This window comes from Schistocerca serialis, chromosome 11 (assembly GCF_023864345.2).
Source record: "Schistocerca serialis cubense isolate TAMUIC-IGC-003099 chromosome 11, iqSchSeri2.2, whole genome shotgun sequence".
Lineage (NCBI taxonomy): Eukaryota > Metazoa > Arthropoda > Insecta > Orthoptera > Acrididae > Schistocerca > Schistocerca serialis.
The window spans coordinates 134,235,651-134,307,739 of NC_064648.1; the positions used below are offsets into that span (position 1 = coordinate 134,235,651).

The 72,089-nt window shown below is 41.8% G+C and overlaps 1 protein-coding gene across 3 annotated transcripts; it reads right to left on the reverse strand.

Moving 5' to 3' along the window:
• Positions 1–8,657: 8,657 nt before the first annotated feature.
• On the reverse strand, positions 8,658–54,508 carry LOC126426870 (THAP domain-containing protein 2-like). Of its 3 annotated transcripts, none has more exons than XM_050088906.1 (8): positions 54,320–54,508; positions 53,755–54,024; positions 53,173–53,404; positions 42,135–42,200; positions 40,071–40,136; positions 24,482–24,574; positions 9,458–9,550; positions 8,658–8,782 (listed from the first exon to the last, which is right to left on the reverse strand). In XM_050088906.1, exons 1-8 carry the CDS (start codon positions 54,442–54,444, stop codon positions 8,684–8,686), a joined length of 1,044 nt encoding a protein of 347 aa, XP_049944863.1. In that variant the 5' UTR covers positions 54,445–54,508; the 3' UTR covers positions 8,658–8,683. The 3 variants fall into 3 exon arrangements, with proteins under 3 accessions (XP_049944863.1, XP_049944865.1, XP_049944864.1); XM_050088908.1 differs by lacking the exon at positions 54,320–54,508 and adding an exon at positions 54,193–54,291; XM_050088907.1 differs by lacking the exon at positions 24,482–24,574.
• Positions 54,509–72,089: the final 17,581 nt, after the last annotated feature.

A 72,089-nucleotide genomic window follows, 5' to 3' on the forward strand; every position in this document is an offset into this window, starting at 1 on the left:
TTAAAGCCTGTTCTTGACGCTTTGTTAGTAGATTTTCTGGGCATAGTTTAAATCTATCTTCAAGAGCCTTCAAGTTCAGTTCCTTCAGTATCTCTGTGACTCTCTCCCACAGATGAAACAAACTTTTGCTACCCTTCTCTGAATACATTCATTATCCTGTGTTAGTCCTACGTGGTACGAGTTCTGCACACTTCAGTGATATTCTGGAATCAGTCCCGTGAGCGATTTGTGTACAATCTCCTTTGTAGACTGAACGTGATTCCCAAGTATTCTACTAATAAACTGAAGTCTACCACATTAGTATTTCAAATATGCATAACACACACAGGGGGACAATTTTATAGACGACAGATGGATAGGCTCCAACCATCCACCAGGAAGTGACTTAAGCACCGCTGGAGACTGCACGGTGCACAGATCTACTCTCTTCCGCAGGGCGTGTGGTCAAAGCTAGGCCCGCCTGTATCCTAGTCCCTGGTGGTAGTTAGGGCAGCACTCGGGTCAGACCAGACAAGTTCACTCCTGGGTTAGGCAATAAATCCACGAGAATTCCATCGATGAGGATTCTCACTCGAGAGCTATCTCCACGATGTCGTCTGACTTTGCAATCTTGGGAGATGCCAGCTGTGGACTTACAGAGTGCCCGTAGTCTCCTCACCAAAGAAGATGGGGACACTGACATCGTGGCATACTTGCGACCTATAAATTTATTCCTGGGTAACTTTCAAACAGCCACATGCCATACTTAGTTTTGCTCTGTGGAGGACTGACCTTTATAGAGGGTGTGTTTAATGAACTTAGATTCAGTTACACTCTAACTGGACTTTAGCCATCAGAAATATTATTGTTCTACTTCTAGAACTGATTTATTTTACATTTTGTTTTAGTCCACGTCAGTGCAGAATTGCTGTTAATCTTTGATAAATGAACTTGTGCAATCTTTGCCACCATTGACGAACATGTCACCATCATATAATTTCACCTGCCACAGGGGAAAAAAAGAAAAGAAAAAACAAAAAAAACCTGCCACAGGGTTGGGGGCAGGAGGGGGGGGGGGGGGGGGGGACTGCAAATGTGTTTCTACTGTTGGAGAAAGTAGACATATTTCATACATTGATGTAATTTTTTAAGTACAGTTATTATATGGGGGAAAACAAAAATATCTTGTTGCTACAGTGATACTTTACAGTTACACCTGAATTGAAATAACTGCAACAGGCTTTACTGTTGTACATGCATTTCCAAATGTTTGAAAATAGACATTAATTAAACAGGCTAAGAAAATTTAAGAACTTGGTGCAAACAAATGTTCATGCTCTTTACAATGCATTCAAAACATAGTGGCTTTTTTTATCAATACAAGAAAGAAAGAAATTACCATTAACAGCACAGCTTTCCAGTACACATTATTGGATGAATCTACAGATCAAGTCATTAAGTGCAATAGTTATTACACACTATGTTAGTACAACCTTTTTCTGGTACTGACAGCTAAAGATGCTCCCTATAAAATAAAATATACAATACGACAAGGCAGCTGTGATGGAATTGTTTGTCACTCTTGCAATTTTATTTTATACTGCCTACAATATGATTTATTACAAACAGTATGAGTGTGCTATCTGCCTCGAGTGTGCACTGAAAAATTTAATACTGAGAACAGTAAAAAAGCGCTTCACTGTCGGTTTACTTTGGTGTGAATTTTTTTCCTCTATACAGTATGGCAGATATCTATAGAGGATCAGTATTTCACACATTCCAATTTCTGCCATTTCTTTATACTGTGGAGAACTTAGATGACCAACGCTAAAGAAAGTCTTACTACATAACATATTTGTGTCATCTGTTTTCAATGAGCAAGGCTGCACTGATTTAAAAAAAAATATATATATAGTGAATAATTTCTCCAAAAATAAGGTGTTTTCAGTCACTTGTATGTCCAAATACCTTGAGGTAAAGCCCTTAATAACTGCTATAATATTACTATAACATTGTGTTGTCAATACCAGTATGAGGTTTATTTATTTTTGGTGTGTGTTTTTCACAGATCCACATCACTGAGCAAGTTGCTTGGATAAGGATTGATGCAATGCAGGCAACATAAATATCAATACATTGAATCTAAATAAGAAGGCAGGAGAAGTAATGAGCTCTACAAATGGCTATGAGTTATTTAAAATTTTTCCCTGCAGCCTTAGATTGGAATACTACTGTCACACACAATTAACATGAATGTGTGACATTACAGGAGCGTATTACAGATTTTATTTGTTATTGCAAAACAATTACTCCATAGAATAGAATGCAGGTCCGAGCAGGTACTCCTTTAAATTAGTTTCAAATGTTTGTCTCCTAACAATCCACCACCAGCCTTGCCAGTTTTCTCCCCGAAACACACATAAAATACAACATAAATCGAAGAAATGATAAGGAGACATGGTGGTGGCTTAGATTAATGATAGACTCAGCAAAATAGAAAGATATAAATAACATTTATCCAGCAAACATTTAAGGATTACACAACTTATATCTGCTCAGACTGAGCTCCCAGGAACAAGAAACAAATTAATAAGATGGTGACAAAAGACTACAACATCTTCACCTCTTTCAGTGGCTTTACATCAACCACCTATGTAATTTCTGGAAGCATCAATGTATCAAATATATTCTATGGACCTTTGGTGAAAATTGTCTTTCACTAGATACTTTCCTGTTCTTACAAATGGATTTATTTTCTCTTATTATACATTACAACACCATCAATTAAATGAGAAAACTCTAGAGAAAAAAGAAATAACAAAAAATGTTTCATACTAAAGTAGAACTAACGTGTCAGCCAGTTGAATGAAATAAGTGTAGTAAGATTGGTCAATGTGGATACATGACAGAATGGCAGAAATGAAATACTGTGTTTGGATGCGCCTGTGAACACACTGTGTAAGAAGTTGTCCAATCTGTTCATGTACCAGCAAGGACAGTCCAACATGTCTGCAAGGAACGGTGTACCACTCTCAGTCATATTCTGGCAGATGCGAACCCGAGAAGTTTAGGAATTCTGTGTGTGCTTGTTGCAGCACTACCTTCCACCGACTGAATAATCCCTTCTACTGCATCCACATTTTGTTCATCTGCATGTTCAGGTGAGAGATGACTGCCGGGCATTGCTGAAGTCACACATTCAGTGATCAGCCAGAACATTACGACCACCGACCTACTACCGATACAGACCTGTCGAGGCGATAGAGGAGTGAGGAATGACTGCCTGTCAGACACACACGGTGCGTCTAGTGTCAGAGAGGGTGCTGTCTGTATGTAGAATGGGGAAGCTGCGTGATGTGTCCAAGTTTGACTGAGGGCAGACTGTGACGGCCCAGAGGCTTGGCACGAGTATTTCAGAAACTGCAAACTGAGGCATGCTGTGGTGAGTGCCTTCAACATGCAGTGAAACTATGTCCAGATGTTGCGGGGTTGGGTGGTCACCACTCATTACAGATATCATACGTCACAGGCTGGGCAGACTGACAAAACAGGGCAGGCAGTGAACGGTGGTGGAACTAACATCAGAATTTAATGCTGGCAGAGTTCGCATGTGACCGAACACACATTGGACCAAACACTCCTAAAAATGGGCCTTCGCAGCCAACACCATGACATCGGCAACTGTGACTGAATTGGGTACGTGACCATCAGCACTGGATGCTGGCACAGTGGCAGAATGTTGCACTGTCTGAAGTATCAAAACACTTTCTTCATTGTGCCAATGGGAGAGCGTGTATCTGTTGTCTTCCAGGGGAATAGCTCCTGGACACCGGTACTGCAGGATGGAGATGAGCTGGTGGTGGCTCCACTATGCAATGGAGAACATTCACGTGCGTATCCGTGGGTCCAGTGGAGCTCGTGCAGGGCACCACGGTGGCCAAGGAGTATCGTACACTGGTTGCAGACGACATACACCCCTTCGTGACGATCATATTTCCCGACAGTGGTGGCATTCTTCAACAAGATAATGTGTGTTGTCACAAGGCTAGAAGCTGGATGGAGTGGTTCGAAGAACACAGTGGTGAGTTCCAGCTGATGTGCCGGCACCCCAACTCGGCAGATCTGAACCCGATCGAACCCATCTGGAAACCAATTCAACGTGGCGTCAGAGTTCGTCACTCCCCCTCCCCAGAATTTAGGTTAATTAGGTGACGTGTGTGCAAGTATGGTGCCTACCAAGGCCTCATTGCTTCCATGCCACGATGCATTGCCACCATTATCCATGCCAAAGGTGGACATGCTGGTTATTAGCAACATGATCACAGTGTTCTGGCTGAGCAGTGTAGTTTAGTGAAAAAGTGAGCAAATACTCTGGGGCATGATGCTCTGCTGTTAGAAAATGGTCTACCAAGTTCTATACAAGCAGAAGCACCTTTCCTATCCCAAAACATGGACACTGTAGTGAAACATATCAGTTTGGTGGTGATGAGTCACATGGCTTGCACTGAACTGACTGTAGTGGCTGGAGGTCTCTCTGTCTGGTGTGTGGTTGCTTGGGGGGGGGGGCGTCTTTTCTGATGAAGGCTCTGGCTGAAAGCTCAATGTGTAACAGTCTTCTCATTGTGCCTGTCATGTTTATGATGAGTAGCAATCTATCATTTTTCATAATGTAACAATGAAAAAAATCAATTATTGACAAAATAATTTAACTGAACAGATACAAAATCTACTCACCAGATGGCGGCAGAAAATACAAATAAAAGACTGTTGTAATTTGCAAGCTTTGAGAGCCAGTGTCTCCTTCTTCAGTCAGAAGGGTTGAAGGGAAAGGAAGATGGGCAAAGGAAAAGGGCTGGAGATGTCTAGGAAAAGGGGTAGATTTCGGGAAAATCACCCAGAATGACGGGTCGAGGGAGACTTACCGTACAGGATGAGAAGGAAAGACTGATTGTTGTGAATTGTACATAAGAGGGGTGGGAGGGGGGTGGTGATAAATAAACAGGAAAGACAATGAAAGATGTAGAAAACTAAAATGGAGTGGGGCAAAGAGTAGTTACAGTGAAGAAACGCAGAGACAGAAGAAATTAACATAAATTAAGGCCAGGTGGATAGTGAGAACTGAGGACATGTTGTAGTGCTAGTTCCCACCTACGGAGTTCTCAGAAACTGGCATCTGGGGGAAGAATCCAAATGGCGCACGGGGTGAAACAGGCACCGAGGTCACAAATGTCATGTTGTAGAGCATGCTCTGCAACAGGACATAGTGAGTTGCCAGTATACACCCTCTGCCTATGCCCCATTCATTCTAATTGATGATTTGGCAGTAATCATGCCGATGTAGAAGGTCGAACAGTGTTTACGTAATAGCTGGTATATGACTTGTCATTTTCATAATACTGTTGGTAGTCCAAACTGGACTTTCCATCGAGTTTATAAATAACCCCATGGCAACTGGATCACCAACAAGTGAAAATACAAACTTACCTCCGTGACCAACAAAAACTGTTATGTTTAATTACTTGTTTAAATTTTTCTATGCTACCGCCCCTTCAAATATGTATTATTCCTGCTGAAGCATTCTGTACAAATGACAAAGACTCCTCTCTTATTACTCAAACAAAATATGTCAGCTGAGATGAGGGCACTGTCCTCTTCAAAGGAACAATTATACATTGATGCACTACATAGTTCAGATTCAGTTTCTTTATTTGCCATTGAAAGCATACAGTAGAACAGGTTCTTTCAGAGACAGAAAGTTACAGCTGCAATCAAAGTATTAAAATTAATGCTCATTACAAGTAAAAATTAAGTACCATATATAGAACTATAATCTTAAATATTAATATCAATACTGTCCATATCATATAACTCTGTTATATTGCAACATGGATTTTTGTCAGCTAGTCTTATAATTTTAATTTTAAAATGGTAAGGATCAAGCAGTGAGAGAAAAAACATTAAAATGTTGAAGACATTCAATTTATGCAAGTTTCTTGCTATTGCTAGCCTGTACTTTTGGATGACAATGTTTGCCTTATTTCTAGTGTCATGTTCATGCATTGCTTCCCTAATGACATATGTTGAGAAGAACAACGAGTGGAGACTCATAGGTACACTGATTCACCACTGCTAATATCCTAAGCCTTGTAAAAAAGAGAGCAACAGTGCTCTTTTGGACCAGCCTTACATATTAAAGACAATTTTTTTCTTTTACTTTTCAAATGTTACTGTCAGGAGAAGATTCTCCTGATATGAGTAGGACATAAGATATACGTGATCAAAAGAATGTGAAATATGTCATATGGAGATAATTATTACTGACCTTATCTCTCAGTTTCTACATGTTATATGCTCTTCCCAACTTAGTTTGGCACCAATATGTATTCCTAAGGGTTTAACACACTTAGCTACATTCTTTGGCAGTCCTAACATGAGCTTTTTGGTTCTGCTTGGATTACAAACGAGTTAATTGGCTGCAAATCAACTTAATGCAGAGTTAAGAGTTTCTTGCATAATCTTATCAAGAGCTGGGATGTCATGATGCAAAGTAAGTAAAGTTGTATATCAGCTTAGAAGCTAACAGACTGTGGTACACAATGGGGCAGGTCACTGATAAGCCACAATGTGAAAGAAGGGGCCAAGGACAGAGCCCTGTGGAATACCTGAACCTTAAGATGGAGACAGTATTTCTAACTGAGACATAATGTCTTCTGTTCAGGGCAGGAAGAAATTACTACCAATGTAATCAAACAATGGAAACAACAGGTGGGAGTATCAACAATTTAGGAAAAAGCAGATTGCTACTCGCTGTAAAAAAGGCATGTCTAGCTGCAGACAGACCTGAGATGCTGGACTTGGTAGTTGTGTGGTGTGCACGAGGTGTGCTTGTTTGTGTGCATGTCTCTTTTACTGATGAGGGCCGTGGCCAAAAGCTTTATGTAAGAGTCTTAATTGCACCTGTTGGCAACTTAACTTGACTTCTTTATCATAAGTAGGTATCTTTCTTTTCCTACATTGGTCATCTTAATACTCATGTAGACCTTTGAACACCATAATACTCCAGTTTTGTTAGAAATATGTTAAAAGGAATGCAATCGATGCTTTACTTAGATCATATATAAAGGGTGTTCAAAAAGAAACGAGCCACAGGCATAATTACAGAAACCAGTACCCGTATGTTAGAAGTACTGACCCTGGCTGTTGAGACACTTGTCCCACTGTGACAGAAGGTGGTGAATGGCTGTCTCATAAAATTCCCAGAGCTGCAATGTTAACTAGTTCCACACGTACAGCTGGACGTCGTCATCTGAAGTGAATAGTTTGCCCCTCAGAGCCTTTTTAATGGGGCCAAAAATGGCTTAATCACAGGGAGAGATGTCTGGACTCTGTGGAGGGTGGCTAAGAACCTCCCATTTGAATTTCTGCAGAAGTGTCACAACTGTGTTGGCCATATGAGGCTTTGCATTGTCATGGGGCAGAATGACCCCACAGATGAGATTGCCTGGTCGTTTTGATTGATTGCTTGGTGAAGGATGGTCAAGGTTACACACACACACACACACACACACACACACACACACACACACACACAGACTTAGACACACATGATCACAGTCTCTGGCTGCTGAAGCCATCCTGGATTTTCCATTGTTTGATATTGTCTTTAAACTCTGTCACCCACCTCTTAACACTACTAGTGACCATTCAGACATCTCTGTAGGCATGAAGTCTGAGGTGGATTTCAACAGAGCACATTTTTCCCTCTTTAACAAGGAATTCAATAAGAACACGCTGTCAAAATGGAACACTGACATCGATCATCGAAGTGCTGCTTGTGGTTACATAAGAGATGCTATGTCACAATACGGGCATATGTGGAGTAAAGTCTGAAGATTACGATCCTGCAGTTCTTTTTCCTTACATTGTTTGAATTAGAATTGTAACAATGGGTTGCTCACAAATTTCAGTGTGACTCTCATACAATATTAGGATTGTAGAGACGAAACAAGCCGATTTAGTAGTAGTCGAATGCTATGATGACTGAGGTGTGATGGCAAGATATCAAATAATTAAGACTACTTTTGATGGCAGCTTGTACAGCGTCTGTGTCCTCAGTGGTACGTACATGCCCCTTGAAGCTGAAGCAGTGTGCCTAAAATTCCAAATTTCTGTTGTCACTTTGTGTCATAACAGACTTGGACCACAGAGCTACATCTCACAGGAGCACCAAAACTCTCACCAAACTCTCAATTGTTTTGGAACAACACATTTACTGCAATAATCTGCACTGTTCCAGTGTAGCCAAATATCCGTCACTGCTACACCTTTCCCCGCTTCTGCTGCTGCCGAAGGTTGCCGACACGAACTTCAAGTTTTGTCATTTGTCAGTGCTAGCCATCATCACAATCTTGTCTGACTCAAGGAAAATATAATGTGAACATTGTAACACCTGACTATTAAGTAAACATGATAACAACCTCTCTTTTTTTCCTTAAAAGGCCATACTTTTGAAAGCTGAAGTTAACTAGTTTGCTAACCAGTTTGAAGACTGGCACTGAGGAGTAAAGGAGATACATTGGTCTGGAATTTGTAATGAACACACTGCAACCAGAGTGAAAGCTAAACAGGGAATGATGGATAGTTTGAAAGTGGGGTAATTTTCTTACATTTGTATCCAGTTTTAAAAATGATCCGTTGCTTGTATTTATGTGACTATCAACAACACAAGATAATCACACTCCTCTTCCTTCTTAATGCTTGATGAACAATACCCAGGAACAAAATGTTCTGCAGATGCATCAATCTATAACAAAGAAAAAATAAATAAACCAGCTCATCTCTGGCAAAAATTAACTTTAGCATTTTCATTAATACCACTGTATGGGAAGTAAATGAACACACTAATGAATCTATTTTGGCAAAGAAATACGAGTTAGAACATAAGACTGGAGAAGTAAGTTTTCAGAAACTCTGGTAATCAATTCACCACAACCACCAAATACCGTAGTATCAGATCCACACTCCCTGTTTCACTGCCAAATATTATGAATTGTTAAAATGCATGTAATATCAACCGATCCCCTCTTTTACATTATAAAATTAAATCATAGGATGTTTACTAAAATAGCAAATTATTCTAAAAATTTAACCATATTGTGATACTGCAGTGTGGCATCCCTGCTGGAGAACCCAAAAAGAAGAAAGAAATTGTCCAGACACAAGTGGCATGACAGATAAGATATGTTCGCAAAGAAGTTGTGAAAGCGAATGGCTTAAAATTTAGTGTCCTTGCATAGGGATGCCAGGAGATTAGGAAATGTTCCGAGGCAGCATACAGATAGTAATTTTTCTTTTGCTCAATATTTGAATGGCATAGGAAATAAATCAATAGTATTGGTACAAAGTAACCTCTGCTGTGCACTGTACAGTGGCTTGTGGAGAACATTTTCAGACGTAGATACAACACCATGATACTTACACTATCCTCCAATTCAGCCACTTCAAATGTCAATTCAGGCTCTTTCTTGATGTTGTCAGTACACACTGATGTTTGAAAATGCTCTTTGAGAACCTGAAGAAAAAAAAAAAGTTAAAATGACATAAAAGTAGCTCATAAATCCAACAGAAGACTTAGTATTTTGAGTGCCAAAATGTGGCCACTTTTAGACATCACAGAGAGAAGGGGAAGGACTGTGGTAAGCAACAAAATTTAAATTACTCTCAAGCCGACAAAAGGTTGTATGAATAGAAAAGGGAATATTCTCCAAAGAAGTTTCTCAGAGCAAAAGAACATTCCCTAAGAAAGTTTTCAATTTAGTATGAATAAAAAATTCTAAGCATACTCACTGATAAGGGAGTTCTTTCTCATTATAGCTCCTCCATCTTGAGGGGATTCTCTGAGTGTGTTCGTCTCACACCAAACACATGTGTAATCTTACTTTTCATTAAACTCCCTCAAACAGGCAAACTATTCAATTAACAGATCTGGAGGAGCTACACTATGTTTTGATTTAAGTTTAGGTGCTAATACAAAGTATTAAGACAATTATGGAAAGTTCACGAAAATGCCTTTTTTGACAATGTTACCAAATTTTCGACATGAAGGAAACATTTTTGTTATTGAAGTAAGGTGAACAAATTATGTGAATGAAGCCTTAATAATACATCACATTTTCATCTACTCCAAACTGGATTTCTGTCAGTTTTCTAACGTAAGATAATTTTGGTTAAATATGACACATAATGGTCCACTCATGCGTCAAGTACTTAAGTGGTCATCTGTGTAATTTCTTTATTAGAAACAGATTGCTATGTTTGTAATAAATCAGATATTAATTTTTCTGATTCTCCTACACAGTTTTAATGTAACAAAATATAAGATTTATGCTGTGACAAAACATGAAGAACATCTGAAAACAATAGTGACACAGTTGTCTGCCTTATACCTAATAAGTCTTGTCATACACCAATCTGAAAACCTTGGTTTGCTAAATAGTATATGAAGTTCTCACTTTTGCTTCATTTAAAAAATTATCCCTTCTTCCTTCACAGTTCTTGGGAGGAAATTTTCTTGTTAAACCTGTATAAACTACAGTTTCTCTCATCAGTATTTCTTTGCACTATGTGTATCTTTTTTTTAGCTGCCAACCAACATAATATCTGCCATTCTTACTAGGAAATCCAGTAGAACTTAACTGCAATGGGACTTTCTCAGTTCCAAGTATGCTGCAAAAAAATGGAGAGTGTTCTCTGACTGTGAGAACCTTCTTTGGTTTTATTCACTCAAAATCAGAGAATGCTTTTTGTGTTGAGCAAATTCCCCCCACCCTTTTACTCAAGTTGAGAACATTCTCAAGTGAAGTGTATTCTCAGACTCTCTCTATTCATATGACCCATTGCTGTCATTACAGACAAGGGACAGGCACCAGACAAAGATGAATAAGATTGGCCACAGATACTTGGATGGAAATATCCTGATATTTGACTGATGTGATTCTAAGAAACTGCAGAAGACCTGAATCTTCTATTGTCCCCCCCCCCCCCCTCCAGTCTCTCTCTCTCTCTCTCTCTCTCTCTCTCTCTCTCTCTCTCTCTCTCTCCCTCCCCCCCCCCTCCTCCTTTTATTTTCCAGTTCTCACCACTCAAGTTTCATAATTTTTCGGAATTCTTCAGCACTTCGTAACCAGTAAAGTATGTGATTCTTCAATTTAATTGTGGTCAGTCAACATCTGCTCCTGTAAATGTTTTACTGTTTAAAATCAAGTTTTCATATTGACATATGTCTCTTACCATTACACGGCTATCTGAAACCCTCTTGTGTCTCCAGGTCTGTTACACATATACAACCTTCTTCCACAACTCAGAACTGACCATTTGCAAAGGGAAAGATCTGATCAGTGCAGTCACAGCAACAATGTAGTCTCTAATGATGGTTAGGTTAAATAAAACTTTCTCAGTCTTGCAGTCACATCAACTGGCCAAAATGTCACAAGTTCCCTACCAAGGGCGCTGTCATTATTGTCAAGAGGACTGAATGCCGATTGATTCCCGGTATTTACTCACCCACTCTAGCTGCATTCTGTGATGTTCGCTTCCGTATCACCTTGTGGAGTATTCCCTGCAACTACTTCAATCTTGCCATTGCCAGAACTAAGTCATAGTGAGCTGTAGGCCAACACCTCTGTCCAGGCTGTTGTCCATAACTGTTTACAGTACATATATATGATCTAGTGAAAAGTATTGTATGCTCTTTAAGGCTATTTGCAGATGATGCAGTTGTCTGTACCAAAGCAGCAACATCAGAAGATAGTAAGAATTTGCAGAATGACCTGCAGAGCAAGGTGTAGGGTCTGGCAGTTGACCCTGAACATAAATAAATGTAATGTATTGTGCATACGTAGAAAAAGAAATCCACTACCGTACAGCTACACTATTGATGACAAACAGCTGGAGAGAGCATCTGCCGTAAAATATCTAGGCATAACTATTAAGAGTGGAATGAACACATCAAACAGATAGTGGGAAAAGCAGATACCAGACTCAGATTCATCAGAAGAATCGTAAGGAAATGTAACTCATCCACGAAAGAAGTGGCTCATAAGGTGCTTGTTCACCCAATTCTTGAGTATTGTTCATATACCTGGGATCCCTATCAGGTAGGACCAATAGAGGAGACAGAATATCCAAGGAAGAGTGGCGCGTTTTGTCACGGGATCGTTTAGCTGGTGAGAGAGCGTTGCAAAGGTGCTAAACAAACTCTAATGGCAGACGTTACAAGAGGGATGTTGTGCATCACAGAGAGATTTACTACTGAAATTTTGGGACAGCACTTTTCAGGAGGTGTCGGACAACATATTACTTCGCTCCACATACATCTTGCGTATTGACCACGAGGAGAAAATGTGAGAAATTAGAACTATTACAGATGCTTACTGACAATCATTCTTCTCACACACTATTCGCAAATGGAACAGGGTTGGAGGGAAAAGATAGTGGTACTGAGAGTACCCTCCACCACACACTATTAGTTGGCTTGCGGAATATGATGTAGATTATTTTAATAGCTTCTTGGATAATGCTGTCCCCGGAAGCTGTTTGTGAAGACTACGACAGAGGTACCACCAATGTTTAATCAGTGACCATTACCCAGGGAATGCTGAACTATAGCGGTGACCATTTCCCACAGTATACTCTGATAAAGCAGGTTTTTGGGGTAGTGCAGCCATAGGCCCCTCTCGTGCTCCTCTGTGGAGTGTTCCACAGTGCACAGTGAGTGCCACACTGAGTGGGGTGTGGGCAGGATGGAAAAAGGGGTATTGTAGGGGTGATCGAAAATCCTCAGTATAGCAAAAAGAAATCTACTTTCAATGCAGCTTAGGGTTTACAATGAAACCCTCTAGGCAGGATGGAGCTGCACTGAGTACCAGTCTCACAGTCAACATGGAGGAGCGGCAAAAATTAGAATGTATTCAAAGGGAATGGTGATACGTCAGCACGAAAGTGGAATAATACAGAGAGGTGGACGCTGACATGAGACCGCTATCTGCCTGGCACGAGATGCTAAATACGAGAGAGCATAATTCAAGAGTCTCCCTCTGCTGGCACACCCAGGAAGTGGTCACAAAGTCTCTCTCCCATGCCTCCTGATTGCTTAGCCTTCATATGTCCATTGTGCTAATATTGGCACCACATTGGCCAATATTTATGGGACAGCATTCACATGTTCAACCCAACATTCAGTTGAATTCGTACAAAGCCAACTTTAACATAAGAGGGTGAATCAGAAAGCTTTTGCCTCTATTTTGTTTAGCTAAATTATGGATGTAAATGCAAACTCAACATATCCGTTCCAAGTGGTGGTTCTTTCTCAGACTTGCCTGGCCTTACCTGACAGTAGCTCTGTCGCATGGTGCTGTTGTCAACTGCTGAAGATGGCTGTTGTGCTTCACACTTGCATGGTGTAGAAAGCAGCAAAGTGTGATACATTTTCAATAGAGCAAAGGACAAATGTCCATTGATATCCAAAGCAGAATGCAGCCCTTTTATGGGGAAAAGTACCTCGCTTTGAGAAGTGTGTGGTGGTGCTGTTGCAAGTTTGGAGAAGTGTGAAGACTTGCACGACAATGAGTTTTCAGGTAAGTTGCATTCCTCACCGACTGACAATAACATTTCCTGCACAGATGCAGTGGTGAAGTATCTGCATGTACATCTCAAAGACATTTTGCAGGAGTTTGGCATTTGGTACTGGAGTGTTTACATCATTCACGGATCCTTAAGTACCAGAAGGTTTCATGTCAGAGTGTGTGTAAGCAGTTGGATGACAATGAAAGGCAAGCAAATGATTGCTTCACTGAACCATCTGCAAAGGCATGCCAAGTAGGGTGGCAGTAGTTTGAACCACGCTGTTACCAATAATGTAGATACTGCAAAATACGCTGGAATCCAAGCAGTAGAGCATGGTGGGGTAAGCTGACATGCTCCAGTCATTTCACTGGGAGAACCTGGACTGCCCATTACACAGTCTGGACCTCACTCCTAGTGATTTCCATGTTTTCGGCCCCCTGAAGACATTCCTGGCAGGACAGTGATTCATGTTCAATGATGAAGCTAAGACAACTGTCCAATGGTGGTCCCACAGTCAGCTGGATGAATTCTACCACAGCGACATCTGAAATTTAGCACTGTGTTGGGACAAATATCTGAATCTGTGTGGGCACTCTGTGAGAAAATAGTGTAAGGGACGAAGACTGATGTATGTACTGGTAATTACCTGTATATACATTATTTTGGCTGAAAACAATAGGAGCAAATACTTTCTCCTGCTTTGCTTTCATATTTGACACACAGTTCACTGCTGCTGCATTTGTGGTTCTTGGTGTCTGAATAATTATACTTTGTCGTTGCAAAGTAAATAAAAGAAAACTTTTAAAATAAGATGGTAAGCTATAACATTAAACACATCACAAAATAAGTAAGTTTTAAATATGGTATAACTCACCAATAACTATAATTAAAATATATCAGTTATTAGGCTGTTTGAACACAGTTTGGTAAGTTTTGTTGTATGCCAAACACAGATTTTGTACAGCTTCTTCAAATGACTGAACCCAAAATAAATAAAAAAATATATACTTTCTGGAGGGAAGCTATACCTGCAAAAGTTCATCTGACAGAGAATCTTCAATTTCTTGCTGAAGTAGTCAGTTTCATAAGCCTACACTTCCTTTCTGCTGTACACTTGTCATCCTTAAGACCATAGACAAACCATATACTTCAATATACTTCATCAGTTGATGCCCCTAAACCAACCGAGTCTTTTGTCTTGTTATAAGTTCACATTAAAAACTTTTTTAGTTAATTACCATGCAACCCATACTGAATTTTTGCTGGATGCACTGTCATGCATCTGCAGTGATATTGATATTTTTTTCATTCCTCATGGCACAGGCCTCCACAAATATATTAATGCTAATAAAGTTTGAAAAATTCGAGAAATTGCCCATTATTCCTCTGTTTACGTGAAACGGTAATTTTGAAAATGTACTTGAAAGTACAAGCAAAAAAAAATCTCATATTTCAAATCTGCATCCAAAACACACAATGTTGGTGCCAGTGTGTGGTCATCATATTGATATGGCTCAAGAGCTCTCTGATGTTTGGTCAAAGCACGACAAGTGGCTAGGCCAATGTTGATTCCAATGGCATTTCATCGATCCACACACTGGACCAAACCGCTGGCGCCACCACTGATCCCCGTGTGCAGATCCATTCTTACCAAAACAACAGGTGGGCTATACTGTGCCTTCATATGGGCTCTGGAGCCCTCGGGCTCGCGTCTACAGTTACATACATACTCTGCGAGCCATTGTATGGTGCACTGTACCACAGTTAGTCATTTCCTGTCCTGTCGCATTCACAAATAGAGCAAGGGAAAAATGACTGTCTATATGCATCCACACTAGCCCTAATTTCTCTTATCTTTGTGGTTCTTACACGAGATGTACATTGACGGCAGTAGAATTGTTTTGCAGTCAGCTTCAGGTACTAGTTCCCTAAATTTTCTCAACAGTGTTTCTCAAAAACTTGACACCTTACCTCCAGGGCTTCACATTCGAGTTCACGAGCACCTCTATAATATTTGCACATTAACAAATCAAGCAGAGGACCTTTCAATTGATTCGTTGTCTTACTTTAAGCTGACCTAGTGCAGATCCTAAATACTCTAGCAGTACTCAGGAATGTGTGGTGTGGCACCAGTGTTCTATTTCTGGTCTTCTTCACAGATGAATCACACTTTCCTATACTTCTCCCAATAAACCAAAGTTTGTTATTACAAACCTTACACGCTCATTCCATTTGGTGTCACTTCAATTCACAACATTACACCTCGATATTTAAATGAGTTGGCTGTTCACGCAGCACACTACTAATGCTGTATTCAAACATTATAGTTTTGTTTTTCCTACTCATCCACATAAACTTACATTTTTCTATATTTAGAGCTAGCAGCCATTCATCACCAAAACTAGAAATTTTGTCTAAGTCATTTAGCAACCTCCTACAGCCACTCAACGACGACACCTTCCTGTACACCACAGCATCGTCAGCAAACAACTGCAGATTGCTCCCCACACCGTCAGTCAGATCATTTATGTACAGAGAATAGTAGTGGTCCACTACACTTCACTGGGCCACTCCTGACGAAACCTTGCCTCTGACGAACACTCAGTGCAAGGACTGGGTTCTATTACTTAAAACGTCTTTGAGCCACTCACATGTCTGTGATATCCAGGAATATGGGATCTGCCTATTGACCTTTATCCACAGTTCACAGTCTACCATGTGAGGTAAGGTGAGCCGAGTTTCACACAAGCAATACTTTCCGATACTGTGCTGATTTGTGGACAGGAGCTTTTCTGTTTAAGGGAGATCTATCATATTCAAACTGAGAATATGATCAAGAATTCTGCAGCAAACCTATGTTAAGATATACAGGGCTCACCTGCATTTTTCTCCAGTTCCTCGAGACTTTCCACGGTGTGAGATATTCACGATAAATGCGAGCTAAGTAAGGGATCAGTGACGTAGAGTAATCTTTGTAAAACCAAACTGGAATTCCATCTGGACCTGGCAACTTATTTGCTTTCATCTCTCTCAGTTGCTTCTCTACACCAGAGGTGCCTATTAGTACTTTCTCTTCATGCGAGTCTGTAATAATGATCTGTTTGTAATATGCTCCAGTGTGAACGATGTCTTAAATGCTAAATTTAAAACTTCAGCTTTCTTTTTGCCGTCTTCTATTGCCACACCAGACCAGTCAATGAGTGAGTGGACAGAAGCATTCAATGCATTTAGCCACATATAGTGGCACGCATATGTGGCTAGAACAATTGGGTGTAGAAAGTAAAATTGTAACAGCAGATGGAATGATGATAAAATATATTAATTCATGAGTTGATGTTGACAGGAATGACTATGAGGGCTGTACAGCAGTTTTCCCAACTTGAAATAGAGCACCTAAGCTTACACAAGTAATTCAAGCAGGAAATGAACTAGACCAATTACGATAAGCAGAACGACAATGCACCCACTCATACAGCTGTAGTTTTAGTGCATTTTCCAGTAAACAGTCACCCTCCGTATTCACCTGATTTGCTGCCAAGTGACATTTATTTATTTCCAAAACTGAAAATTCACATGGAGTGTCAACAGTTTGATGGCATAACTGACATTCGAGCCGTACTGCAGCGGGAGATGGACAAGATTCCAGAGAAGGACTTTCATGATAGTCTCACAATATGGTTGTGTGAATCTGCTGTGCATTGTATTCAAGTGGGTGATGAGTGGGGGGGGGCTTATGTGGAACAACTTTCCCTCTCTCGTATTAATCCTGACTTAAAACATTTTGGACTGACAGGGAAAATGTGATAATGGCACCAATGCTCTCTTAGTGGACACGAAAAACAACAGATTTTTGCTGTGCTTAATTTTCAGTGGTGAAGCAACGTTAGTGGTACAGTTAGCAGGCATAATGTGTGCATAAGTGGAACTGTGAATGGCCAAGAAATCACAGACCATGTTAGGAGGAAAGAAGTTAAAAATTTAACATCCCATCAAAAGCTGACATCATTAGAGGTGGAGTTCGGGCTCAAACTGAGAAGTGTTGAGCATTTCAAAGGAAACACCCCAGCAATTGCTTTAAGAGATTTAGGCATAATACAGGAAATCTAAATCTGGATTTCTCAGCAGAGATTTGAACCACCATCCTCCTAGATGCAAGTCCAGTGCCTCACTGTTGCTTTAGCCACTTTGGCAAGCAAGAAAGAGGTTCATCCAAACTAAATGGGCTATGTGTCATTTCTTACAAAGATGCGTACAGCCCATTCATCTTTGATGACAACAAACTGACTTCAGGAGACTCTAATGTTTTCATATTCCAACAGTACTCTGATCCACAGTGCTAATAAGACAGTATCTGACAGTTTCACGCTGCCTCAATGTCAAATAGGACACCCAGGAGACCGCGGCACTGGCCTACATTCTTGGTCTCCAAGATATTCAGACAAGACACCATATGACTTTTCCTTGCAGGGATGTGTGAAGGAAACTGTTTCCATTCTCCCATTAGCTCATGACACAAATATGCTAAAAAACAGAATAGCAGCAGCAGTGTCGGCTATGAATGAAGAAATCAATTGGCATTTTTTTTTTCTTATTTCCCCAGATGCAGAGAGTGACTTGCAGCTATCTATCTTCAATCAGCCTACCTCCTTCTGTTTTTTCTTCTTTTTTTTTCTTTTTAAATTCACGCACACACACACACACACACACACACACACACACACACAAACAAACAAACAAACAAACAATATTTACATATTCAGAAACTATTCCGTTGTGTAGAAAGAGTTGTTCAGTAGATATGATTGCAGTTTGTGTTTGAAATTATTTTTATTATCTATTAGATTCCTTACATCATATTACTTGGTAGCTGATCAAAGATGTTTATGGCTGAATACCTCACTCATGCTAAGGCAGAGTGATGGGTAATGCAAATCATTTCTCCTTCCAGTGTTACACTTATGAATGTTAATGACGATTTCAAACTTGTGACTGACTATAGACAGCAAAATTCATCAGAGAGTAAATGCACTGCAAGGCTACTTACAAGAGGTTACAGACTGGTCAGCATACATCACCCTTACAACACACTTTGTGCACCAAACGTTTTTCACTTCAAGTGGCAAGATAGTCCAGAATGTGATGCAATAAAAGATTAGTCAGTGAAAATGGGAAAACAATTCAACTTTTTGACATTTTCGCCCCAAAAATCTGACATTATCTGTAATGCAAATAGGTACAGTTAATCAATTTAAGACACTCTGTAGATATGACAGGTTCTTAGTAATATACACACCTAAGAATTTTGAACATTTTGTTTTGTTTATTAATTTAGCTACAATTTCCAATGGTATGGTCAGGCCTTGTGCAGTATAGAAAACCATGTATTGTGTTTTACCTAACTTCAGTTCATTTTAAAGAAAGTGTGCAATGTTTTTAACTATATTCTATGTTCTAGATGTTTTCTGTGCAGCAATGGTGTGACATAGTTCTTGAAATAACATAACAAAAACTTTAGGGCTTCGCAGGTATTTTGCAATTTGCCCATATTTATAGCATATTCCAATTAGTAAATATAAACTGTTAAAATTCATTTCAAAACTACCTGTCCTATCTTTGGCCAACTACTCTCTCTCACACCTCCCCTTTCATCCTTACAAAATATCTGTTCCTTTCAACCTGTAGTTCAAGTCAGCTTCCCTCATTTCCAACACCCCACAATCAATCACCCTCTTTCATTTCTGAGAAAAAAAAAAAACACCACACACAAATGAGAGTGATCCCAAAAGTGAGGTTTGTTATATTATTCTTGATTTTTTTAAAGAAACGTTTATTTACAACAGATTGTACATAGTTTTCAAGCTTGAACATTGCCATTTCGATCAATGGGCTTTTGTAAATGCTGTAGCAGTTTTTGTGTGCCCGTGTTATACATGCCCTCCACCATACTGCTGAAGTATCAGACCTCATCTGTCACCTCGTCTGTCACTGAAGTGCCTTCCAGCCAAATTTTCTTTCAACTTGCTAAACAGGTGGTAGTCACTGGGTGCCAAATCTGAACTATAGGGTGGGTGAGTGGTGATGTTGCATCAAAACTGTTGCAGAAGATACACAGTTTGACAGGTGATGTGGGGTCAAGTACTGTTGCGGAGAAGGCTTACGCCTTTGCTCAACATTCCTCTTCCTTGGTTCTGAATCGCTTAGTTCTTTTTTTCAATGTCGGACAATACCTGTCAGCATTTGTTGTTGTCCCAGGAACTGGGAAGCTGAACAGCACTATTCACTTTCAATCCCAAAACACAGTTGCCATGACTTTACCCACAGACTGTGTTGTTCTGAATTGTCACAGCTTGGGTGAATAGGATGTTGCCACTCGTGTGAGTTATTTGCTCTCAGGTGTGAAGTGGTAGGCCTAGCTTTCCTGACCTGTTGCTACTGAATCCAAAAGGTCATCCTTTTTATCTGCATAGCACTGAAGAAACTGCCATTTGTGGTCTCCTGTCAGCATTCTCAGGACCCATCTTGCACACACCTTCTGAAATTCCAACACTTCAGTCAAAGTCCAGTGAACAGTGCTTCGAGAAAATTAGGAACAACAGTGCTGAGCATGTCGAGAGTAATCTGGTGATCTCTAAGCACGATTTGCTCAATGTTTGTCAATGTCTCTTAGAGAATTATATCTAAAAACAAAGATGATGTGACTTACCAAACAAAAGCACTGGCAGGTCGATAGACACACAAACAAACACAAACATACACACAAAATTCAAGCTTTCACAACAAACGGTTGCTTCATCAGGAAAGAGGGAAGGAGAGGGAAAGACGAAAGGATGTGGGTTTTAAGGGAGAGGGTAAGGAGTCATTCCAATCCCGGGAGCGGAAAGACTTACCTTACGGGGAAAAAAGGATGGGTATACTCTCGCACACACACGCACATATCCATCCACACATATACAGACACAAGCAGACATTTCTAAAGGCAAAGAGTTTGGGCAGAGATGTCAGTCGAGGCGGAAGTAAAGAGGCAAAGATGTTGAAAGACAGATGAGGTATGAGCAGCGGCAACTTGAAATTAGCGGTGGTTGAGGCCTGGCGGATAATGAGAAGAGAGGGTATACTGAAGGGCAAGTTCCCATCTCCGGAGTTCTGACAGGTTGGTGTTAGTGGGAAGTATCCAGATAACCCGGACGGTGCAACACTGTGCCGAGATGTGCTGGCCGTGCACCGAGGCATGTTTAGCCACAGGGTGATCCTCATTACCAACAAACACTGTCTGCCTGTGTCCATTCATGCAAATGGACAGTTCGTTGCTGGTCATTCCCACATAGAAAGCGTCACAGTGTAGGCAGGTCAGTTGGTAAATCACGTGGGTGCTTTCACACGTGGCTCTGCCTTTGATCGTGTACACCTTCTGGGTTACAGGACTGGAGTAGGTGGTGGTGGGAGGGTGCACGGGACAGGTTTTACACCGGGGGCGGTTACAAGGGTAAGAGCCAGAGGGTAGGGAAGGTGGTTTGGGGATTTCATGGGGATGAACTATGAGGTTACGAAGGTTAGGTGGATGGCGGAAAGACACTCTTGGTGGAATGGGGAGGATTTCATGAAGGATCGATCTCATTTCAGGCCAGGATTTGAGGAAGTCGTATCCCCGCTGGAGAGCCACATTCAGAGTCTGATCCAGTCCCGGAAAGTATCCTGTCACAAGTGGGGCACTTTTGGGGTTCTTCTGTGGGAGGTTCTGGGTTTGAGGGGATGAGGAAGTGGCTCTCGTTATTTGCTTCTGTACCAGGTCGGGAGGGTAGTTGTGGGATGCGAAAGCTGTTTTCAGGTTGTTGGTGTAATGGTTTAGGGATTCTGGACTGGAGCAGATTCATTTGCCACGAAGACCTAGGCTGTATGGAAGGGACCGTTTTATGTGGAATGGGTGGCAGCTGTCATAATGGAGGTACTGTTGCTTGTTGGTGGGTTTGATGTGGACGGACGTGTGAAGCTGGCCATTGGACAGATGGAGGTCAACGCCAAGGAAAGTGGCGTGGGATTTGGAGTAGGACCAGGTGAATCTGATGGAACCAAAGGAGTTGAGGTTGGAGAGGAAATTCTGGAGTTCTTCTTCACTGTGAGTCCAGATCATGAAGATGTCATCAATAAATCTGTACCAAACTTTGGGTTTGCAGGCCTGGGTAACCAAGAACGCTTCCTCTAAGTGACCCATGAATAGGTTGGCGTACGAGGGGGCCATCCTGGTACCCATGGCTGTTCCCTTTAATTGTTGGTATGTCTGGCCTTCAAAAGTGAAGAAGTTGTGGGTCAGGATGAAGCTGGCTAAGGTAATGAGGAAAGAGGTTTTAGGTAGGGTGGCAGGTGATCGGCGTGAAAGGAAGTGCTCCATCACAGCGAGGCCCTGGATGTGCGGAATATTTGTGTATAAGGAAGTGGCATCAGTGCTTACAAGGATGGTTTCGGGGGTAACAGATCGGGTCCAGGCGTTCGAGAAAGTGGTTGGTGTCTTTGATGAAGGATGGGAGACTGCATGTAATGGGTTGAAGGTGTTGATCTACGTAGGCAGAGATACGTTCTGTGGGGGCTTGGTAACCAGCTACAATGGGGCGACCGGGATGATTGGGTTTGTGAATTTTAGGAAGAAGGTAGAAGGTAGTGGTGCGGAGTGTCGGTGGGGTCAGGAGGTTGATGGAGTCAGGTGAAAGGTTTTGTAGGGGGCTAAGGTTCTGAGGATTCCTTGAAGCTCCGCCTGGACATCAGGAATGGGATTACCTTGGCAAACTTTGTATGTGGTGTTGTCTGAAAGCTGACGCAGTCCCTCAGCCACATACTCTCGACCATCAAGTACCACTGTCGTGGAACCCTTGTCCGCCGTAAGAATGACGATGGAACGGCCAGCCTTCAGATCACGGATAGCTTGGGCTTCAGCAGTGGTGATGTTGGGAGTAGGATTAAGGTTTTTAAAGAAGGATTGAGAGGCAAGGCTGGAAGTCAGAAATTCCTGGCAGGTTTGGAGGGAGTGATTTTGAGGAAGAGGAGGTGGGGCCCGCTGTGACGAAGGACGGAACTGTTCCAGGCAGGATTCAATTTGGATAGTGTCTTGGTGAGTTGGATCATTAGGAGTAGGATTAGGATCATTTTTCTTCGTGGCAAAGTGGTATTTCCAGCAGAGAGTACGACAGTAAATCTTCGACGAGGGCAGTTTGGTTGAATCTGGGAGTGGGGCTGAAGGTGAGGCCTTTGGATAGGACAGAGGTTTCGGATTGGGAGAGAGGTTTGGAGGAAAGGTTAACTACTGAATTAGGGTGTTGTGGTTCCAGATTGTGTTGATTGGAATTTTGTGGTTTTGGAGGGAGTGGAGCTGGAAGTGGGAGATTGAGTAGATGGGAGAGACTGGGTTTGTCTGCAATGAGAGAAGGTTGAGGTTTGCTGGAAAGGTTGTGAAGAGTGAGTGAGTTGCCTTTCCGGAGGTGGGAAACCAGGAGATTGGATAGTTTTTTAAGGTGGAGGGTGGCATGCTGTTCTAATTTGCAGTTGGCCTGTAGGAGGATGCTCTGAACAGCCGGTGTGGATGTGGGAGAGGAAAGATTGAGGACTTTGATTAGGGATAGGAGTTGATGGGTGTGTTCATTGGCTGAGTCGATGTGTAGGTGAAGGATTAGGCGGGTGAGGGCTATGGATTGTGCAGTTTGGAACTGGTATAGGGACTGATGGAAAGAAGAATTACAGCCAGAGATGGGAACTTTAAGTGTGAGGCCTTTGGGGGTAATGCCAAATGTCAGACAAGCCTGAGTAAATAAAATATGGGAGTGTAATGTGGCTAGGGCGAAGGCATGTTTGCGGAGGGAATGTAAATAAAACTTAATGGGGTCGTTGTGGGGGTGTTGTGAGGGTGACATGGTATTAGAAGGTGGAAAGTGTAACATGAGGCTGAAATGAAAATGAAAATATTTGGGGAGAGATAAAGGTGAACTAGAAAGCAACTGGAGATCTGGTGTGAAAAAAAGGCGAAAAAGTGTTGGTTAGAGCTGGGCTATGTTGATCCTGTGGTGAACTTGGGTTGGTAGACAACGATGTGCATAAAGGTTAGGTGGTTGTGTTGCCACCAAAACACGTTAAAAGGTGGAGAAATTCGGGAAAATTTCGAAAAAACTACGTGTAAATGTATTAAAAGGAGTGGTTTTGTGGTGGCAGATTATGAAAATGAGGCTAACAATTGTCTGACGAAGAAATAATGACGTTAAAACCTGTGGGAAGCAGCTAAAAATGATCAGTGATGTGAGAAAAACGGAAATGGAAATAAAGCAAAAGTTATTAGAACTAGCTGAAATGGTTGTTTAATAGGTGAAAGGAACTGTTTGTGAACTAGAAACGGTGGATTTTATAGCAGCGGTAGTGTTGAAAGCGGGGAAAAATTCTTAGAGAATTTGTAGTCTCCCATTTCTTACCTCACCATGAATTTCAGTACAAAACCTCCGAACTCTCTACACCACTCGCAGACATTTTTGACATTCATCCACAACTCTCCATACACTTCCATCAACTGTTGATTAACCAATTGGTTTAATGCCCTGTTCACTCAAAAACAGAATAACTGCACGAACTTTGCACCTGGCAGTGGTGAGTAACAGCCCACTACCTGTGACTGCCGAGCTGAGACAAAGTACCTGCAGATGTGAGGTGGCTTCTGTACAGTGTAGAGAGAGCAAGGAAAAATCGGTGTGGCAAACAGCCACCCAAACAATTTTCCTGAGGCCCTGCTCTTTGGAGACCTCATTTATGGGATTACGCTCTTAACTTCTGGAAACTAGAAAAACCTTTTCCTAGTTGTAACTGTTTCTTTCTGCCTAGTTGTAATTCTACAATATAAATACCTACTTACACCATTCTCAATCACATCCACACCTAGATCCAGCTCAGGATCTTCCTTGATACGGGCACTGCATTCTGCAGTTATTGGTGGACCTTCTGTAAACTGAAAAAAAGGAAAACAATAAATCATCGTCAGTTCAGATGGTTACATACATTTACATTTACCATTGGCTTTTCTAACAGTCACAATTTGCCACAGGTGTGTGGTACTTCTTGAGTTACGTGCTGGTGCATTTAGCCCAAACATGGGCTGCACAGGTAATGTTTAATGCTCTGCCCAACAACTACAGAAAGCATAACTTGCAAAAAAATATGATGTTTATTGTTAGTTCCAGCTGAGCCTGAACAAAAATCTGTCCTTCCAGAAAGGACCAGGTATGCCTGCTGTAGTGTGCAAGGTTGTACTACTGTCTAGACACAACAAGTGAAATTGAAAATTCTTCAGGTTTCACTGTAAACAGCGATGGCTATCCTCAAACTGAAAATTGTAGCATACTAATCACATTAGACATTGTTTAAGGAGGCAATCACTCAGAAAGAGAGAGACAGAGAGAGAGAGAGAGAGAGAGAGAGACCTCATGCACGCTTTAGAGAACTTTACATAATACCAAACTAAAAAAAAAAATACAATACTTTCCTTTAATATTATTATTAATATTATTAATTTAGTAATATGATGTAGGTCACTCACTCATTCACACTCTCTCATGTCTTTTAAGCAATTGCCTCAATATTTCTGTGGCTTAATGCAAAAGCAACCAACATCAATTTTTCACGAATTTTAAATACGTTACCTAATCAGCTAAGAAAGTTACCATGTCCAACACTCCAAACATTAAACTATTTCTGCAGACTTGCCTGCACCCTCTATGTCTGAAACTGATGTAACTAATCTAACAAAAGAAAAGGAATTAATCCCCGTGTCCAATGCAAAATATCTGCACGACATAACTGCATCTGAAACTGCCAGTTCTATGGTTAATTTTTTTCAGACATTGCGTCTGAATACATCCCAACAGCAAGTTCCAATTCTTTTGATTTTGCCATTTTAACATGCAACAATAAACTATTAGAAAATAATGGCAATCATGAGATACAATGCCAGCTGACAGAACAGCAGGACAAAATTTTCTAAAGAACAAGCACACAAGAAAGACAACATCTTATCCAGCAAAATGCGTTTGTAATACTTTTCTAAAACCAGGCAGGATACAAGGGAAACAATACATTTTGACAACAGTAGTACAACAGCCAGTTAAGAGAGAAACCAACTGTGTAAATGTTGTTGAAAATGCTTTGATACCAGAGAAGGAAAGTTGCTACTCACCGTATAGTGGAGATGCTGAGTTGTGATAGGCACGATTAAAAGATTCACACAATTGTGGCTTTCAGCCATAAAGGTCTTTGCCAGCAGTAGACACACATACACACATGCACACACAGACTCATGCAAACACAACTTGCACACACGTCTGCAGTCTCAGAGAACTGAAACCACACTGCGAGCAGCAGCACCAGTGCATGATGGGAGTGGCAACTGGGTGGGGGTAAGGAGGAGGCTGTGGTGGGGAGGGGGAGGGATAGTATGGTGGGCGTGGCGGACAGTGAAGTGTTGCAGTTTAGACGGAGGGCAGGAGAAAAGGTGTGGAGGCGGGAGGCATGACAACCAACCAGCTGTCTGTCCGTATGAACGGCCACCGACAAACTGTCACCAAAAAACAAGTGGACCACCCTGTTGCTGAACATGCTGCCAAACATGATATCCGTCATCTCATCTCAATGACTGCTTCACAGCCTGTGCCATATGGATCCTTCCCACCAACACCAGTTTTTCTGAATTGCACAGGTGGAAATTTTCCCTGCAATACATCCTACGTTCCCGTAACCCTCCTGGCCTCCACCTTCGTTAGTTGCTGTCCTCACCCATGTAGCCCCCTCCCTGTTCCCATTCCAGCATTACACAGCCACCATTTCAGCTCCACACGCTTTCTTTTTATTTATCTCCTTTCCATTACTTACCCCTCCGCACCTTCTCTCCTGCCCTCCGTCTAAACTGCAACACTTCACTGTCTGCCACTCCCACCATACTATCCCTCCCCCTCTCCACCCCAGCCTCCTCCTTATCCCCACAGAGTCACCATTCCCATCATGCACTGGTGCTGCTGCTCGCAGTGTGGTTTCAGTTCTCTGAGACTGCAGACGTGTGTGCAAATTGTGTTTGCGTGAGTCTATGTGTGCGTGTGTGTATGTGTGTCCACTTCTGATGAAGGCCTTTATGGCCAAAAGCTATAATTGTGTGAATCTTTTTGTTGTGCCTATCGCGGCTCAGCATCTCTGCCATATAGTGAGTAGCAACTTTCCTTCTCTGGTATTGTTACATTCCATCCGGGATTTTCCATTGTTTGAAAATGATTTGAGAAATTTAATGAACAAGAACGGGATCATACTTTCATCAAATTTTACAAACTACTGGATGAGGCGCAAAATCAACAAATATTATGCACTATACAGGAAAACCCTAAGAAAACTGTTTGCTTAAGAGAAAAGGATACAGTACGTCGTAGCAGCAGATGCCAATTTTCAAGAAAATATGCTTCTTGTAAAAACCTGGCATGGAAACAATCAAGGCATGCCAGACAACATACCAGGTGGTTATAATTAAAGTGCAGCTACTCACCGAGGTCCGTGTGCAAATCTGGCATTATGCAGCATCTTGTCAACATCTGCAGTGTTCATATTGAACAAATTGTTTAAGCAGTGCTTAAGAATGAAATCAACATTATGCCTTTCTCTCTTGTTTGACCTGTTCCGCATATGTGCCAGTCCTAATGCATTATACAGGGTGCTTCAGAAGTGATGTTCAGTATTCAGGGATATGACAGGAAAGATCGTTCAAACCAAAAATGTCAAGTAAACGAGCACTCTAAAACGCATACCTTGAGAGCTACGAGCAATTCTCGATCTTCGACACTGTGAAACAAATTTCTTCCACTGCAAGGTCTTTGCTGTCCGTATGTTGGGAAGTGGTAACATGGACCAAAACAAGAAAAAATGTCCAGTAAACATATGCTCTAAAATGTGTACCGTCAAACGGGATGATTTCGGACACCGGGGCGAATTCGGACAGTATGGCTTATTTGCTTTTTGCCAATGCATAGAAACAAAGAGTTACTTATTTTAACACCTGTGCGACAGTTATTTTAAACACAAGATTGCATTTTTAGTCGAATTAAGTCGGGTGATGCTGAGGGAATTAGATTAGGAAATGAGACACTTAAAGTAGTAAAGGAGTTTTGCTATTTGGGGAGCAAAATAACTGATGATGGTCGAAGTAGAGAGGATATAAAATGTAGACTGGCAATGGCAAGGAAAGCGTTTCTGAAGAAGAGGAATTTGTTAACATTGAGTATAGATTTAAGTGTCAGGAAGTCGTTTCTGAAAGTATTTGTATGGAGTGTAGCCACGTATGGAAGTGAAACGTGGATGATAAATAGTTCGGACACGAAGAGAATAGAAGCTTTCGAAATGTGGTGCTACAGAAGAATGCTGAAGATTAGATGGGTAGATCAAATAACTAATGAGGAGGTATTGAATAGAATTGGGGAGAAGAGGAGTTTGTGGCACAACTTGACTAGAAGAAGGGATCGGTTGGTAGGACACGTTCTGAGGCATCAAGGATTCACCAATTTAGTATCGGAGGGCAGCGTGGAGGGTAAAAATCGTAGAGGGAGACCAAGAGATGAATACACTAAGCAGATTCAGAAGGATGTAGGCTGCAGTAGGTACTGGGAGATGACGAAGCTTGCACAGGATAGAGTAGCATGGAGAGCTGCATCAAACCAGTCTCAGGACTGAAGACCACAACAACAACAATAACAACAACAACAAGATTGCATTTATCATTTTCCACAACTTTTATTTTGCATCAATTGTTTCCCTAGGTGAATAATTGATGAATAGTCTCCTTGTTAAAAATCCATGCATCATCATAGTGGAAACTTTGTATTGTTGCACCGAGCGGGAAGTTATTGTAACCATAATTGTTGACGCGCTCAGTAGCTACCAGCATTGAGACAATTTCTGTACAAATTTGTCAAGTTTCTCGTGCAAGGTTATAAAACAATGACAATTTTTGTAAACCTGTGTACTGGGGTGATTTCGGACAATGCCAAGAGCGTATAAGTGCAGGAGAGGTGCTACAGTATGGTGTAATTATGACCCAGAACTTTTAGATAAAGCTGTTCGTGATATACAGAGTGGTAAATTACTGTATAGAAAAGTGTGTGATTTGTATGGTATACCTAAATCATGTGCGGAAAGCACATCCGAAAAAAATGGGAAGACAGCCAGTGCTAAGTAAAGAAGAAGAAGAAATGTTGAAGCAAGGCATCTTGAGGGCTGCACATTGGAGATTTCCCTTCACTAAATTGGATATTAGATATTTAGTTAAAGGCTACCTTGATAAATCTGGCCGAAAAGAGAAGAAATTTCATAATAATTTGCCAGAAGAAGAATGGGTGCATTTATTCCTCAAACGACAGTCAGTAGATCTTTCCGTTCGCTTAAGTGAAAATATTAAACGAACTTGTGCAGAACTTATCCGTAATATATCAAATTCATTATATCATTCCGTATCACTTATTTGTAACATAGGGCTACCTTAAAATGTGTAAAATGACACCAAAATCAAATAAAAAGCATGTCGAATTTGAGAAAAAAAAAGGCAGTAACTGTCCAAATTCGCCCTCTATATACTGTAACTTCGGCAGAGATTTTAAAAACACATGTGTCCGAAATCACCCCAATCCATAGGGTGACTTCGGACACTGCCTCAGATAAATGTACCTACACATACACTTTCTGGTTCTGGGATATTTTATTCGTTACACATATACCCCACCACCTCCATAACATTCAATTTAATCTAACAATGTATACAAAAGTTACAATCAAAATAACGACAAAACTGTTCGAAATCACCCCGTTTGACGGTACCTTAGGAGTTATGATCAGTTGTTCATGTTTGCTAATTTGAAACAACTCTTCCAATGAACAAGTGGTCATAATTTTTAAAGTATGAGTTTTAAAGTACATGTTTACAGGACTTTCTCGTTTTGGTCCGTACTACCACTTCCCAAAATATGGAAAGCAAAGAGCTTGCAGTAGAAGAGGTTTTTTTCAACAGTATCAAAGATCGAGAATTGCTCATAGCTCTGGAGGTAGGCATTTGAGACCCCATGTCGACTTGACTTTTTTGTTCCAAATGATGATGCCTGTCATATCCCTGAATACTGACCATCACTTCTGAAACAGACTGTATACAGAAAAATTTCTATACACGTTTCTTGCATTCACAGCACCAGATTAGCACACGGTGGGCAACAATGCTACAAATATTTTTCCAGTGTAAACCAGTTCCGCATTAATGAATTAGAATACCACCAAATTCTGCTGCCATACAATAATTACAGCCCACATTCGGCCTGTCAGTAGCTGCTCCCCATACAGCCATGCTTCTTGGTTACTGTACTCATCATTCAGGATAACATGCAGAAAATAAATACTTAAATTCTGACTTATCTATGTCAGAGATATACAGGTTACATTAAGACATGTTATGAAGAACAGTGTTTACATTTTGAGTCAGAGATTATTTACCATGAACTACTTGCCTAAAATTTTAACTTTTACATCCATCAGCCATGTATGAACTCGAGCAACAACAACTGATAATGAGTAAGAAAAACAATCAAAGTATAAAAAGAGGAGAAGGTTCATTTAAATTTAGCAGAATCTAGCTATGAGTGAAAGTACGTCAACAAAGATGAAAGTAAGGAAAATCAAAGCATTTTTTCTCTATCCTTTCATTTTCAAAAGTGGTTACCAGAACCAATTATACACAAAGGGATAGTTTTCTATAAACACTTGCTCTGGACACTGTGCACTGTGGAAGCAACAATCACAAATCCATTCAGTTTAATATTATCTTTGACCTCTTCCATTTGGTCCGTGTTTGCATAGAAATACAGTAATATCGGAAATTGAGTCCGCCTTGATGCAAAACACCTCGTTATTCATTTATTTATTTATTATCCCAAACTAGTTTCGGCGACAAATATCACCATCATCAGTGGGGTTTTTTAATCTAAAACTTGCAGAAAATGGCATGGTTGTACAAACACAGTAAAACATTATTACATTTTTACAAATCGTATTTTGAAATAGAGTTTTATTTCGATACGTTCATACTACCTTATTTATTGTATGTTACAGCATGTTTTAAGCAATTATTGGTGCTGTTAGCGACATATTTTCTGTGCTGGCGAGGTGGCGCAGTGGCTAGCACACTGGACTCGCATTCAGGACGACGACGGTTCTATCCCACGTCCGGCCTTCCTTATTTAGGTTTTCCGTGATTTCCTTAAATCACTCCAGGCAAACGCCGGGATGGTTCCTTTGAAAGGGCACAGCCGACTTCCTTCCCCGTCCTTCCCTAATCCGATGAGACTGGTGACCTCGCTGTCTGGTCTCCTCCCCCAAACAACCCAACCTGTCTCAGTAAGGCTTGGGGCTTGACAGTCAGCATTATCAGAAGAGAGTGTTAATTGTATGAACTAGGAAGGGAACATTAAAACTCTTGAGGAACAATGGAACTCAAGTTATACAAGTTTAAAACAAGTGCATCACGCTAACAACAGAAATTTGAATGGAGAAAAAAAATCTGTATAAATAAGTTTTAGATACACTTACAAATTTGATGCACATAGTTCTCTGTAAAATACATATTATTAATCCAAAATTACAAAACATAGGCAATAACTCTTCCTTTTTAGGTTCATTAATTGCTGTCTGGTCTGAAATGGATGGAACAGGATCCATGTCAATGGTGGTGTACAAGGAATGTCACCATCTCCTGCTAATACTGATATTTTTCTAAGCTTCTGGCTCCTCAGATGTGAGATGCACATTTATGAAGCTGAAATCAGTTTTCGACATCCTGATCTGAGAGATGGTGGTGAGGTAAGGGAAGGTTTTGCAATAGTGCCATACTCTGTCACAAAGAATAAAAGAGTATCTCGACACCAGAATTTAAAACCATCTGTTTCAAAGTTGTTATAAACCACAACCTCATGGAGCTAGTTGTAACGCTTTATTTATACCCATGGAACAAATACTAGGCTCAGGGTGTGTAAAAAGAGTCAAGTATAGCAAAACTTGCCATCACAGACTTTTTATGACCCATGTGTTTACAAATGTATCTCAGTACTTTAAACGGCCTATGGTTGAAACTGTGTAAGAGGGTACAAGCATGCGCATCTGTTTTGTTTTAGGGTGTGAAAACAACTAAGGTCATACATGCCCATGTCAGAACATTAGAATATTAATATGAAAAAGGAGTTAAAAATGACCACATATTAAGCCCAATCAATGAAAGGAAAGACAACTAAGAAGGACCTCCTCTTGGAGGAAGAGCCACAAAATATGCCTTAGGAACGACTGTGAAGCTAAAGCGGAGTTATTGAACGCAGTTTTCCGAAATTCCTTCACCAGGGAAGATGAATGGAATATTCCAGAATTTGAAACACGAACAGCTCCTAGCATGAGTTTCTTAGAAGTAGATACCTTAGGGCTTGCGAAGCAACTCAAATCGCTTGATACGGGCAAGTCTTCAGGTCCAGATTGTATACCGATTAGGTTCCTTGCAGATTACACTGATACAATAGCTCCCTACTTAGCAATCATATACAACCGCACTCACACCGATAGATCTGTACCTACAGATTGGAAAATTGCACAGGTCGCACCAGTGTTTAAGAAGGGTAGTAGGAGTAATCCATCAAACTACAGACCTATATCACTGACGTCGGTTTGCAGTAGATTTTTGGAGCATATACTGTATTCAAACATTATGAATCACCTCGAAGGGAACGATCTATTGATACGTAATCAGCATGGTTTCAGAAAACATTGTTCTTGTGCAATGCAGCTAGCTCTTTATTCGCACAAAGTAATGGCCGCTATCGACAGGGGATCTCAAGTTGATTTCGTATTTCTAGATTTCCGGAAAGCTTTAGACACCGTGCCTCACAAGCGACTTCTAATCAAGCTGCGGGCCTATGGAGTATCATCTCAGTTGTGCGACTAGATTCGTGATTTCCTGTCAGGAAGGTCGCAGTTCGTAGTAATAGACGGCAAAGCATCGAGTAAAACTGAAGTGATATCAGGTGTTACCCAGGGAAGTGTCCTGGGACCTCTGCTGTTCCTGATCTATACAAATGACCTGGGTGACAATCTGAGCAGTTCTCTTAGGTTGTTACCGTCTAGTAAGGTCATCTGAAGACCAGTATCAGTTGCAAAGCGATTTAGAAAAGATTTCTGTGATCCACATGAGTTCCAAAAGAAATCCGTGGGAATTTGATTACTCGATATATAGCACAATTCTCAAGGCTGTCAATTCAACTAAGTACCTGGGTGTTAAAATTACGAACAACTTCAGTTGGAAAGACCACATAGATATTACTGTGGGAAAGGCGAGCCAATGGTGCGTTCCATTGGCAGGACACTTAGAAGATGCAACAAGTCCACTAAAGAGACAGCTTACACTACACTCGTTCGTTCTCTGTTAGAATATTGCTGTGCGGTGTGGGATCCTTACCAGGTGGGATTGACAGAGGACATCGAAAGGGTGCAAAAAAGGGCAGCTCGTTTTGTATTATCATGTAATAGGGAGAGAGTGTGGCAGATATGATACGCGAGTTGGGATGGAAGTCATTAAGGCAAACACGTTTTTCGTCGCGGCAAGATCTATTTACGAAATTTCAGTCACCAACTTTCTCTTCCGAATGCGAAAATATTTTGTTGAGCCCAACCTACATAGGTAGGAATGATCATCAAAATAAAATAAGGGAAATCAGAGCTCGAACAGAAAGGTTTAGGTGTTCGTTTTTCCCGCGCGCTGTTCAGGAGTGGAATGGTACGGAGATAGTATGGTTGTGGTTCGATGAACCCTCTGCCAAGCACTTAAATGTGAATTGCAGAGTAATCATGTAGATGTAGATGTAGATGTAGGAACAATGTCCTTTGCCATACTACTACAATGGATAAAAAATAAATCTGGTTGACAGCCCAGGCATCATTTGCTAAAATGGCTGATAACTCAGACTGCAAACATACATTAGAATGTAAGTGGCTGAAAAAGGGCATTCAGTCATGAAATGGCAAACCGTCAAAGGTTTACGACAGTGAGCACGAAATGGTAAGGGATCACCACCTAAGAAACGGCTAAAACAACAGTACGCAATATGCAACCTAGCTAAAATGAGCTGCTCACAGTGAGACAGCCGTGAGGAAGACGACTAAGCCACTGGGAGAGGTTTAATGCTCTGGAGCTTGTTTCCCTGTAGGGAAAACCAGTGATTATGTCAAAGTGATACCACCTGCTCACAGATGGCAACACGGAGATAATCGGAAGGAACGGAAGAACTAGAAGGACCGAGGCTTCGGCAGCAGCGTCAGTAGCCACGTTTCTATTTCAGACCGACAAAAGGGACCCACATAAACATCGCGGTGGCTCCATCAAGAGTGAGCAGGAGGAAACTTTCTTGAACCCATCACACTAAGGGATGGACGGTGTACAGCACACACAGTCAACTAAAGGCCATCAGTGTACACAAAGATACCTTCGCTGAGCTCCAACTGAAGGTCGAGAAACTTAAAACGATAGATCGAATCTGGAGTAGTTTCTTTAAGAAGCAAATGGAGTCCAAGGTGAGCACAAGCCACCACGTGAATCCGAGGTTGTTGTAACCAAAACCAACTGCGGAAACGCCTTGGCTGCGGATCGGAACTGCCAGGCGGGTAAGCCGCCGGCGGTGGAGCATGCACCTTCGGGTAAACACAAGGACGAGTCGGACGACAGACCAATGACAACTGACAACAACCGACCACGACTGACTATGACCGACACAACAAGCAAGAGATAAACAACGGAGGCTTGTGGAAACCACAACACCAAACACCGAACACCAACAGTAAATCCACTTGAAACCAGAGCCAGGCAAATGTCACAACGAGCAATGACCAGAACGCAGAACCACCAAGATAGAAACTAAATCCAGAGTGAGTACCAGACTGACTGGACTAGGGCAGAGATGGTCCCTATATACAAAACCGGAGGGAGCGGCTATTGGCCGCTGTCTGCTCGTGGCGTAACGGTGGCGCTCTCGCTGCGCGAGAGCCACTGAGCGGAATAGCCACTGCGGAGGGAGAGCCCTCTATGGGCTGACCATGTCCATTTGTTCTGGCGTGTGTTCGACTTCCGCGGCATAAGGTACTAGAAAGATGGTGAAGGGTTCACACCCATTGGGGAAACTGGCAGGTAGTGTGAAATTAAGCTGCCAGAGCAAATGACGAAAGCGAACTCCAGGGGGTTACAGAGAAGAGGGAGGTGTCCCCACCCTGACAGTCACAGGAGTCATGAAGGAGGAGGCATAGGATGGGCGGCCAGGCACGGCAGACAAACGGCACGCGTATCTGCTGGTAGAACATCACACCAGTATGACAGCGGTAGTTCGGCAGCTTCTGCATAGAGATTTTCAACCGGGCTAGTGTAAAAGGTGCCAGTGGTCGAACAGGCATCACGACGATGAACTGTATTTAGACGGCAGAAAATGGATGGATGTGCAAATGTATAAAAGAAATACCCATAGTGTAGTTTTGGCTGGGCAAGGGACCAGTGCAAATGGAGGAGGGTGGTCCAATCTGCTCCCCTTGGAAGTACCGCTTAGGACACAGAAGATTGAGGGGCCAGGTACAGAGAGCAGCCAGGTAAGACATGTGAGACGACCGAAAAAGTTCCCTATCAATCACGAGTCCGAGAAATTTTGTAGTTTCAGTTAGCGGAAGAGCAAAGGCTCAATATCTAAAGATGGTGGAAGAAACCCAATGCACCTTCAGAGGAAAAGTGCTAGCCACTCTATGTTCCGCAAGTAAAGACAATCGAGACATCGCCGAAGACACCACTCACTGAGACAAGTCCACGGAGAACTACAATAGATCGCAAAATTGTCGATAAAATTGAGCAGGAGATGCCCGGTAGGGCACAGGCCATGACAGGATTAATGGCTACTGCAAAAATGATGACTCTCAGGACGGGGCCCAGAGGCATCCCATTTTCCTAGATAAAGGTGTCCGAGAAGGCACAACCCTCATGTAACTTGAAAACTCTGTCTTCTAAAAATTCCTGAAGGAAATGGAGCAGGCATCCTCGGAATACCTCGTGTAGAGAGTACAGAGGATACCAGTCCTCCAGCAGGTGTCAAAGGCTTTCTTGAAATCAAAACAAGTGGCTACAGTCTGGTATTTCTGCAGAAACCATTCATGGCACGGGTTGACAAAGTGACAAGATCGCCAACTACAGAACGGTGCACTTGAAATCCACATTGTGCAGTGGTTAATAAATTGTGAGACTCGTGCCACCATACCAACTGGGCACGAATCGCACGCTCTGTCACTTTGCGAACACAGCCGGTGAGAGAAATGGGGTGACAGCTGGAAGGAACGTGTTTGTCCTTACCGGGCTCAAGGGGAACGTGTGCTCTGCCCAGATGTGAGTGTACGTACGAAGGAGAAACTGCTTGCCCACAAGAGGAAGGTGCTGCAACACCCGAATACGAACATCGACTGGCCCTGGGGAAGAGGATCGGGACGAAGTGAGAACATGACGTAGCTCCCTCACAGTAAAAGCAGCATCGTAGCACTGACGATTCTGATAGCATAGCTATTTTGTGGAGATTTTGGGCTACACCCACTATCACCCTGCCTTCCTCCATCAGAAATGAGTGGAGGCAGCTCGGGTAATACACTCGGGTAATACCTATCACCCGAGCCGAGAGTGACGGTGTAGCTTAAAATCACTGCAAATTAGCAAGCCGAGGTGTTGGAGATAGCAACCGGCACTGTGCACGCAACTGTTTACAATGAATGCAGTTCACAATCTTAGGACGACAGTTAAAAATGCGGAGAGCACGTCTCTGCACATCAATTGCATCGTGGCGTGCCCGAGTTCCCCGAGGGACCGGGACATAACGCAGTAAAGGTGAAGTGTGAGGAACAGAACATTCTGTGGCAATAAGGATAACATTTCGAAAGTATTCTATGTGGTCATCACAACTGGGGAAATGGTGTCCGGTGTAGGTTGCAAGGAGGAGTAAAGTCTCCAGTCGGCTTTAGAAAGCTGCCATTTGGGTTTACACATAGGTGGGAAGGAGTCGGCAAACATACAGCACATGGGAAACCGTCACTAGAGTATGTACCAGAGAGAATGGGCCACTTGACATGATGGGCAAGCTGGGCAGAGCAGGAGAGGGCCAAATGGGAACATGTGTGTGTGTGGAGTCTGAAAATGAACATGGGTGCTCCATTGTTAAGGCAGATGCGGTTTAGTTAATTGTGCCAAAAGGGCACCTCTCTGACAAGTTCTGGAAGAAGCCCAAAGGGGATGGTGAACATTAAAGTCACCAAGCAGCAAAAAGAGGTGAAGGAGTTGTCCAATAAGTTGGAGGAAGTCTGCCCCCGTGACAATGAATGACGGAGGGCTGTAGATGGTACAAACAGAAAAGGTGAAGTGATGGAGGAAAATGAACACTGCAACAATTTGTAGCCAGGTGTTCACTGAGATGATTTGACTGTAAATAATATCCTGGATGAGCAGCATGACAGTCCCGTGAGACATAATGCCACCCTCAAAGCAGACTGGAAAGAAATGCAAGAGGTCAAAGAGGTCATGAGGATGCAATTTTATTTCCTGGAGGCAGAGAACAAGTGGACGCTGTGATTCCATGAAGAGCCATAATTCCTTCTCGTTAGATCTAAAGCTGCAAATGTTCCATTGGAGGAGAGTCATGCTGGAAAAAGGAAAGAGGAGGGAAAAAATGAAGGGCAGCTGCCAAGTGCCAGCCTACGAAGACACTCTGCTACAGAGTGCAGAGGCTGGAAGATCTTGCGCTACGAGTTCTAGAGAGGCATCGGCATTCTCCCTCAGCCAGTCTGTGGATTCCAGGGCAGCAAAATGGTTAGCGGTGCACACCACTGACACAAAGGTTGGGCGGGCAAGGGTATCGCATGGTGACACCATTTAAGAGGTTCTTGAAAACGGTGAAGGAGAACACCGTTCGCCTTTGTTTGATTTCTTGGATACTTTGTGGCTGGCAGTTGGAGATTCAGATGTTTGTTGGCTGGAGAGATGTAAACAGTCTTCATGGGAGTATTCTTCCCAGCCTGTCTCACCTGCTGATTGCTTAGCAGGTGATTTTGCCGTGTGAGGCAAAAATTTCGTGGCTTGTTGCACAGCCAGAGGGGGAGACGGGGATGGTACCGTGACAGAGAGATTTTACAACTGAGGTGCTGAATTTGAGTCTGCGAGTCTGCACAGCTATGTCCTTCGTGGAGCAAGATAGCAAGAACAGTGCCAGATGGTAAAATGCAGGGCTTCCAACTAGCCAACAAATTGCGAGCAGCATGGTACAGCACTTTTTTCCTTCACCCGGATCTCATGGACAGCCTGATCATTGAGATACACAGGATATTCTCAGGAGGAGGTTGCATAGTTGCCATTGTAATTGATACAGTGGGAAGAAGGAGGCAGGCCAAATGCTGTTGTGAACAACCTCACCATAGGTAACACATTTGGCCAGGTATCAACAGGACATTTGAGTGTGGTTCCAATGATAACACTGGTAGCAGCGCATTGGGGTTAGAATGTACATTCGGACTGTGATGACTTCATAGCCTGCTTTGATCTTCAACAGAAGCACTACTCTATCAAACGTCAGAAAAAGAGTGCATGCGGGCACCAATGATGCATCTACCTTTTTCATCACCTGACGAACTGCTGTGACGTCCTGATCAGGCAGGTAAGTTTCAATTTCTGCCTCAGTCAGACCATCAAGCAGCCTAGTGTAAATAACACCAGAATTCAGCATTCGTTGGGCCTCGATACGAGCGGAATAGCTGTGGACGAGCAACACTGCAAGCATTTGTTGCGCTTGAGAATCAGAATGAGTCTCCAAAAGCAAACTGCCCTTGTGTAAACAACAGCAGGATTTTACAGGGCCAGCAATTGCATCAACACCTTCCTGAACAATAAATGGTGTAACCGTAACAAAGGGCTGACCGTCTTCAGTACGTGAAACCATGAGGGACTGCGGTGCAGCTGGGATGGTCATTGAATTGTTAACCTAATTCCATTTACATAGAGTGTGAAGAAGATGATTGGCTCACTGTGAGAAAATTCCTCACGATTGCAAGCATCTCTGATGGCACGCTTCTTCCAACTCGGGGCCCTCCATCAAGGGGGGAACCATCTGCCTCAGTTGATTGTTCAAACCTGCCAAATACCTGAGAGACATACCAATCAGCGTTTTGGGAAGATAACAGCTCAGGCAATCACCCCTCCCTAGGCCTGGCCTGTACAAAGGGGTACACGCAGACCCTACCTGTCGACCTGCGGCAGCAAAGTACGCATTACTCAGTCACCTGTTATGTGTCGGACACATGGGCTGGCCTCCAGCAGCACACAGGCAGGAAGAAGGAAAAGAGGAAACTAAAATGCCACAGCACAGGAAGGGTAGCAAAGGGGCAATGAAAAAAATGAAAAAACTGTGTAGGGACTGTTCTGATGTCAGGCTACTGAAAATTTAGTTCATATTCCCAAAAACATCCCAGACATGCTCCCCAAGGGAGGGCAAAAAGAATAACAGGAAGACAGACATGCAGCACAGAAAGGAAAAGTGCTGCAAAGGCTGGGGCCCTGTGGCAGCCAAACACGAACTCACCAGAGAATTGTCAGCCCCCCGGAGGTACACTCCCGCTCAGGTTGCTAACACGTGCTTGGTAGGTGGCACTCTCTCAGAACAGGCAATTCAACTGCTGAAGAGGTAAAGAATGATCAGTACACACTAAACAAAGAACTGTAGGGTAAGCTCCCACTACCAAATGTGTTCTCAATACTAAAAGGATTACCTTATTTACCAGCACCATGGCATCTGAGATGACTTAATACTTCCCAAAACAATGTTTGAAAGGAAAAAAAAAATACTTGCAGAACTACGCTGGAAACTTCAAACAAAAAGACAGAAATGAAGCAAACATACAACACAAAGTGTCTAAGCAAGAAAATAAAAAAAGAACCGACCACATGTATATATGAACTTCTCTCCTTCTTTTAAGTCATCTATCCATCCTTGGGAGATTTCCCTTACATTAATGAACACCACGTACATGTCCATGCAGTACCAAATGACTGCTGCTGTGTACAAAGTATGGCAGAAATCATACAATTCACAGGGCTCCAAATGGTATGGACGAAAAACTGTGTTCCACCAGCACAAAAATCGAAAACACTTTCAAACTGTTTTAGACTGCTCTTGCACATGCAAACTATGAGTAATTCACTGCTGGAACATACCCGGAGAAACAGCTCCTTATACACCCTGGTTGACTGTAATCATAATTCTGTAAATTACCCACTGAAGTAAAAGCAGTGATTAATGACATTGAATATAGGAAATATATTGTAGTGATATCAAATGAAACATTACCTTGTTCTCATAATCCTTTGGCTCCTGTTTGATATTCATAATGAAAGTGTGAGGATACAGATCAACCTATAACATAAAATTTACAGTCAATATTGGGCATTGTCTAAATAGCAGCAGCTATGATCTACAGGGCAAATAAGTTTTAACATGCCAGTATATGCCAATAAAATTGAAAATCACACTGGTGAACAAAAAAGAATATTGCTCAAGCTACTGGGCTTTCCAATCCAAAAATTTAATGGGTGCTAGCAGTATAAGTCCTTTTCTTCACTATCATTCAGTCCCACCATTTTTCCTTGTCATGACTGGCCACTGTGGTCCACTGCACATCCATTTTCTCTTTAAATATAACACACTTTAAATTCTAAGATAAGAACAATAAACAATACCGAGGAGATGTAGCCACTGACCACTAGTAGAATGATATGATGTGTGGCATACCCAATATTTTACCCGCACCAAGAAATTGCTATGTTTTATGCCACAACTGTAACTACAGGGACATGTGGAAAAAAATATACGCAGGCACGCACGCACACACTGCTTGAAAGAAAGTAAGGAAATATCGTTCTGTGCAATGTATTCTGTAAGCACAGTCACCTTCAACTGGTATGCAAATTATACATACAAATGTATCCGGACAGATGGCTGAAAATGACAGATGATCATGGAACCCTCCATCAATAATGCTACAATTCAGTATGGTGTTGGCTCACACTTAGCCTTGATGACAGCTTCCACGCTCGCAGGTATACATTCAATCAGGTGCTGGAAGGTTTATTGGGGAATGGCAGCCCATTCTTCACGGAGTGCTGCACTGAGGAGAGATATCTACATTGTTCGGTGAGGCCTGGCACAAAGTCCGAAGTCGGCATTCCAAAACATCCCGAAGGCGGTCTACGGGATTCAGGTCAGGACTCTGTGCAGACCAGACCATTACAGCAACGTTATTGTCATGTAACCACTCTGCAACAGGCCGTGGATTATGAACAGGTGCTCGATCGTGTTGAAAGAGGCGATCGCCACCCCTGAATTAGTCTTCAACAGTGGGAAGTAAAATGGTGCTTAAAACATCAATGTAGGCCTGTGCCGTGATAGTGCCACACAAAACAACAATGGGTGCAAGCCCCCTCCATGAAAAACATGACCACACTCTTAACACCACTGCCGCCAAATTTTAATGTTAGCACTACACACGCTGGCAGATGATGTTTACCGAGCATTTGCCATACCCAGACGCTGCCATCAGATCACCACATTGTGTACAATCATTCGTCAATAACACAACATTTTTCCACTGTTCAATCGTCCAATGTTTACGCTCCTTACACCAAGCGGGGCATCATTTGGCATTTGCCGGCAGGATGTGTCGCTTATGAGCAGCTGCTCAACCACGAAATCCAAGTTTTCTCACCTCCCGCTTAACTGTCATAGCACTTGCAGTGGATCCTGATGCAGTTTGCAATTCGTGTGTGATGGTCTGGATAGATGTCTGCCTATTACACATTACGACGCTCTTCAACTGTCAGGGATCTGTGTCAGCCAACAGACGAGGTCGGCCTGTACTCTTTTGTGCTGTACATGTCCCTTGAATGCCCACTTAACTATCACTGTTTATGAGTGTGGAAATCCCAGGTACAGACGTATGACAAGTGACTCCAAATCACCTGACCCCGTTTGAAGGCCATGAGTTCCGCAGAGTGCTCCATTCTACTCTCTCAGGATGTCTAATGACTACTGCGGTTGCTGATATGGAGTATCTGGCAGTAGGTGGCAGCACAATGGACCTAACATGACAAATGTATATTTTTGGGGGAGTCTGGATACTTTTGATCACATAGTGTAGATGGGGTGAAGTGGATACAAGCTGTGTTATTTTACTTGATACTCTGGAATCAGATATGCCACACTCTGAATCTCTTGTCTACTGCAAGAAGATAAACCCAGCCGGCCAAAAAAGTAAACTGTAATCATAATTCTGCAAATTACCCACTGAAGTAAAAGCAGTGATTAATGACATTAAATATAGGAAATATATTGTAGTGATATCAACCGAAACATTACCTCATTCTCATAATCCTCTGGCTCCTGTCTCATATTCATAATGAATGTGTGAGGACACAGATCAACCTATAACATAAAATTTACAGTCAATATCGGGCATTGTCTATACGGCAGCAGCTATGATCTACAGGACAAATAAGTGTTAACATGCCAGTATATGCCAATAAAATTGAAAATTACACAGGTAAACAAAAAAGAATATTGCTCAAGCTACTGGGCTTTCCAATCCAAAACTTTAATGGGTGCTTGCAGTATAAGTCCTTTCCTTCACTAGCATTCAGTCCCACAAATTCCTTGTCATGACTGGCCACTGTAGTCCACTGTACATCCATTTGCTCTTTAAATATAACACAATATAAATTGAATATAATAGAGGGAAACATTCCACGTGGGAAATGAAATGTCTGCTTGTGTCTGTGTATGTGCGGATGGATATGTGTGTGTGTGTGTGTGTGTGTGTGTGTGTGTGTGTGTGTGTGTGCGCGCGCGCGCGCGCATCAGTGTATACCTGTCCTTTTTTCCTCCTAAGTTAAGTCTTTCCGCTCCCGGGATTGGAATGACTCCTTACCCTCTCCCTTAAAAACCACATCCTTTCGTCTTTCCCTCTCCTTCCCTCTTTCCTCTGACGAAGCAACCTTGGGTTGCGAAAGCTTGAATTTTGTGTGTATGTTTGTGTTAGTTTGTGTGTCTATCGACCTGCCAGCACTTTTGTTTGGTAAGTCACATCATCTTCTTTTTTACACAATATAAATTCTAAGATAAGAACAATAAACAATACCAAGGAGATGTAGCCACTGACCACTAGTAGAATGATGTGCTGTGTGGCATACCCAATATTTTACCCACACCAAGAAATTACTATGTTTTATGCCACAACTGTAACTACAGGGACATGTAGAAAAAATATACACAGGTACGCACACACTGCTAGAAAGAAAGTACGGAAATATTGTTCTGTGCAATGTATTCTGTAAGCACAGTCACCTTCAACTGGTATGCAAATTATACATACAAATTTAAGAACTACTTTCAGAATAAATACATACAGCACATACACATGCTGGTTTAAAACATTTTGGAAAAAACATTTTTGGCCACTGCATTCACTAATTATTTTTTCAATTTGGGTTTCGGTTTATCAGCCTGTTGTCTAACATTACTGACTAAGATGATGATGTCCAAAAAGGTACAAATATGAACAACAAATAACTGCTAATGCTGGATATGTGAAATAATACAGTCAAAACCATTAGTAACTAAATGGTAAATCGATCCAAAAAAAAATTGGATGGGGTAATCTGCAGGCGTGATAGCATCACTGAGTGAGGAATAGCAAGAGAGTCTGCTCGTTCAGTACCTGTTCAGGGTCGTCCTTGTAGTGCCTTTAGATCTTTAGTACTTCAGGCAGAGGCAGTTTCTGGCCTTTGTACTCAGACTGCCATATTTCTACCCCTACTACACACCTGTGTCTGGTCTTCAGACAAAGCCTCCAGCTTTTGTTGTGTTCTCCAACTATGGTGGACACTGCTTCACCTGTTCTCCTCATGCAGTATGAGCTACGCCTTATCAAAATGATCTTGTAAGCGCCACATTTGTGGATTTTTTATCTTTTTATTCAGAATACTGTCAGTAAAAGTGGGCTGGTAACTCTCTGAGACTTGAGAGAGAAAGTAGAATAGTGGTTTAGTAGTGACGAAAGTGGACAAGGATGCTTTTAGACAAAACAGATTATTTGAAAAAGAGAGAAGATTTCTGTAACACTGAGAAACTGTAGAACATGAGTAACAATACCACAAAGGCATTTAGGGAACCAGTGCAAAATATTTTTAATAAATGCACCAGTACTTTTTGAGAGACTGAAATACGATCCACAATACATATGAATGCTTCTGTGCCATTATTTTAGATTTAATTAATCTTTCAGAATACAGCTTTCCAGTTCTACCAGTGTCTGCAGCAATCTGTGCTCAATATGGGAAGAAAATCTCAAGTTGAGATACAAAACCAGTGAAGCTGAAAGCATAACACAGTATTAAGAACAGTATACTTTTACTAAATAAGTTTTGCAATATTCCTGTTAAAGACTAGATTTGCAGAAAAAGCATATTAATCCAACAAAACAGGTAAACTTTATGGAGCTATACAAGAAAAAATATTTTTGTTTCCAAAACGCATTCTACCAAGACAGATGAGTTAGCTGTTGCCTCCACTGCTAGCAGAAATTTCCATGAACAGTTTCAAGACTGCTACTTAAACTGTAACCGCTAGTCAAATGTGAGATACACTGCTACTGGTACATATGTAGAAAGGAACAATCAGAATACCGCAGACTTTTCTGAGAAATACGAATGAGGACTGCAAGAACATACAAATAAATAGGAAGTATATCCATCAACAACCGAGACATTAATATTGACAACAACACACAAAGCTTCCGATTAAGAACATACAGAGGACACACAAATACACACATGTCCCCAACATTCCAGCTTTGTCAGTGTCCTGAACTTGCCTCCTCCCCCCCCCCCCTCAAAAAATAAACAAGTAAATGCTTCTTTCCACGTCATGCATGATTCACTGTTTGCTTTCAACTCCACTGAGTTTGAACAAATAGACACAATCAAAACAATAGTTGTAAGCAATGGTTACCAACCATCTGCCTTTATAGCCGAGTGGTCAGTGATGCAGAATTCCACGCAAGGGGCCCGGGTTCGATTCTCAGCCAGGCAAGAGATTTCTTTCTGCTCGGGGCTGGGTGTCGTGTTGTCTTGATCTTCATTTCATCCTCACTGACACACAAATTGCCAAAGGGGTGTCAACTAAAAATACTTGCACAAGACTGCCAGTCTACCTTATAGGACAGCCTAGTCACATGTACATTTACATTTACCAACCCGCTCTTACTAACTGTATTGTTAACAAAAGGTTACAAAAACACTAGTGCATTGTAGTCTCTCAAAATGTAAAATGTGAGGCTTTATGACCTGCTTCAAACACATGTGGCGAGTGAAGGAAATTTTTGTTTGTATTCTTCTTCTTCTTCTTATTTGTTTAGCATGAGAACTGATTTCTGGTGCTATGTTTTAAGTCCCACACTCACTGTACAAAATTACATCCATCTGGAGCAACCTGCAGCCAAGCCACACAACTGGTCGTTGGGCAACTGGGTGCCACAAGTCTGCAGTCACAAGAAGAAAGGCTTTGGCAGACAGCATTACTAGCAGAAATTGTTACGACGAAAAAATTGTAAAGACCACAAAAACTGAAATGAAATATGTTAGTTACTTTAAAGATGCTGAAATGAAATATGTTAGTTACTTTAAAGATGCTCTTGAGCTTACGTCATGTACGAGGGCATTTCAAAAAGTAAAGATACAATGGCTCGCAGTCCTTAAATAAAACATTTATTTAGAAAACGTCAGTTACATCTTATTAACTGGATTATTTGTTATTTTTTGACATAATCACTCCCGTTATCCAAACATTTGTTTATTCGGTGCACAAGCTTTTGTATCCCACAGTCATAGAAGGTTGCCGCCTGTTGTCGGAACCACATTTCAACTTCATCTTCGATCTCTTCATCGTCATGGAATGATTTTCCACCGAGATGTGACTTCAGGTAATGGGAGATGCGGAAGTCGGTGAGCGCAAGGTCCAGGCTGTATGGCAGATGGTCCACTACATCCCATTTGAATTGTTTGAATAGTGCTTTGGTAACGAGTGCTGTGTGAGGCCGGGCGTTGTCGTGAAGCAAGCTGACTCCACTTGTCAGTGTTCCCCTGCATTTGTTTTGAATTGCCCTTTGAAGGCATTTCAAAGTCTAGCAATATGCAGCAGCATTGACTGTCGTTCCAGGAGGCATAAATTCCAACGGAAGAATCCCTTGTCTGTCCCAAAAAACAGAAGCCATGATTTTCTTCGCTGAAACCGACATTTTGCATTTCTTGGCTTTTGGTGAATTCGAATGGCGCCATTGCATCGATTGTTGCTCGGATTCAGGTGTATGGTGATAAAACCATGTCTTGTCACCTGTCACAATGTGATCAAGGAACTCATCACCCGCTTCAGCATAGCGTGTGAGGAAGTCGAGTGCAAAACCCATCCTTTTCTTTTTGTGTTCTTCCTTTAACAGTTTTGGAACCCAGCATGCACACAATTTCCTGTACCCAAACATGACAGTCACAACGTCAAAGAGTCATCATTGACACGTCCAGTATGATCTGATGCAATTCTTTCAATGTGAGACGTCTATTCGCACGAATTGTTCCCTCCGTTCTCCGAAGAAGGGTATCAGAGATCACAGATGGCCGACCTGTTCTTTGTTCGTCATGAACATTGGTCCTACCTTCAGGGAAATGACGACACCATTTCATTACATTTTGTCGATTCATAATGTTCCCATAAACAGAAACGATTTCTTTGTGAATATCCGCTGGTAGCTGACCTTTTGCATGAAGAAAACGTATGACGGAGTGCACTTTGCATTTGGCAGGATTCTGAACCAGCCATTTGAACACGACCTACTCCAACCAGAAGCAACATTCAACTGCTGAACGAGCACGAGGAGAAAGCTAACGGTTCAAGGTTAACACCAGTGTTGCCAACTTGCTCGCCAAAACTCTTCTGTTCCTCTAGCGTATGGTGTATCTTTACTTTCCGAAATACCCTCGTATTTTATGGCTCAAATTTGTACAAAATTATGTAAAGTGTGTTTATGACAATACCATTATTTTACAAACTGTGTATTAGCAATTTATTACAAAATAACTCTTATTTCTTATTTATTAAAGTTGAGTGACTAGTGCACGAAGTATCTACTGGAATCAGATTGACTGGATTTCTGTTAACAGAAGTGGATTGGCATCAACTGCACTTTGTGTGTTGAAAAACAAAATATTTTACTATGTAAAATTTTACAGCACAGATATTAACAGGTTTGGTTGACTTTTCTACACTAACCACATCTCAGAGTTCAGAAGTGTTAATTTGTGAAATATCCTTATATATTCACTCATTAAAAGCTCATAGGAACCTGGCAAGAACAGTTACTAATTTTTGAGATTACTGAAGTAAAATAGTGCATCAATATAAAGCGTGTTTCAATGGATCTGTATAAGCAGTGTCATCTCTGACTTTCTGAAACTTCTCGAAATTTTATCATGGACCACAGCATAAACTCTGCGGTTTTTATGAGACACACAACTTGATGAACTTTTTCATGTTACCTGACCTGATTTTAACTGAAACAAACAACTGTTTTTAATTAAACGTATTGGCAAGAATATTTGATTGATCTACATGTAAAGTGATGCTGATTTACTGAGAAGTGGAAGAAATGCTGCCTATTCGAATCAAAAACCAGGAAATCCAGACTACAGTGTCAAGACAGGGCTGATATATTGATGGACTGTGAGAATTAAAATCTTACAAAACCAACACAGGGTGTGTGCAACACTGCAGTATTCACCAACAGAGCCCCAAATACTTCCAGTAATTCCTGGGCTACCATTAGCTAGTAGGCAATCTACCACAATATGCAATATTTTTAAAGAAAAAATATTCAGTTACTAAGTATACCACAAACACAGCAAACAAAAATTTGATTTGAGAACAACTACAACTGAGAGTTGTACTGAAAAGACAGAAGTCCACTTAAGCTGTAAATGAGATTTTAATAGCATGACTAGTTTTGAACTCCACTGTCAGGTGCTACACATTGCAACGAGGAGGGGAGGGCATGCTAGAATACAGCATTATCTTTAGTAGTCAGAACAGTTAAAACCGAACTTAATGGCTTCTTACTCTCATAGTTTGTCAAGTTGATCATTGCTCTTAAGGGGGGAAACCATATATTTCAAAATAAAATAAAAACCTAAATCGGTAGCTTAACTATCCAGGAATACACTGTCAAACTTTCAAAGGAAAATTTGCGTTCGTTTAGATAATATGAGCATAGTACCAACTGCACATCAGGTACAGGCTCGAGCACAGATAGGGCAGAGCACTACCTCAGGTAGGCTTGACTGGTTCAACCTCACACGAAATGCAAACGAAAGTTTTAATTCCACTATTTGGGGATTAGCTCCTAAACACTTGTACTCCGGACTAAAAGTTGTTGAATGGGCATCATATTTAGCAGCGGGCTTAATCGATGAAAGAAATTCATCCCTTCTGATGGTCATGAATGAGGCAGGAATTTAGTAGGCACGCAAAGCTTCAATTATGCTGAACAAATGGATAACCAGCAAGTGGGCTGGCAATATCGACGTAGTTCATTTTAATTGAAAGAAGGTCAGAAAGCACCACTCCATGTGCAAAACAAATCCTATGAGGAACGAGGAGGATTACTATATGGTGCTGGAAACACAGACTAATCAATAAGCATTTTGCATTGTTGTTAACTTACTTGAATTTCTAGTTTCCAAGAATTTATTTTTCAAATGCATTTATTTCAAAATGACTTTTTTCACATTTGCGTGCAGTCTAACTTAAAAAGTATAGAACGGATCATTATGAAAACAGATAGTATGATTCTTTATAAAATTACAAATTATATGACCAACTTGTGAGATGATATCATGATTGTAAGGGTATCTTTCTTTGCATAATTAGAGGAAAAAATCGTGAAAGTCTAAGTAAATTGTTCCAACACCTGTAAAATTTTTAATTTTCATTATTTTCACCTGCAGTGAGGTTCATATTCTTTGAAAATAAGTTATTAATGTAAAATCAAAACCTTTTTGATTTCAGATAAAAATCTGAATGGCTATACTGCATGCAATTGGAGTAATATACTCACAACCTTCATCGGACATCACAGTGTAACTTTGTTAGTTTTGGCTGAAATTATTCAAAAAAATTGACAAGAAGTGTTTCTGAATATGAATGAAATGATGTCAAAATTTGATTAAATTCTAATTAATTCTTCTCAGCTAAAAAAAAAAAAAAAAAAAAAAAAAAAACCAAAAAATCAGTGTCAAACAGCCTCCTAATGTGGTTTCCCCCCTTAACATAATGTATTTTATAGCTCATGTTTACTCAATATTTTTTTTTCTTATTTTGATTCAACCGCTGAAAGTGTCGGTGTAATCCTGGTTCACCCTTTATGTTTGACCATTAACACTTTAGGTTACGGCAGGTTTAATAATCTAGCGTGAATGCATGATATCCTTGTTAACACTTGAGCTAGCTTCTGATTTTGCCACCCTTGGCTTTTAAATACATTTTTGTGTCATGTTTTATTATGCTTATGAGCACTAGAAATATGCTATAGGGAGTAGAATTCCACCACTACCTCACCTATTTTTATTGCCTATACTTGGCAATGCAAAAAGAAAGAACAAATTTAAGTGGTTTATTACAAGCCATAAAAGATAGAGATGCATTCCGCATGTCACTGGATAGAGGAAGGTCCAAAGATTAGGTACAGCGACAGAGTTGTTTGTATGTAGCACCATTACAACCATACCACAAGAGAAGTCTTCTCTGTGTTGAAATTTTCATGAATTCAATCCACTGTTCAAGTGCAACGTGCATTCCATCATTGATTCAGGAAGAAGCCACATCTGTGCAGGCATACACAATTCCCAGAAGCTCATCACATATGCAAAGGGAAGAGCATTAGTCGGCCACGTTCAGCTGATGAAAATGTCGAGCATATGTGAGATGCGTTCACACGGAGCCCTCGGAAGTCCACGAGATGGGTTTCCTCAAACAACAGTGTGGTGCTTTCTGAAAGAGACACCTGTATATGAAGCCTTACAAGTTGCAGTTACTGCCAGCAATTGGGTCCTGGCGACCATAACAAAAGATACGAATTTTGCATTTCCGTTCTCCAGGATACGGCAGAGGACACTTCTTCAATTGGCTCGCCTTTTCAGACAAATCAACGTTTCATCTATTCGGTACAAATTTGGAGGTCACAAAATCCTGACGTCGTCATCTAACATGAAAGACTCACCGAAACTGAACGTGTTTTATACTATTTCTGTTGACAAAGCTTATGGACTTTTCTATTTTGCAGAGGAAACTGACAGGAATTTCATAACTGGATATGGTGCACAGTTGGTCATTTCCTCAAGTTCATAAAGATTCCAATGATTTCATTTTTTATGCACGACTACTCCCCCACCTCACTTTCACCCTGAGGTGAGGCGTTATCACCATCATCTCACACCATTAGACTGGAAGAACTAGATAATGAGATATTGTTCATAGCTTTTGGCCACCCACGTCACCACACCTCATGCCTTGTGATTTCCCCCCCCCCCCCCCCCCCCCCCCCCCCTCTGGGAGTACATAAGCAACAAAATCTGTCTGCACCTCTGACAGCAACTCTTCACAATCTGAGAAAACGAACTGTTTAAGTTGTCAACTCAAAACAGGAACCTGTTGATTTGTGTGAGGAATGAAATGGACCACCATTTTGCTTTTTGTTGATCAACGAATGGTGCTCATGTTGAGTGCGTGGTGTAGTGTCTGCGTGAACAAAAAACTCTGAACCTTCCTCTATCCAGTGAAATGCAAAATGTGTTTCTTAGTTTGTCTATAATAAACAACAGACATCTGTTCTTTCTTTTTGAATCACGCTGTATATAGTGTTGCTCATGTAAGTGAATAATTTTTTGCATGTACTACCACCATGAGCCCACCTTGCTAGCCGCGCGGTCTAACACGCTGCTTCCCGAGTGGGAAGGCGTGCCGGTCCCTGGTACGAATTTGTCAAGCAGATTAGTGTTGACGTCCAGTGAGCATGCCACCCTGTGGATGGGTTTCAAGGCAATTTTGCATCTGCCTCGGCAAATGTGGGCTGGTTCTCCTTATCCCACCTCAGTTACACTATGTCAGCGATTGCTGCGTAAACACCATCTCCACATACACACACACCATAATTACTCTACCACGCAAACCTTTGGGGTTACACTTGATTAGTATGAGACGTTTCGCAAGGTGGGGAGGGGAGGGGGGGGGGGCATGTGTGAGATTGTATTGATGATGTATTACTTTTATTATAGATCCTCACAGCGTTTTTGCGCACATGAGACTGGCATGGTGAGTGAGAGGAATGTGCTTGACTGGTTTTCATTTTGTTGTGAAGTATGTTCTGAGTTTATTAAGTACAGAGGTAAGTTGGATGGGACTGAGGTTGTGGTGGAGTTGGATGAGTCGCAGTTTGGGAAAAGGAAGTATGGCAAGGGTAAGTCTGTGGTTGGTCTCTGGGTGTGGGGGGCTGTTGTACTGGTGGGGGGGGGGGGGGGGGGGCGTGTTCGGAATGTGTTTTCAGGGTTGTGGAGGGGTGGTCTAAGGTGGAATTAAAGGGGTTAATTGAGGAGTTTATAGAACCGGGTTCCACTGTAGTTTCAGATGCTTTTTCCTCTTATAGGGGGTTGGGTGAGAGGGGGTACAAGCATTTAGTTGTTAACCATAGTTTAGAATTTAAAAACTATGAGACGGGGGCTTGTACGAATACCATAGATTGGATGTAGGGGGGCCGTTAAGTCAGTTCTTGGGAGGGGTAAGACCCAGAGGAAGGCCACTGCAATCGTGGCTGAAATGTTGGTTTTTCTCCAGCAGCAGTAGTTTTTACATTATGACGCAGTACCATACCCAGAAAAGTTTTAAGTCAATTGTTTATATTTAGTTTGTCCCCACCCAAAAACCCGCAATTTCCCACCCTTGTCCCATTAGTATCATTAGATTTTTGTGGAATGTATGTGTGTGTGTGTGTGTGTGTGTGTGTGTGTGTGTGTGTGTGTTGGCTTTTAGATGTATTTTCGTGTTTGTTATCATGTTTACGTAGTGACGTCAAAAGCGCCATATTGAATTTGTGATGTATGGTCGTTTCCGCCATATTTGTGACGCCATGGGTCAAAGCAGATGGGTCGAATCGGACGCTACTGTATTTCCAACTGCCAGATATAGAAGTAACTTCAGATGTGCCCCAGAGAAATCTGTTGGGGCCCTTGCTGTTCATGCTGTATGTTAATGGTCTCACTGAAAACATTAACAGTAACTTCAGACTTTTTGCAAATGATACAGTTATCTATAACGCAGTACTGTCTGTGTCTGAAAGAAGCTGCATAAATTTTCAGTCAAATCTTGATAATATTTCAGAGTAGTGCAAAGATTGGCAGCTTGCTTTAAATGTTCAGAAATGCAAAACTGTGCACTTCACACTATCACTATAATATCTGCAAGTCACAGATGGAATCGGCCAATTCATAAAACAGCTGGGTTAACACTTTGTAAGGATACAAAATGGAATGACTGCATACACTCAACTGTGTGTAAAACAGGTGGTAGACTTTGGTTTCAGCAGAATACTGGGGAACTGCAATCAGTCAACAAAGAAGATAGCTTACAAATCACTCATGCAAGCAGTTCCAGAATAGTGATCAAGGCACGACTCATACAGACTAGGACTAACGGGGGATATTGAATGTACACTGAGAAACAAACAGCTGCAGGTTTGTTTGACCTGTGGGACTGTGCTACAGTGACATAGAAACTGAGTTGCCAGGCTCTGAAGATAGATGTAAACTAGCCCCAGAAAGTCTACTAATAAATTTTCGTGAGGAAAAGATTAGAGTAATTACAGCCCACATAGAGGCATTCAAACAATCGTTCTTCCCATGCTTCTTACACGAACGGAACAGGAAGAAACCTTAAGAACTGGTGCTATGGGACGTACACTCTGCTATGTACTTTGTGGTGGTTTGCAGGGTATGGCTGCAGAAGTAGATTACAGATTTGAAGAAAATGTGTGTGTGTGTGTGGGGGGGGGGGGGGGGGGGGGGGAAGGGGGGGGGGTAAGAAACCAAACTAAATGCAATTACTCTATAATGAGCCACTGGAGACAAATTGTCCCTTGAACAAAAATATTCAGAAAACATTCACAAGAAACCTCTAATTTTTTGTGAGGAGTCAATGTTCCTCCAGAGTAATGATGCAAAACATTATGATGAGAAAATAAAAAATAAGAAGGACAGAAGTTTTACTTAGATAATAAGAGAAAACGTATTTAGATGTATTGGTTTACCTCTAACATTTCGCCAATACTTTCAGTAATTATTTGCTTCTGTTTCAAATCTGACAACAAAGCTTGAGCAGTACAACCTTTTTTCACTTCACGCCGAGATTTTTGTCTGTGTACAAGTTTCTTCTTTATGGTACTTTCAAGACCATCTTTACCAACTTCCTTATGATAGTCACACATACAAACTTTTCTAGACCTCCTTCTCTGTTTTAGGGGCGGATTATTTGTGGAACACCTAAAAATTTGTCATTTTATGTACTCACTGTGAACATCTCTCAATAAAATATACTGAATACAATACACTACAATATTTCTGAATAGGTAGCATATATACTAAGAAATTTTTTGCTGCTAACACTACATTCTGCTAGTTCCTCCTGTTAATGCTATGGTAACATTAGCTTTGAATTTTAAAAAAAGTCATTGAAATTCGCACAGATTTTGATAACTACTAAACCAAACTTCTGCTGAATGTAATTTTATATATCAAATAATGAAACTGATTGCTTTAGAGATTGAAACTCATGCATGACAACATGCTTTAAACAGTCATGTCGGCAAAAGTACAAATAAAATGTACCCTACATTTCATTGTCCGTTGCAGACGAAACTTTTTCCGTGTTTCTTTCAAACTGTGGCAATTTATTTCTTCCTTTCGATGCTGAATGCAGAGGACAATTAAAAATTGATGGAACAGCATCACGCTTCAGTTTTCTTCCGAAACCAAAGGACTCAGTGTCGAAACAGTCTGATGAAAAATGTTTACTGCATATTTTTGTGTACTTGCTTGCTTTAAAATTCTTCCTTTTCAGTGCAAGGGTCCAAACATTCCTCCGTACTTCATCTGCGGGGAAACTATTAACAAACATAGAGAACTTAGATTAAGTAAAAACACATTTCTGAAGTTCGCATCATGGGAAGAAAACTGACAGAAGATAATGTAATTATTATATCACAAATATCCGTTCGTGTTTTTCGAGACATGTGTAACGAACATTATGAATTAATTAATAGTATATATACACAAATAAATACTCCTGGAAGACCATTCGCTTCTGCTCGGTAAAGATGTTACTTTTTGCGTTCTGTATTTCATACACTTTGTCTCGAAGAATGCGTTTGCAAAATTTTGTTGTCAAAATAACTTTACCTGTGAAATGAAAGGTCAGCTCCTTTAACGTATTTTTCCGTGCAACCCAACGCTGCACAGGAGTTCACCATTATAATACAAGAACGTTGACAGGTAACACTAAAGCAAAGGAAAAAAAATACCATCTGTCTATTATTCGCCGGCAACTGTAATCCATCCGTCAGCTGATTGAGACATTGGTTTCCATATTACCTGACTACCTAGTACCTGTAATGGCGTCATTTACCGCAAGTTTGGCGTACATGATATATTTTCACTTGTTCATATTTATTAGTTTATACCACAAATACTGCGATTCTTTTGGGTTATTACAAAAAGAAAATGAATTTTATGACAGAACTTCCCTTAGTTAAGAGAAAATAAAACCCACAGACGTCACCTTCATTTGTTATTTTGTTCATTGCACTTTGCAGGTTGTACCATGGGCTGTACCGTAAAATACGAACTGAACGAGGCGCAGTAAATATTCGGAAAACGTGACGAATGCTAGGAATAAATTTGGTAGAGGTTTGTGCTTTCCCCTTTCTAATTGAACCTGTAGTGAACAAGGTATTTCCTTCATTTGCTAGTTTTTCGCGAGTAATTCGACCGGATAAACTGTGCGGGACACTGAAGTAATATTACTGTCTTCGCTCTAACTGCTGCAATGCAAGATGAAACACAGCGCTCAAAAATTTTTAGGGGTGCTGAACAAAATAATATCCGTGGTCGAACGGAGGCGAATATTATAAGTCAGAATGTTCCCTAACTTTCATTTAGGAGTCGCCCCGAACAACAAGCTGTCGCCTTGCTTTAAAATTTCTTCAAGTAGAGAGGGAAATAACGCTATTTATTATTAGTTTGTTTTGGCTGAACCATTTCATAACACTAGCTAATGTCTCAGATAATGTTATCTGTAATATTTCTGGTGTCTTCCCACTGACTAAAATGCTTGTGTCATCTGCAAACTGGATAGTAGTGCTATGACACTGTTTGGTTAATGCTAGGCCAATTACATATATCAAAAATAGGATGGAACTCAGCACTGCAGGATCAGTGGGAAGTCACCAAGAAGTGTTACCGACTATACTATCTGAGATGCCAACATCATTGCGGTGGGGGTAACACGGTTTTCCATGAGGTCACCACAGTTAAGCAATGTTGGGCTTGGCTAGCACTTGAATGGACCACCAATTGGGTCTGCTGAGTGTTGTTGGAAAGTGAGGTGCACTCAGCCCTTGTGAGGCAAATTGAGGAGGTACTTGATTGAAAAGTAATGGCTCTGGTCACAAAAACTGACAATGGGTGGGAGAGTGGTGTGCTGACCACATGCCCCTCTGTATCCGCATCTGGTGATGCCTAAGAGCTGAGAATGACATCATGGCCAGTTGTGCCTTCAAGGACTGTTCAGACTAAGAAAGTTAAAGTTAGTTGTATAAAACACATTCTTTATCACTTACAAAAATATTGTGCAAATATGACTACTTGCAGCATGTAGATTGTAATCATTAACATTAGTTCCAGTTGTAATTTTCTAGCTAAAATAGTTTAATTATAAGTCAAAGCTGAAAAAAATGTGTTCATTAATGTAAACATGAAGATATATTGGCACTGACCTGTCCAACATTTGATATGCTGTACTGTGGATGTAAGTTTTTCTGGACCAAATAAATACAATACAAATCCTGCCATACAATAAACCCCATCAGTATTTATACAAACTTTCAATAAGAGTTGTCAATAGCCTGTATGCATACATAAATGTGTAGGCAATATTTAAGTAAAGGCAACTGTCGGCAGCACAAATGTTTTCCTTGAAAATTTATATCATGACTGTAAACTCAGTACAAAAATAAATACTGTCTTCTTTGATTATCAGAGATAGTACAATGATTCCTCAAGCACCTTGCAATTAACATTTTGAACTCAGTTCATATGCTAGAACAATGTGTATGAAAGTTATCAACTTTTTATCAGTTTGAAAAGCCTACACAATTATAAATATAAACAAATATAGACACACACACCCATACTAAACCACATGAAATGACAAAAACAACAGACAACACAAAACTCCCCAAGTTCCACTAAACACAATATCCTCTGGAATCAGACACTTCCCTTGACCTATATAGCTCAACAGCAGTCCCAATACCACAAATTGGAATCTAACACTTCCCTTGACCTATATAGCTCAACAGAAACTCCCGATACAACAGCCACAACCACACATTGAAATGGAACATTTCCCCACACACACACACACACACACACACACACACACACACACACACACACACACACACAAAAAGATCACAAACCAACGAAAAAATACACAACCAAAAGAAAGGCCCAACCCACGCACACCCTATCCCCCCCAACCCAACCCCCCCCCCCCCCCTCACCCCACAATAAAATACCCATAAACAAAAACCAAATGCAAAATCTCAATCACACACTACAACTCAACAAAAACTGCAACAAAATAGATCCTCCACAACTAAATCACAAACCAACACACTCCCCTCCCCACCCCCCACAAACAGTACCCACAAATGACCCGCCCCCCCACTGAGCCACAGCCCCCCCTCCCCCCCTCCCCCCCCCCCCCAAACACCCTAACTAACCACCTTTGGTTTGTACATCTTACTAATAGCCCTTAAAAAAAGAAATACTCGTCTAAATGAGACTGAAGGTTGGAAGAGTGCCTCTTCCCGCTCCCAAGAACTGACTTAACAGCCCCCCACATCCCTTCTATAGTATTTGTACAAGCCCCCGTCTCATAATATCGTGTCTGCCAAAACCTTTCTTCTTGTGACTGCAGACTTGTGCCACCCAGTCGCCCAATGACCAGTTCTGTGGCTTGGCTGCAGGTTGCTCCAGATGGGTGTAATTTTGTATAGTGATTGTGGGATTTAAAACGTAGCACCAGAAACCAGTTCTCATGCCAAACAAATAATAATAAGAAGAAGGATACAAACAAAAATTTCCTTCACTTGCCATATGTGTTTGAAGCGGGTCATAAAGCCTCACATTTTACATTTTGTGAGACTACAATGCACTAGTGTTTTTGTCTATTTTTTGTAACCTTTTGATAAGAATACAGTTAGTAAGAGCAGGTTGGTAAATGTAAATGTGCATGTGGCTAGGCTATCCTGTAAGGTAGACTGGCAGTCTTGTGCAAGTATTTTCAGTTGACGCCACTTTGGCAATTTGAGTGTCAGTGAGGATGAAATGAAGTTCAAGACAACACGACACCCAGTCACGAGCAGAAAAAATCTCTGACCTGGCCGGGAATCGAACCTGAGCCCCTCGCGTGGAATTCTGCAGCACTGACCACACAGCTATAATGGCAGATGGTTGGTAACCATTGCTTACAACTATTGTCTTGATTGTGTCTATTTGTTCAGACTCAGTGGAATAGAAAGTAAACAGTGAATCATGACATGGAAAGCAGCATTTATTTGTTTATTTTTTGAGGGGGGAGGGGGGGGGAGGCAAGTTCAGGACACTGACAAAGCTGGAATGTTGGGGACCTGTGTGTATTTGTGCGTCCACTGTAAGTTTTTAATTGGCAGCTTTGTGTGTTGTTGTCAATATTAATGTCTCGGTTGTTGATGGATATACTTCCTATTTATTTGTATGTTCTTGCAGTCCTCATTCGTATTTCTCAGAAAAGTTTGCAGTATTCTGATTGTTCCTTTCTACATATGTACCAGTAGCAGTGTATCTCACATTTGACTAGCGGTTCCAGTTTAAGTAGTAGTCTTGAAACTGTTCATGGAAATTTCTGCTAGCAGTGGAGGTAACAGGTAGCTAACAACTAACTCATCTGTTTCTTGGTAGAATGCATTTTGGTAACAAAAACATTTTTTCCCTGTATAGCTCCACAAAATCCATAAAGTATGCCTGTTTTGTTGGATTAATATGCTTTTTCTGCAAACCAATCATTAACTGGAATATTGCAAAACTTATTTAGTAAAAGTATACTGTTCCTAATACTGTGTTATGCTTTCAGGTTCATTGGTTTTGTATCTCAACTTGAGCTTTTCTTCCCATATTGAGCACGGATTGCTGCAGACACTGGTAGAACTGGAAAGCTGTATTCTGAAAGATTAATTAAATTTAAAATAATGGTGCAGAAGCATTCACCTTTATTGCGGATCATATTTCAGTCTCTCAAAAAGTACTGGTCCATTTATTAATAATATTTCGCACTGGTTCCCTAAATGCCTTTGTGGTATTGTTACTCAGGTTCTGCAGTTTCTCAGTGTTAAGGAAATCTTCCCTCTTTTTCAAATAATCTGTTTTTTCTAAAAGTATCCTTGTCCACTTTTGTCACTACTAAACCACTATTCTACTTTCTCTCTCAAGTCTCAGAGAGTTACCAGCCCACTTTTACTGACAGTATTCTGAATAAAAAGATAAAAAAATCCACCAATGTGGCGCTTACAAGATCATTTTGATAAGGCGTAGCTCATACTGCATGAGGAGAACAGGTGAAGCAGTGTCCACCATAGTTGGAGAACACAACAAAAGCTGGAGGCTTTGTCTGAAGACCAGACACAGTTGTGTAGTAGGGGTAGAAATATGGCAGTCTGAGTACAAAGGCCAGAAACTGCCTCTGCCTGAAGTACTACAGATCTAAAGGCACTACAAGGACGACCCTGAACAGGTACTGAACGAGCAGACTCTCTTGCTATTCCTCACTCAGTGATGCTATCACACCTGCAGATTACCCCATCCAATTTTTTTTGGATCGATTTACCATTTAGTTACTAATGATTATGACTGTATTATTTCACATATCCAGCATTAGCAGTTATTTGTTGTTCATATTTGTAACTTTTTGGACATCATCATCTTACGTCTTAGTCAGTCATGTTAGACAACAGGCTGATAAACCGAAACCAAAATTGAAAAATAATTAGTGAATGCAGTGGCCAAAAATGTTTTTTCGAAATGTTTTAAACCAGCATGTGTATATGCTCTATGTATTTATTCTGAATGTAGTTCTTAAATTTGTATGTATAATTTGCATACCAGTTGAAGGTGACTGTGCTTACAGAATACATTGCACAGAACAATATTTCCGTACTTTCTTTCAAGCAGTGTGTGCGTGCGTGTGTGTATTTTTTCCACATGTCCATGTAGTTACAGTTGTGGCATAAAACATAGTAATTTCTTGGTGTGGGTAAAAGATTGTGTATGCTACACAGCACACCATTCTACTAGTGGTATTGTTTATTGTTCTTATCTTAGAATTTATATTGTGTATATCTAAAAACAAAGATGATGTGACTTACCAAATGAAAGTGCTTGCAGGTCGACAGACACACAAACAAACACAAACATACACACAAAATTCAAGCTTTCGCAACAAACTGTTGCCTCATCAGGAAAGAGGGAAGGAGAGGGAAAGACGAAAGGATGTGGGTTTTAAGGGAGAGGGTAAGGAGTCATTCCAATCCCGGGAGCGGAAAGACTTACCTTAGGGGGAAAAAAGGACGGGTATACACTCGCACACACACACATATCCATCCACAACTGCTTGTGTCTGTATATGTGTGGATGGATATGTGTGTGTGTGCGAGTGTATACCCGTCCTTTTTTCCCCCTAAGGTAAGTCTTTCCGCTCCCGGGATTGGAATGACTCCTTACCCTCTCCCTTAAAACCCACATCCTTTCGTCTTTCCCTCTCCTTCCCTCTTTCCTGATGAGGCAACAGTTTGTTGCGAAAGCTTGAATTTTGTGTGTATGTTTGTGTTTGTTTGTGTGTCTGTCGACCTGCCAGCACTTTCATTTGGTAAGCCACATCATCTTTGTTTTTAGATATATATTTCCTACGTGGAATGTTTCCCTCTATTATATTCAATTTATATTGTGTTATATTTAAAGAGCAAATGGATGTACAGTGGACTACAGTGGCCAGTCATGACGAGGAAAAATGGTGGGACTGAATGCTAGTGAAGGAAAGGACTTATACTGCTAGCACCCATTAAATTTTTGGATCGGAAAGCCCAGTAGCTTGAGCAATATTCTTTTTTGTTTACCTGTGTGATTTTCAATTTTATTGGCATATACTGGCATGTTAAAACTTATTTGTCCTGTAGATCATAGCTGCTGCCGTATAGACAGTGCCCAATATTGACTGTAAATTTTATGTTATAGGTTGATTTGCGTCCTCACACATTCATTATGAATATGTGACAGGAGCCAGAGGATTATGAGAATGAGGTAATGTTTCAGTTGATATCACTACCATATATTTCCTATATTTAATGTCATTAATCACTGCTTTTACTGCAGTGGGTAATTTACAGAATTATGATTACAGTCAACCAGGGTGTATAAGGAGCTGTTTCTCCGGGTATGTTCCGGCAGTGAATTACTCATAGTTTGCATGTGCAAGAGCAGTCTAAAACAGTTTGAAAGTGTTTTGGATTTTTGTGCTGGTGGAACACAGTTTTTCGTCCATACCATTTGGAGCCCTGTGAATTGTATGATTTCTGCCATACTTTGTACACAGCAGCAGTCATTTGGTACTGTATGGACATACACATGGTGTTCACTAATGTAAACCTCCCAAGGATGGATAGATGACTTAAAAGAAGGAGAGAAGTTCATATATACATGTGGTCGGTTCTTTTTTTATTTTCTTGCTTAGACACTTTGTGTTGTATGTTTGCTTCATTTCTGTCTTTTTGTTTGAAGTTTCCAGCGTGGTTCTGCAAGTATTTTTTTTTCCTTTCAAACATTGTTTTGGGAAGTATTAAGTCATCTCAGATGCCATGGTGCTGGTAAGTAAGGTAATCCTTTTAGTATTGAGAACACATTTGGTAGTGGGAGCTTACCCTACAGTTCTTATTGGACTAGTGTTTGGTGTCTACTGATCATTCTTTCCCTCTTCAGCAGTTGAATTGCCTGTTCTGAGAGAGTGCCACCTACCAAGCATGTGTTAGCAAACTGAGCGGGAGTGTACCCCCGGGGGGCTGACAATTCTCTGGTGAGTTCGTGCTTGGCTGCCACAGGGCCCCAGCCTTTGCAGGACTTTTCCTTTCTGTGCTGCATGTCTGTCTTCCTGTTATTCTTTTTGCCCTCCCTTGGGGAGCATGTCTGGGATATTTTTGGGAATATGACCTACATTTTCAGTAGCCTGACATCAGAACAGTCCCTACACCATTTTTTCATGTTTTTCATTGCCCCCTTTGCTACCCTTCCTGTGCTGTGGCATTTTAGTTTCCTCTTTTCCTTCTTCCCGCCTGTATGCTGCTGGAGGCCAGTCCGTGTGTCTGACGCATAACAGGTGACTGAGTAATGCGTTCTTTGCTGCCGCAGGTCGACAGGTAGGGTCTGCGTGTACCCCTTGGTACAGGCCAGGCCTAGGGAGGGGTGATTGCCTGAGCTGTTATCTTCCCAAAACGCTGATTGGTATGTCTCTCAGGTATTTGGCAGGTTTGAACAATCAACTGAGGCAGATGGTTCCCCCCTTGATGGAGGGCCCCGAGTTGGAAGAAGCGTGCCATCAGAGATGCTTGCAATCATGAGGAATTTTCTCACAGTGAGCCAATCATCTTCTTCACACTCTATGTAAATGGCATGAGGTTAACAATTCAAAGACCCTCCCAGCTGCACCACAATTCCTCGTGGTTTCATATAGTGAAGACAGTCAGCCCTTTGTTACGGTTACACCATTTATTGTTCAGGAAGGCGTTGATGCAATTGCTGGCCCTGTAAAATCCAGCTGTTGTTTACACAAGGGCAGTTTGCTTTAGGAGACTCATTCTGATTCTCGAGCACAACAAATGCTTGCAGTGTTGCTCGTGCATGGCTATTCTGCTCATGTGGAGTCCCGACGAACGCTGAATTCTTTGCGTGGTGTTATTTACACTAGGCTGCTTGATGGTCTGACTGAGGCAGAAATTGAAACTTACCTTTCAGATCAGACATCGCAGCAGTCAGTCAAGTGATGAAAAAGGTAGATGCATCATTGGTGCCCACATGCACTCTTTTTCTGACGTTTGACAGAGTAGTGCTTTTGTTGAAGATCAAAGCAGGCTATGAAGTCATCACAGTCCGAATGTACATTCTAACCCCAATGCGCTGCTACCAGTGTTATCATTGGAACCACACTCAAATGTCCTGTCGACACTTGGCAAAATGTGTTATCTGTGGTAAGGATGCTCATGATGGCATTTGCCTGCCTCCTTCTTCCCACTATATCAATTACAATGACGACTATGCAACCTCCTCCTGAGAATATCCTGTGTATCTCAATGATCAGGCTGTCCATGAGATCCGGGTGAAAGAAAAAAGTGCTGTACCATGCTGCTCGCAATTTGTTGGCTAGTTGGAAGCCCTGCATTTTACCATCTGGCACTGTTCTTGCTATATCTTGCTCCATGAAGGACCTAGCCATGCAGACTCGCAGCCTCAAATTCAGCACCTCAGTTGTAAAATCTCTCACTGTCACGGTACCATCCCCGTCTCCCCCTCTGGCTGTGCAACAAGCCACGAAATTTTTGCCTCACACGGCAAAATCACCTGCTAAGCAATCAGCAGGTGAGACAGGCTGGGAGGAATAGTCCCATGAAGACTGTTTACATCTCTCCAGCCAACAAACATCTGAATCTCCATCTGCCAACCACAAAGTATCCAAGAAATCAAACAAAGGTGAACGGTCTTCTCCTTCACCGATTTCGAGAACCTCTTAAACGGTGTTACGATGCGATACCCTTACCCGCCCAACCTTTGTGTCAATGATGTGCACTGCCAACCATTTTGCTGCCCTGGAATCCACTGACAGGATCTTCCAGCATCTGCACTCCGTAGCAGAGTGTCTTCAAAGGCTGGCACTTGGCACCTGCCGAGGTGACATCCCTTCATTTTTTCCCTCGTCCTCTTTTCCCAACATGACTCTGCTCCAATGGAACATTCGCAACCTTAGATGCAATGAGGAGGAATTATAGCTCTTCATGGAATCACATTGTCCACTTATTCTTTGCCTCCAGCAAATAAAATTGCATCCTCATGACCTCTTTGACCTCTTGCATTTCTTTCCAGTCTGGACATCTGGCATTTCTTTCCAGTCTGCTTCGACCTTCCCCCTGAGGATGCCATTATGTCTCATGGGACTGTCATGCTGCTCATCCGGGATATTATTTACAGTCAGAACATCTCAGTGAACACCTGGCTACAAACTGTTGCAGTCTTCATTTTCCTTCCTCACTTCACCTTTTCTCTTTGTACCATCTACATCCCTCTGGCATTCCAACTTATTGGGCAACTCCTTCACTTCTTTTTGCTGCTTGATGACTTTAATGTTCACCATCCCCTTTGAGCTTCTTCCAGAACTTGTCAGAGAGGTGCCCTTTTGGCACAATTAACTAAACCCCATCTGCCTTAACAATGGAGCACCCATGTTCCTTTCAGATTCCACACACACACACACACACACACATGTTCCCATTTGGCCCTCTCCTGCTCTGCCCAGCTTGCCTATCATGTCGAGTGCCGCATTCTCTCTGGTACATACTCTAGTGACGGTTTCCCATGTGCTGTCTGTTTGCTGACTCCTTCCCACCTATGTGTAAACCCAAATGGCAGCTTTCTAAAGCCGACTGGAGACTTTACTCCTCCCTGGCAACCTTCACCGGACACCATTTCCCCAGTTGTGGTGACCACATAGAATACTTTAGAAATGTTATCCTTATTGTCACAGAATGTTCTGTTCCTCACACTTCACCTTTACTGTGCTACGTCCCGGTCCCTCTGGGAACTCGGGCACGCCACGACGCAATTCGTGTGCAGAGACGTGCTCTCCGCATTTTTAACTGTCGTCCTAAGATTGTGAACTGCATTCATTGTAAACAGTTGCCTGCACAGTGCCGTCATTTTTTCAGGATAGCAAAAACCTAGCTGGATTTCCTTTACTATTCCTGTTAACAGTCCCACTCCCACTTCTATCGTGTGGGCCGACCTCCGCCGGGTCTCTGGGACCGAGGTCTGTTCCTCGGTTTCCAGCCTGACCGTAGCAGATGATGTCACAGTGGGCCCTGTTGCTATCTCCAACACCTCGGCTTGCTAATTTGCAGTGATTTTAAGCTACACCGTCACTGTCGGCTCGGGTGATAGGTATTACCCGAGTGTATTACCTGAGCTGCCTCCACTCATTTCTGATGGAGGAACGCAGGGTGATAGTGGGTGTAGCCCAAAATCTCCACAAAATAGCTATGCTATCAGAATTGTCAGTGCTACGATGCTGCTTTTACTGTGAGGGAGCTACGTCATGTTCTCACTTCGTCCCGATCCTCTTCCCCGGGGCCAGTCGATGTTCGTATTCGTGTGTTGCAGCACCTTCCTCTTGTGGGCAAGCAGTTTCTCCTTCGTACGAACAGTCACATCTGGGCAGAGTACACGTTCCCGTACTCGAGCCCGGTAAGGACAAACACGTTCCTTCCAGCTGTCACCCCATTTCTCTCACCGGCTGTGTTCGCAGAGTGACAGAGCGTGCGATTCGTGCCCAGTTGGTATGGTGGCACGAGTCTCACAATTTATTAACCACTGCACAATGTGGATTTCAAGTGCACCATTCTGTAGTTGGCGATCTTGTCACTTTGTCAACCCGTGTCATGAATGGTTTCTGCAGAAATACCAGACTGTGGCCTCTTGTTTTGATTTCAAGAAAGCCTCTCTACATGAGGTATTCTGAGGACGCCTGCTCCATCTCCTTTAGGAAGTTTTAGAAGACAGAATTTTCTAGGTATATGTGGGTTGTGCCTTCTCGGACACCTTTATCTAGGAAAATGGGGTCCTCAGGGCTTTGTCCTTTTTGCTTTAGCCAGTAATCCTGTTACGGCCAGTGCCCTGCTGGGCATCTCTGGCTCTCTTTTTGTCGACAATTTTGCGATCTATTGTACTTCTCCGTGGACTTGTCTCAGTGAGTGGTGTCTTCAGCGATGTCTCGATTGTCTTTACTTGTGGAGCATAGACAGTGGCTAGCGCTTTTCCTCTGATGTAACTGTTTGTATGAATTTCTGTAGGTACATTGCTTTTCTTCCACCATCTTTACATATTGGGCCTTTGCTGTTCCGCTCACTGAAACTACAAAATTTCTGGGACTCGTGATTGATAGGAAACTTTTTTGGTCGTCTCACATGTCTTACCTGGCTGCTCTCTGTACCTGGCCCCTCAATCTTCTATGTGTCCTAAGTGGTACTTCCAGGGGAGCGGATTGGACCACCTTCCTCCATTTGCATTGATCCCTTGTCCATCCGAAACTACACTATGAGTTTTTCTTTTATACACTTGCACGTCCATCCATTTTCTGCCATCTAAATACAGTTCATCGTCATGATACCCGTTCGACCACTGGCACCTTTTATACTAGCCCGGTTGAAAATCTCTATGCAGAAGCTGCCGAACTACCGCTGTCATACCGGCACGGTGTTCTACCAGCAGATACGCGTGCCGTTTGTCTGCCGTGCCTGGCCGCCTATCCTATGCCTCCTCCTTCATGACTCCTGTGACTGTCAGGGTGGGGACACCTCCCTCTTCTCTGTAACCCCCTGGAGTTCGCTTTCGTCATTTGCTCTGGTAGCTTAATTTCACACTACCTGCCAGTTTCCCCAATGGGTGTGAACCCTTCACCGCCTTTCTAGTACCTTCTGCTGCGGAAGTCGAACACGCGCCAGAACAAATGGACGTGGTCAGCCCATAGAGGGCTCTGCCACCGCAGTGGCTATTCCACACAACGGCTCTCGCGCAGCGAGGGCACTACCGCTACGCCATGAGCAGACAGCGGCCAATAGCCGCTCCCTCCGGTTTCGTATATAGGGTCCTGCTCTACCCTAGTCCAGCCAATCTGGTACTCACTCTGGATTTCGTTTCTATCTCGGCGGTACTGCATTCAGGTCGTTGCTCGTTGTGACATTTGCCTGGCTCTGGTTCTGAGTGGATTTACTGTTGGTGTTTGGTGTTGTGGTTTCCACAAGCCTCCATTGTTTATCTCTTCCTTGTTGAGTCGGTCATCGTCAGTCGTGGTCGGTTGTTGTCAGTTGTCGTTGGTCTGTCGTCCGACTCGTCCTTGTGTTTACCCGGTGGTGCGTGCTCCACCACCGGCGGTTTCCCCCCCCCCTGGCAGCTCCGATCTGCAGCCCAATGCGTTCTCGCAGTTGGTTTTGGTTACAACAACCTTGGATTCATGTGGTGGCTCGTGCTCACCTTGGACTCCATTTGCTTCCTAAAGAAACTACTCCAGATTCGATCTATCGCTTTAAGTTTCTCGACCTTCAGTTGGAGCTCAGCGAAGGTATCTTTGTGTACACTGATGGCCTTTAGTTGACTGTGTGTGCTGTACACCGTCCATCCCTTAGTGCGACGGGTTCAAGAAAGTTTCCACCTGCTCACTCTTGGTGGAGCCACCGTGACGTTTATGTGGGTCCCTTTTGTCGGTCTGATGAGAAACGTGGCTACTGACGCTGCTGCCGAAGCCTCGGTCCTTCTAGTTCTTCCGTTCCTTCCGATTATCTCCGTGTTGCCATCTGTGAGCAGGTGGTATCACTTTGACATCATCACTGGTTTTCCCTACAGGGAAACAAGCTCCAGAGCATTAAACCTCTCCCAGTGGCTTAGTCGTCTTCCTCACGGCTGTCTCGCTGTGAGCAGCTCATTTTAGCTAGGTTGCATATTGCGTACTGTTGTTTTAGTCGTTTGTTAGGTGGTGATCCCTTACCATTTTGTGCTCACTGTCGTAAACCTTTGACGGTTTGCCATTTCATGACTGAATGCCCTTTTTCAGCCACTTACATTCTAATGTATGTTTGCTGTCCGAGTTATCAGTCATTTTAGCAAATGATGTCTGGGCTGTCAACCAGATTTATTTTTTATCCATTGTAGCAGTATGGCAAAGGACATGGTTCCTAAGGCATATTTTGTGGCTCTTCCTCCAAGAGGAAGTCCTTCTTAGGTGTCTTTCCTTTCATTGATTGGGCTTAACACGTGGTCATTTTTAACTCCTTTTTCATATTAATATTCTAAGGTTCTGACATGGACATGTATGACCTTAGTTGTTTTCACACCCTAAAACAAAACAGATGCGCATGCTTGTGCCCTCTTACACAGTTTCAACCATAGGCTGTTTAAAGTACTGAGATACATTTGTAAACACATGGGTCATAAAAATTCTGTGATGGCAAGTTTCGCTATACTTGACTCTTTTTACACACCCTGAGCCTAGTATTTATTCCATGGGTATAAATAAAGCGTTACAACTAGCTCCACTAGGTTGTGGTTTATAACAACTTTGAAACAGATGGTTTTAAGTTCTGGTGTCCAGATACTCTTTTATTCTTTGTGACAGAGTATGGCACTATTGCGAAACCTTCCCTTACCTCACCACCATCTCTCAGATCAGGATGTCAAAAACTGATTTCAACTTCATAAATGTGGACCTCGCATCTGAGGAGCCAGAAGTTTAGAAAAATATCAGTATTAGCAGGAGATGGTGACATTCCTTGTACACCACCATTGACATGGGTCCTGTTCCATCCATTTCAGACCAGACATCAATTAATGAACCCAAAAAGAAAGAGTTATTGCCTATGTTTTGTAATTTTGGATTAATAATATGTATTTTACAGAGAACTATGTGCGTCAAATTTGTAAGTGTATCTAAAACTTATTTATACAGATTTTTTTTCTCCATTCAAATTTCTGTTGTTAGGGTGATGCACTTGTTTAATGGCTGTGTTGACTTAGCTGCTGCAGCTACATACAGCGCCAGTGGCTACGTAGTTCGCCTGGCTGCCGCTAGAGCTCAGAGGATCGCGCTATAGTTTTAACTAAGCGCGATCCGCTGCAAAAGGGTCCCTTCCGGCCGCCATTGCGGTTTATCGTGGCGCTACTTCCTGCCACGCCCAGTCTGCGTGTGATTATCAGCAGGAAGTGTGACATATGGTGCTGCTCTTATCAGTACTTGCAGGCTACTGAGCCATGTTTTGATGACTTGTTGTGTGTCTATATAATGAGGCAGCAGCATTTAATTTAACTCAAGGCAACTGCATGTTTTACACAGCCATGCAGCTTTCTTATTGATTATTAATGATTATATTGATATGTTTCTCTATTTCTGCACGAGTTCTGACTCCTGGGGAGGAGGGTGGGTTATTTGTTTTATTATTTTGGTAGTTCATATATACTTCTACACATTGATCTTGCCAAAAGCCGAGAAGCGATTCTTCTTAGTGTTGTAGCCCACTGGTGCACTCTGGGATGCTCTCTGGGGCACTCTGGGATGCTCTTTTGGTTAGTCTGGGATTAAATTTATTCTTTATTGTTTAATATTTATTTATTGACCTGTATGTAGTTGTGAAGCATCCTTATCTATCTCGTGAGTTCCATTGTTCCTCAAGTGTTTTAATGTTCCCCTCCCAGTTCATACAGTTAACACTCTCTTCGCATAATGCTGACTGTCAAGCTCCAAGTCTTACTAAGAGAGGTTGGGTTGTTTGGGGGGGGGGGGGGGGAGACCAGACAGCGAGGTCACCGGTCTCATCGGATTAGGGAAGGACGGGGAAGGAAGTCGGCTGTGACCTTTCAAAGGAACCATCCCGGCATTTGCCTGGGGCAATTTAGGGAAATCGTGGAAAACCTAAATCAGGAAGGCCAGATGTGGGATAGAACCGTCGTTGTCCTGAATGCGAGTCCAGTGTGCTAGCCACTGCGCCACCTCACCTGCACAGAAAATATGTCGCTAACAGCACCAATAATTGCTTAAAACATGCTGTAACATACAATAAATAAGGTAGTATGAAAGTATCGAAATAAAACTCTATTTCAAAAGACGATTTGTAAAAATGTAATAATGTTTTACTGTGTTTGTACAACCATGCCATTTTCTGCATGTTTTAGATTAAAAAACCCCACTGATGATGGTGATATTTGTCGCCGAAAGTAGTTTGGGATAATAAAGAAATAAACGAATAACAAGGTGTTTTGCATCAAGGCGGACTCAATTTCTGATATTACTGTATTTCTATGCAAACACGGACCAAATGGAAGAGTTCAAAGATAATATTAAACTGAATGGATTTGTGATTGTTGCTTCCACAGTGCACAGAGTCCAGAGCAAGTGTTTATAGAAGACTATCCCTTTGTGTGTAATTGGTGCTTGTAACCACTTTTGAAAATGAAAGGATAGGGAAAAAATGCTTTGATTTTCCTTACTTTCCTCTTTGTTGATGTACTTTCACTCGTAGCTAGATTCTGCTAAATTTAAATGAACCTTCTCCTCTTTTTATACTTTGATTGTTTTTCTTACTCATTATCAGTTGTTGTTGCTCGAGTTCATACATGGCTGATGGATGTAAAAGTTAAAATTTTAGGCAAGTAGTTCATGGTAAATAATCTCTGACTCAAAATGTAAACACTGTTCTTCATAACGTGTCTTAATGTAACCTGTATATCTCTGACATAGATGAGTCATAATTTAAGTATTTATTTTCTGCATGTTATCCTGAATGATGAGTACAGTAACCAAGAAGCATGGCTGTATGGGGAGCAGCTACTGACAGGCCGAATGTGGGCTGTAATTATTGTATGGCAGCAGAATTTGGTGGTATTCTAATTCATTAATGCGGAACTGGTTTACACTGGAAAAATATTTGTAGCATTGTTGCCCACCATGTGCTAATCTGGTGCTGTGAATGCAAGAAACGTGTATAGAAATTTTTCTGTATACAGTCTGTTTCAGAAGTGATGGTCAGTATTCAGGGATATGACAGGCATCATCATTTGGAACAAAAAAGTCAAGTAGATATGGGGTCTCAAATGCCTACCTCCAGAGCTATGAGCAATTCTCGATCTTTGATACTGTTGAAAAAAACCTCTTCTACTGCAAGCTCTTTGCTTTCCATATTTTGGCAAGTGGTAGTATGGACCAACACAAGAAAAAAGAAAGGTCCAGTAAACATGTGCTTTAAGATGCATACCTTAAAAGTTATGAGCACTTGTTCGTTGGAAGAGTTGTGTTTGAAAGTAGCAAAAATGAACAAGTGATCATAATTCTTGAGTTACACATTTTAGGGCACACGTTTACTGGTCTTTTGTTCTTGTTTTGGTCCATACTACAAGATTTGTTTCACATTGTCAAAGATCGAGAATTGCTCACCTCTCAAGGTATGCATTTTAGAGTGCTCGTTTACTTGACATTTTTGTTTTCATTGATCTTTCTTGTCATATCCCTGAATACTGAAGCACCCTGTATAATGCATTAGGACTGGCACAAATGCAGAAAGGGTCAAACAAGTGAGAAAGGTGTGATGTTGATTTCATTATTAAGCGCTGCTTAAACAATTTGTTCAGTATGAACACTGCAGATGTAGACAAGATGCTGTATAATGCCAGATTTGCACACGGACCTCGGTGAGTAGCTGCACTTTAATTATAACCACGTGGTATGTTTTCTGGCATGCCTGGATTGTTTCCATGCTAGGTTTTTACAAGAACCATATTTTGTTGAAAAGTGGCCTCTACTGCTATCTACTATATCCTTTTCTCTTAAGCAAACAGTTTTCTTAGGGTTTTCCTGTACAGTGCATAATATTTGTTGATTTTCCACCTCATTCAGTAGTTAGTAAAATTTGATGACAGTATGATCCCGTTGTTGTTCATTAAATTTCTCAAAGCATTTTCAAACAATGGAAAATCCAGGATGGAATGTAACAATACCAGAGAAGGAAAGTTGCTACTCACCATATAGCTGAGCTGCGATAGGCACAACAAAAAGATTCACACAATTGCAGCTTTTGGCCATAAAGTCCTTCATCAGCAGTAGACACACATACACACATGCACACACAGACTCATGCAAACACAACTTGCACACACGTCTGCAGTCTCAGAGAACTGAAACCACACTGCGAGCAGCAGCACCAGTGCATGATGGGAGTGGCAACTGGGTGGGGGTAAGGAGGAGGCTGTGGTGGGGAGGGGGAGGGATAGTGTGGTGGGGGTGGCAGACAGTAAAGTGTTGCAGTTTAGACGGAGGGCAGGAGAGAAGGTGTGGAGGCGGGAGGCGTGACAACCATCCAGCTGTCTGTCCGTATGAACGGCCACCGACAACTGTCGTCAAAAAACAAGCAGACCACCCTGTTGCTGAACACGCTGCCAAACATGATATCCCTCATCTCAATGACTGCCTCACAGCCTGTGCCATATGGATCCTTCCCACCAACATCAGCTTTTCTGAATTGCGCACGTGGGAACTTCCCTTGCAATACATCCTACGTTTCCGTAACCCTCCTGGCCTCGACCTTTGTTAGTCGCTGTCCTCACCCATGTAGCCCCCTCCCTGTTCCCATCCCAGCATTACACAGCCGCCATTTCACCCCCACACGCTTTCTTTTTATTTCTCTCCTTTCCATTACTTACCCCCTCCGCACCTTCTGTCCTGCCCTCCGTCTAAACTGCAACACTTCACTGTCCGCCACTCCCACCATACTATCCCTCCCCCTCCCCGCCACAGCCTCCTCCTTACCCCCACCCAGTTGCCACTCCCATCATGCACTGGTGCTGCTGCTCACAGTGTGGTTTCAGTTCTCTGAGACTGCAGACGTGTGTGCAAGTTGTGTTTGCATGAGTCTGTGTGTGCATGTGTGTCTACTGCTGACAAAGGCCTTTATGGCTGAAAGCCACAATTGTGTGAATCTTTTAATTGTGCCTATCACAACTCAGCATCTCCACTATACTGTGAGTAGCAACTTTCCTTCTCTGGTATCAAAGCATTTTCAAC

Coding starts and splice junctions, on each gene's coding strand:
- LOC126426870 (XM_050088906.1), bottom strand. CDS start 54,444: ATGGTATTTTTTTTCCTTTGCTTTAGTGTTACCTGTCAACGTTCTTGT. Junction 42,201..53,172: donor GTATTGGCGAAATGTTAGAG/GTAAACCAATAC, acceptor TTTATGTTATAG/GTTGATCTGTGTCCTCACAC. Junction 9,551..24,481: donor TGGATGTGATTGAGAATGGT/GTAAGTAGGTAT, acceptor TTTTTTCTTCAG/GTTCTCAAAGAGCATTTTCA.